A 72,089-nucleotide genomic window follows, 5' to 3' on the forward strand; every position below is an offset into this window, starting at 1 on the left:
TAAAGGGATAATCTTCTTAGGTCTTTGATTTGTGGAAAACACTTTTTTTTTTTTAAAGGACTCTTTGTTCCTTTGGAATAAAGATTAGGAAGATTTCAGTTGCAAAAGAGAAATTGGCTGAAAGATGAATCAACCGTCTCTGGCTGAAAAGTATTGGCAGTCAGTAGAAATCCTCTGTGTGTTTAGCGTTTATACAACATGTTTTCGTTTAAAAGCCCTTTATTGTCATTAGCTAATTACCTGCCAAGGGCTGCAGGGTAGTTAGAGGGAGTATTGGAACCAAGCCAGCTTTAAGAGCTGGAAGATGTACATGTGTCTGGACCAGCCCAGATTCAGGGCGAAGCTGTTACCTCATTTCCCGCACGTGGATTGATCGGTTTATGTGTAGTTATCCAATCTCTAGGGTTTTTATTTTTTTCCCTCTAGGCTCTAAATCTTCTCAAGCATTCAAGTTACTGAGACATCCTAATAGGATGTCTTATAAGTATCTTGAAAAGAGTTAAGCATTGGTAACAGTTTTAGGTTCATCATTAAATCAGAATCCCCACAGGGAGGCCTGAGTATTGGCACTTCCAGAAGGGAAGGAGGAAAGCAGGGGGCGGTGAAGATGGTAAACGGGGCCAAATTTATGGTGACAGAGGGAGACTAAACTTTGGGTGGTGAGCACACAATTCAATATACAGATGATGTCTTATGGAATTGTTTACTTGACACTTATATACTGTTACTAACCAATGTCACCCGAATAAACATAATTTAAAAAGTGCCCTAGATGATTCTAGAGTAGAGCCAGGCTTGAGAACCCCTGACTTAAGAAGCCAGTAGAGGCTCCTTCCCCTGCTCCCAACAATAACTATATCTACAAAGAGAATGAAATACAATATTTGGCTTGAGAGATCTTTTTATAAACACTGATTGTTAATAAATATTACATCTTGTTTTGTATCAAATATATATATATATTTACATTATAAAAGTACTCAAGAAATTTGGAGAATATAATAGAGGAAATATGTAGGCATGCCGATGTGTATATAAAAGGTCATCTCAAATAGATTCATTGTTTGTGTTTTGGAATTTTTCTTTCCATTTTATTTTTATGCTTTGTCCTTCTAAAAATATTTTTTTATTTTTCAATTACAGTTGACATACAATATTATATTAATTTCAGGTGTACAACATAGTGATTAGACATTTATATAACTTACAAAGTGAACACCCCAGTAAGTCTAGTACCCATCTGACACCCTACATAGTCATTACAATATTATTGACTATATTCCCTATGCTGTACTGTTTTCATTACTGGCAATTTGCACATCTTAATCTCTTCTCCTTTTTCACCCATCCCTTTAACCCCCTTCTCATCTGGCAACCATCAAAATGCTCTCTGTATCTATGAGTTTGTTTCTGTTTTGTTTATTTTGTATTTTTGTTCCACATATATATGAATTACATGGCATTTGTTTTTCTCTGTCTCACGTATTTCACTTAGCTTAATTCCCTCCAGGTCCATCCATGTTGTCACAAATGGTAAGATTTCATTATTTTTTTATACCTAAGGAATATCTTATTGTATATATGTACCACTTCTTTATCCATTCATCTATTAATAAACACTTAAATTGCTTTCATATCTTGGCTATGTAAATGACGCTGCAGTGACCATGGGGGTGTATATGTCTCTTCAATGTAGTGTTTTGGGTTTCTCAGGATAAATACCCAGAAGTGGAATTGCTGGGCCCTTCTCTGTCTATTGTTATGTAGCCTTTGTTATAAGGTCTATTTTGTCTGATGTGAGTATTGATACCCCCCCCACTTGCATGAAATATATTTTTTCATTCCTTTACTTTCAGTCTGTTTGTGTCTTTGTATTTGAAGTGGGTCTCTGGTAGAGAGCATATGTAAGGATCTTGTTTTCTTATCAATTCAGCTACCCTATGTCTTTTGATTGGAACATTTAATCCATTTATATACTTAAAGTAATTATGGATAGGCATGTAGTTATTGTCATTTTATTATTCATATTTTTAACCTTTCCCCCCCTTCTTCTTCTTAAAGATGTCCCTTTAACATTTCTTGTAATACTGTCTTGGTGGTGATGACCTCCTTTAGCATTTTCTTGTATGAGATATGCTTTGCCTTTTTAAAAAAGATTATTGACATAGCTGTTATCAGATTCCATATACAATTTTGTATCTTCCATTTCAAATTTAATAAGCATTTCCCATTGTTTTGTGCTGCAAAAATCATCTCTAAAAATGAAATCCAGTGAAATGAGGCAAACAGGAAAATTTATGCTCACAGTTGAACCAAAATAGAAATTCAGGTACCTGCAGAGCACGGGCCCACGGGAATATTCTCTACCCAGTGCCGATTTAGAACACTCAGACCAGCAGGAACTGGATAGAACACGTGCTCAATTTCTGGAGCCAAATACCGTATTGCCTATATTTGGTGTGTGGTTCCCTCTACTGGCTACACTAGGACTGTGCCTTTTTCTCTTTTTAAATAGTATTAGCGGTGGGTAAGGACTCTAAAGAAGGGGATTGATTAGACTGTATGTGTGCATGTTTGAATTTTGCATATCTGTCTATTTATTTGTGTTGCCTTAATGTAGAATTGAAGCTCTCTAAATACAGGAGATAACGCTGAGATTGTTTCCTTTTTATCCATTCAACGAACATTTTAAGGAGTCTACCATACTGTGCGTGTGTGTGGTGCTAGGGAGATAGAGACACAACAATGTGATCTCCACGGAGAGTCACAGCTAGGCGGGGTAACCTACTAAACAGGCCGTGGGTATTGCAGCAGCAGAGACAGAACCAGGAAGAAAGGGGACACCTTCCCAGCACAGCAGATCCTCCAAATCGAGTCTGTGGACTTCACAGATGTCACAGACGGCTTGCTCTCAACTTACTTAGTAAATTAAAATATATGAGAGGCTATAACACATTAATAATATAAAATGAGTGGCTATAATTCAGAGGTTTAATTGAGCCCCTTAAAGGGAGTAAATCTAATTTTCTAGAACTGTACAGTACTTTATGTAATGTGTACCCAAGGAAGGAAGGTAACTGTTACATTTTGAAAGCACTTTTGCATTGGAATTTTACCTTGCTCTTTTGGAAAGGAAATGCATATAAAACATATTGAGTTTTTCTAATTTGAGAAAGGCCCAAAGCACAGGACAAAATGGGGACTCTCTAAAGCATTCATGACCACTTCTTTTGATATACAATCTCTTTGACTACATTATGTACAATTATGTAAGATGATCTGGAGATTAGCTAAGTCATTTTTCTTCTAATCCGACACCCTGATGATAATATTGGGTTTCCAAGGTTGGTCCCATGCACCAAAAACTTAAGCATGGCTATCTAGTTTTTATTATGTATGCGGAACCAGCAATTACTGATTGTGTGGTATTGGATGAGTAACTTAACTTCCTCTTTAATTTTACTCATTTGGAAAAACATGTAACCTACCTTTTCATAAGAATTAGAAATGAATCATGTAGAGTGTCTATGAAAATTTCTGGCACACAATAGCTGCTCAGTAGAGCAGAGTAGACACGTCTGAATGATAGATATACAAGCTTGGGCTCTGGAGCCAGGCTGCCTGGGTTTGAATCTTGGGTCTACTCTTTCTTTAGCTGTGTGACCTTGGGCAAGTAACTTTACCTCTCTGATCTCAGTTTCCTAATCATTCGAATGGGGATGATAACAATACCTACATCATAGGTTTATTGGGCAGAAAAAAACATGAGTTAATATATGTAAAGAGCTTTTGAACATTTATTAATATCTAGGACTTAATGAAGATTAGTCATTATTTTAATGGCTATTCTTTTAGCTTTTAGAAACATCTGCATCTTTTTGAAGCTGTATATTAAAACCAGAGAGAGACATCTTCCCATTTGTGTAAAACATATCCATCAGCGCTGTCACACCAGCTGTTGTCAGCAGATTTTCCCTGTTGTGGTTCTGTAACCAGTGCTCACTGGACAAGTCCTCAGAGCCCTCCTTAGGAATCACTTTATGTTCACTTTGCTTCCTTTGGTATAAATTAGTAATTTTTCATTCTTGACTTCCCTCTCTAAGCATTTATGAATTCCCTAAAGAATATGGGGAGGAGGAATTATTTGGAGCAAATTGGGAAAGCATTGTGAAATTAGAACTCCTCTTTTGTAACCCCACTACCGCTCGTCTACAACGAAATCATAGGATGCTGTCTGCGGTTTTCTGCGGATGGAGCTCTGGGTACCCAACTTCAGCCTCAGTAAACTCTCTTCTTTATTGGCGATCTTTAATACTCTTCCCCCTTAACACATGGTGACAATGTGCTACATACAGGCCACATAAAGGGGTAAAAGGAAGGATCTCCACATCCAAGGAGTACAAACAAGGAGCTAGACAAAGATATAACTAACTCATGAATGATAGCAAGAATCCCACTGTGATAACCCCTATTAGGGTAACATACAGGGAAGGAGATTCTGACTGAGAGCTTAGGGAGAGGTTTAAAAAGCGGCAACAGTGGCAGTAAACCCTGAAGAACGGCAGAGGAGGAGAGGAAACAATAGAAGCAGAGCCGAGATGGGTAAAGGCACAGGAATGTGAAAACAGCTTATTCAGGGAACAGCAGGTGGTGCTGTGTAGTTGGAGCAGAAGGTAGGTGGGCTGGGGGTTAGGAGGTGAGGAACAGAGGTCTCTGCGGCCCGGGGAGTCTGCTCAGCTAGGTCTTCTCGGGTGCCGGGACCGGGGTGGTGGGCCTTCTCCCACCGCGTCCTCGGGGTCAGGTCCTGGGGTACGCCCTCATTCCCCCTCCTCTCTTCAGTCTTCTCTTGGCCTCGGCCCGCACATCCTTCTCACCTCTGCACTTTAGAAGTCTTGTTTTCCCAAAGGTCTTTGCTGCTGGTCTGGCATTTACTATCCTGTTACGTATTACAAAAGATATGGAAGGTGAAATGGCATAGGAATTTGTACAAAACATCGGCCCTCAGGGTAAAAATCGGAGCCTAACAATGTGGGAACAGGCCCGTAGCCTGGCTAGACTCTGGGGGTGGGGGTGGGGGTGGGTGGGAAAGAGATAACAATGAAGAAAACCATGTTTGGCACATAGTTGGTGCTCAATTAATATCTGTTTAGGACATGAACTAGGGGACAGCTTGATGGACTCAGGTATTGTGAGGTGTCTCTGCGGTATGGCCACCTGCCTGTGTAGAAAACCCTTCCTGTGTGGAAAACAGGAAGGAAGGCAAGAGGTGACCTGTATATTCTGGCTCTCAGGTTCTTTGTGGTAGTTTTCTCTTTCAGGGAAGAAAGGTGTGTGTGTGTGTGTGTGTGTGTGTGTGTGTGTGTGTGTGTGTGTGTGTGTGTGTGTGTGTGTGTGTGTGTGGCGCGCACAAATACAGTGACCCGATGTTTATTCCCTTCCAGCCAGGCCAATACGGAAAGATCTCAGGTTACAAATTCATTCCTTTTTGCCAGAAGGTAAGTTGGGGAGGGGGGCGGGGGAGATAACAGGAAGATAAAAGTTAAAAATGTCAGGAAAAGCTCAGTTTTACCTATGCGCTTGGCACGTGGGATAAAAGGACTTGGTTCTAATCTCAAAGAGCTTTTAGTTTGGAGGCCTGTAAAGGCAAGCGGAGTATTTAATGCAGAGGAGATGGTGTTATGACGGAGGTTAGCCCAGGGAGCTCAGAGGAGGGCTTTAAATAGAGCCCAGGGCCTTGCTACTGCAAGTGTGGTTGGATACCAGCAGCAGCATCTCCTGGAAACTTGTGAGAAATGCAGACTCTCTGGCTCCAGCCCAGGCTGACTGGATGTGAGTCTGAGCTTTAACGAGATCCCTATCTGAATCATATGCACATTAACATTTGAGAAATACTGGCCTAGGAGGCGGGGATGAGATGTGGAAATATTTCCTGGAGGAAGTCAGTCCTGAGCTGTTTTGAAGATGAGTCCGGTTAACCGGGTCTTGTTCCAAGCAGAGGGAATGACGTGAGAGCTGAGTGGCTCGAAAAAGCATAGGGGTTGGGGAACTGCAAGCGGCTTACCTGGCTGATCAAAAGGGAGCGGAAGGGAGAGGCGGGGAGGGAGAGATGTAGAAAGAGGGCAGGTGAGGCCGTGGCCAGATCCTGCTGGGTGTGCTCTAGGTTAAGGAGCGTGGCCTCCACCTAATCCCGGACGGGGACACTTGGGGACACGCACAGATTTGCATTCAGATCGCAGCAGCCCCAAGGAGCCTGAGGCCGTGGAGGTCAAAGGGCAGAGAAATGAATTAGGCAGCTACAGCAACAGTTCTGGGGAGCAAGCAGAGTCCGACTCAGGAAAGCGGCTGTGGGGACGGAGGGGAGCGAGCAGGGTGAAGAAGGTTTAGGAGGCAATCAGCAGAGGGAAGCCCTCGGGCGGCCTGGGCCTGGGAGGCTGTGGGCGGGCTGGGCCTGCCCCGGGCGCCTTGCAGGCTGCTGGCCGGGCTTAGTGGGTGGTTGCTCATGACGCCACCGGCAGATGAAAGGGTCAAGGAAGCGGGGCAGGTGAGGAGGGCAAGTTCAGCTTAGGTGACGAGAAAACAGGTATAGGAGAGAGAGAGAGAAAAAGGGAACAGGAAAAGGGGGGAGCTCAGCGAATCAATCCCGGTGCGGAAGCACAGCGAGGAAACCGTGGCCTGCCCGTTTGGGGGACAGCAGAGCTCGGGGTGCCTGCGAGCTTTCCCCGCCGGCCCTCTTTCCTGGACCTTGGTCCCAGCAACTGGTCTGACGCCCAAGCCGAGCAAATGGTTTCCCACCCTGGGATCGACTCCATGTGGACACCATTTGCTCTGTGCAAAAAATAAAAATAAAAAAATAAGAAATAACCCGAGGTCAAGCTGCTCATGGCCATGCGGTGACTCGGTTCGCCCCGCGGGTGGGGGACTCTGCCCCAGCGGCGGCCGCCCCCCGAGTCCCGCGCGGCCACGGCCACGGCCACGGCCACGCCTTCCGCCTGTGAACTTTTACACTTCCATTCTTGCGCCTTACAGTTCAGAGCTTGATCATAGCCCGTCTGGAATCATTCCCATAATTGTTTCCTATTTAGCAACCTGTTCTCCTCTGCATACACGAGTGCTCTGAAAAAATAAAAAAATATGTCTCGGACGTCTGTGTCCTCGGGGCAGAAACTCCAAGTACTTCAACATTTTCTGATCGGCCAATAAAAAGCAAAAGGTCGGCACGTGGCTTACGAGTTCGGGCAGGAGGAAGGTATTCCCACCAGCGCCTGCCGCGCCTGCCAGGATCAAACATGGCGGGCGGCAGCCGGCCCGCCCTTTAACTCCCAGTTCGCGTTTCCGCGACCCCCGGCGGGCTCGGGCGCTTCCGCTCGCTACCTACCCTCCCCCTCGCGGCTCCCAGGGGGTCAGCACCTGGGAGCTCGGCTGCGGACCTGCTTCCCGCCCCCACTCGAGGTCCCGCCCACTAGCCGGCGCCAACCAATCGTAGGCCGCACTACGGCGACTGGCAGCGCCGGCTGGCCCCACCCCCCAACCTCGCTGTGGCCTGCGGCTCCCGGGCCGGTAGCGTCGCTCTCGGTCGCGCGGACTGGTAGTGTGGAAACGCGGGTCCCCGACGCTCGTTGCCGGCCACAGCTCAGCCCAGCGCCGCCGAGGCTTTCGGCCCGGAGCCTCCGCCATGGACTTCGAGGACGGTAAGCGCCGCCCCTGGCTGGTGGCCGCGGTGGGCGGGAGGCGGGGTGGCTTGCGCTGGGGGTCTGTTTACCGTCTCAAGATGGCCGTGTGGGCTTTGTTCTGCGGGCCCCAGGCCGCTCGCCCGCCGCCGGCCGCGGGCCCTGTGCCCCGGTCGGCCCCTGTGGGACCTGCGCCCCCCTCCCCCGACGTCCCCCGCCCCCCCGGCGCCCGCTGTCCCCGGGGACCTGGGAGTTCCGTGCCGACCTGGGCGGGGAAGGACGCGCCCAGAGCGCGACGGCCTCCGGACTCCGGCGCCGGACTCGCCCCGGCCCCGGTGCGTGGAAATTGCCCCGACGCTTCCAACTTCCCGGTCTCGGGCAAAGCGGCCGGCAGGCTCCCGCTCCTCGCTTGCACTTGCCCGTAGGGCAGCGACCCATTTAGTAAATCCTCAACCCCAGGTACAATTTTCACAGGCTTGTTCACAGTGATGGTTCTGGTGTTCTTAGTTTAAGATGAGTTTAAAGGGCGTCTCCAAATGACAAGTAATAGGTAGATATCTGTACAGAATAGAAAGTAAGATATTTCTGGTTAGCAGACGGGGATATTTACTCACCACAATCACCTGGTCGTTCATCCCTAATTTGAAATAGTTCTGAACCAAAGCATTTTCCCCCAGGTTGTGCAGGGAAGGGACGAAAGTTAAAATTCCGGCACAGCATCACATGCCCTTCAAATTCAGATCTGGCGACAGCCGCCCGGGTTGGTCTTAATCGCTTAAATGACCTGTATTTTATTAATGCCTTTTAGTCGTCTCTTACACCAGTTCTTTAAACCATTTTCACACGCTCACAAAGGAAACTAATTTGGTCTTCACCTTGTCTTTGAATCTTGCCCAACTTTGGTAGGAACTGGTGTCAAGATAAAATGAGTGTGTAATGACTGCTTTAGAGGGTCGTGAAAGGGGGCTTGTGAATGATTCAACTGGATTTAATCCTGAGTAGCCAGGCATTTTTGAATAAAACCAGTTCACTAACAACTAGTTGTAAGCCTCTACCCCCTCCCCCCCCCAGTGTATCTTTAACATTGAATGTGTTTAAATCTTAGCATTTGAGTCCTAATAAATGATCTTTTGATCTTTGACTTCATGCCTCAAAGAGTTCTGCCAAATTTAAGTGGACTGGTATAACCTTTTTGTGGATACTTTTAAGTTACTTTGTAATAGAAAGGTCACCTATTAACAGTAGCACACCCTGGTGTTTAGTTTTAGTTAGACTTTGACTAATTTTGATATAGATACTTTTAAACAATGTATAAGTAGTTGAAGTGCCAGAGTTGGGAATTAAATTTTAAAATGTATTATGTTTTCATGTTGGAGTTTGATGACTACCAGCAACACCCAAGGTACAGCAAAAGCTACTAAGGTCAGGTGGGTTGGGTAACAGTGAGAGTGGTCCCACCCCTCATAAGGGAATCCATTTTCTGTAGGGAATTGAAAAACAATAATAAAACTTAGTATATTTGCTTTTTATTATTACCATGTACCTACAATTCTAAATAGTGTCGTTGATAAAATACTCCCTCTCTCATGCCCCCTCCTCACCCAATCACTATATTTGGGGCATGGTGTTTGACTAACAATATCACTGAATCTAATCCTGTGTAGTGTAGCTGGATTCTGTTGTATCCAGATGACCATTGTACTAAATCCCTTTCTTTCAGTATTTATTAGTAAAATTAACTAAAGGATTTAACAATTGCTAAATTAGTTTTGACGGGGAAATTGCCAATATGATTTGGGTTGTGTCACACCCTGGATAAAATATAGCATACACACACACATAAGCATAAACATATATGCATACACAATTTCAAATAAGATTCTGAAATCTTTAGAGAGCAAATTAAGTGATAAGGGAAATACTGAAAAAATTATACATTGCATAGAATCATTTCTCTGATGTCCTTGTATTTGCATGTTTTGATACATAATTTAATCTATCTGCCTTCCCTTTTGTTACTCTTTATAAATCAGTACTGGATCCTATCTTTTGGCTGTTTTTATATATTAGCTGCTATAGACGGATTTTTACATGACCATAATTTGGATGATAAACCTGCCATTTGGGGAGATAGTGAAGAGAAAGAGATATGTTTTCCCATATGAAATATTCATAATTATTTATACCCAAATTTTGCATATAATTGAGTTTATGACATTTAAAAAAAAATAGTGTATCTTTTAAATAGATGGGTTTATAATTTCAGATTTTTGCTAATATTGCTCTAATTCCTTTCTGTTAATGTGTCTTCATAGATTACACACACTCTGCCTGCAGGAATACTTATCAGGGTTTTAATGGTGAGTATCCTTTTTCATTTGCTCTTAAATATGTTAGGGGATACATTTCAGTTTTTCTCTTCATACACATAAAGTACTAATGTAAAAGGCTGGTTCTTCTGTGTTTCATCCAGTGTTTTTTTGTCTCTTGATGTGTCACTTAAGATTAATGTTGTCATGCTATATTTAGTATTTGAATTAGGGAGTTTGGGATCAGAAAAAGTTAGGGCTGTTCATATTAGCTTGACTCTTTGTTTTATTTGAATAATGGTTCCTTTAATTTATTTCAAAAGGCCCTGACTGCATTCTGAGAAATAAGTTACAAGAAAATGGCTGAGATATTTTTGTTGAATTAGAGGCTCTGGTATTGAGTAATGTAGATTAAGTGGATTATTGGCTTATTTCTCTATTGCTTCTGTTGTAATGTATTTTGACCTTGTTTTTATGTGTTCAAATATGTTAGTATTTAAAGAGCTGTCTAAAGGAGCACATAAAGACGCCTGATCATTTATGAACATAAGCATGATGTTAGAGTTATGACTGCAGAATTAGATAAAATCGTGAGGTATGCAGAATACAATTAGATGTCATTTTGATAATTATTAAAGTTAAGGCTCTTCCAGAGAGGATGATAACACAAAAAAAGAACAACCCAAAGATATTTTAAAAAACATTACATGAAGGACCCAAGCAAGTGTAATTAAAATTCTGATTGCCAGAGAAATGCAAAATTCAGTTGTTGTACATAATATATTCACAAAGTAAAACTGAAGCAAATGTGCTACTAAATAAAGAAGACTATACTATTTTATGGGAAAATTACAGTCCACTTAATTTCTTTTTATCATCTCTAAGAATTTAGAGAAACTTTGGGTTTGATGTGGGCTAAAATGGCACAATATATAGGAAGTGTTCAATATACAGGGTTGGCAAAAGCAGGTTTACAGTTGTGAGTACTCAAAACAGTTAATTTTTGTTTTGTTATTTATTAATTATTGTTTCAGTTGCATCCACATGTAAGTTAGATTGAAAACTGGAAAATTATCTAGAAAACCATTTCATAAATTTAGGTGTAAGGATTTTAAGACCTTGAACTTAGGAGGTGAAAAGAGTAATTTTAAAAATATTAAGACATTTCTAGAGAAAATTAGCAGAACTTACAGGCTGACTAGTAGTGAGTAGAAAATTGAGAGGGATGAATAAAAAATGAACCCAGGATTTTAAACTGGAGTGAGTAGGACTAGTGCTTTTACTGAAGAGAATGATTTGGAAGAATAGAAGGCTGTGATCTCCAGTACCATGTACTAGAGAGTTAGATTTAATGTCTAAATACAGGTCTTTGAAATACAGGGCCAGAAATTTACTTTCTTGATGTAGAGTGTTGCAAAAAGAGCTTCAGAAATTTCTTTGACTAATGTTAGTACTCATATTTTATTTTTTAAAATTTTAGCTTCAACAGTGGTTCTCATCTGAGGGTGATTTGCTAGACTTCCCTGGGCAGCTCTTTCAAAGTATATCTGTTCAGGTCATACTCTAGTCCTCTTGAATCTTAATTATGGGGCAGGTTGTCCCTGGCTGTGTATATTATGAAAAAAGTACTCTGAAATGCCCAGCCGTCATGGCTCAGCGGTTGAGCATAGACCTATGATTAGAGGAGATTGGGGTCCGATTCTGGTCAAGGCACATGCCCTAGTTGTGGGTTCAATCCCCAGTATGGGGCATGCAGGAGGCAGCCGATCAATGACTCTCATTGATGTTTCTCTTTCTCTCTCTCTCTCTCCTTCTCCCTTCCTCTCTCTGAAATCAATAAAAATATATTGAAAAGAAAAAAGTACTCTGAATGATTTTGGAATGCACCTCTGATTAAAGACCACTGCTTGACAACACTTTGAGGTCTGGGTTATCTACATTTTATAAATGAGGAACTTAATTTCAAGGATATAATTATTTCATTCAACAAATATTTTTGGAGTGACTATTGTGTGTCAGATACTGTTCTAGGAGCTGGCACTATAGCAGTGAACAAAACAGATGAATATTCCTGCCCTTGTGGAGTTTACAGTGTGGTAGGATGAAATAGGCAGTAAATATGGTAAAGAAGTAACGTATGTAAGATGGTAATTGCTAGGGAGAAAAATAATGCAGGGAAAGGGTAATGTGTGTGTGCGTGGGGGGGAGAGGGAGCCGGAATTTGAGAGTAGCTGGCGAAGGACTCACTGAGAACATGACATTTGAGCATAGATTTAAGGGAGGTGAGGATGCAAGTCATGAGGCTATCTAGAGGAAGAATGTTGTAGGCTTTAGAAAAAAAAGATACACCGTTACCAAGTGAAGCTAACAATATACTTCATTGTTAGCATTGTATTTTCCAGCGTCTGAAATGAAGTAGAAGACATTGGAAAACATGTAGAAGACATGCCAAGATACAAATTTCCTCCATACCATTTCTTGGAAGAGAGTTGTATTTCCAGTGTCTCCATGTTTCCTTTTTCTTGCTTGATAACCTCTCTTTTTATGTCAGCAGACCAAAAAAAAAAGGTGAGGGAAGGCATTCCAGATAGAGGGAAAGCAGGAACAAAGATAGGGCTGAGTGAATTGTGTTTCAGAGACGTAAGAACTGATGATTTTTGCTGAGCAGTCTTAAGAAGACAAGATTAGAGTGGTGAGGTATAGCCAGAAGGCATTGAAAATCAAAGGTAATTTGGTTGTATCTAAGAAGCAAGAGAAAGGGAAGACATGGAAAAGTTGAGGGAATGAGCAGTCCAGATACGGGGAAGTGCATTCCAGAGGGAGCAGTAGGTGTAAAAATGGGTGTATCCCTGCTGTATTCAGGATCAGCAAGGGGCCTAGTATAGCTGGAATAAGTGGAGTGAACAGGGTTGGAATAGTAGATGAAGTTACTCAGATTTTCCAAATATGTATTGACAGATTTTATTGTACAGTATTAAAAAATCATTAATACTGCTACCACTTTTATCAGAAAAACCTGTAAGTATTGAGAAGCTGTCAAGCTCAAGGTGGTAGATACAAGTTCTAGAAAATTTTAAATTTTGCTTGATTTTTATCATTGTCAACAAATATTTTCACTTATTTTCCTAGAAGTGACAGTTTGACTTTATTTTGAGAAAATGTCTGCTAAATGACCTAATCTGAAAGCCCTAGTTTTTTTTGTTTTTTATATATCTTTATTGATTTCAGAGAGAGGAAGGGAGAGGAAGAGGAAGAGATAGAAACATCAGTGATGAGAGAGTTGTCATTGACCGGCTGCCTCCTGCACAGCCCCGACTGGGGATCAAGCCGGCAACCTGGGCATGTGCCCTGACCGGGAATCGAACCGCGATCTCCTGGATCCTAGGTCGATGCTCAACCGCTGAGCCATGCCCGGCCGGGCTGAAAGCCATAGTTTTTGAATGTCAGCCTTTCTTTCTAGTAAGAATAATATTCCTTAAATAATAATACTTGTAAAAAGTGGCTAATTCAGTTCACAAAACAAACACAGAATGGCTTTTTCTGGTGAGAACTGTGGTACCCTGCTCCATAGCAAAACTGCTTTATGTGTTACATATACTTCCCATTTTACTACACAGAATATCAGAAAGTAAGTATACTCAAAGGTTATGATTTAATAAAAATCATTCTTACTGCTTCATTAGGGACATTCTTAAGTGAAGGTGGCATGTTTATTTTGTTATTTTGCTGCAAGTGTGCAGTGTTGAAGAATACAACAACTGTTAGTACAGACTGGTGCCACTGCCTTGATTTATGCTACGGCACCAGCAGTTTTACCCATCAGTGCTTTTGCATCTTCAGTGCGAATGTCAACACTGTGCAGAAGGCAAATAATGACTTAGTATTATTTATGAAAATACTTTAACCTTGTGGACCCTCTGAAAGGGTCTTGGCAACTTCCAGTGCTCAACAGACCATCCTTGACAACTGCTGGTGCTCAAGGGTATATAAAAAATTTCTAAAGATCAGACCCTGCCCAAGACTAATGTACATTTAAGATGAGGTCACAAATAGAATATAAGGTAGAGTATAATAAACACCAGATAAGAGCTACAGACTTCTGTAGATATTCAGAAGAAAGATGATAATCAGCTGAGGCAATATCAATAGGATTGGCGTTTGAAATGGACTTTAAAAGATAGGAAGATTTCAATAAACAGATCTTTGGGGTAGTAGAGAGTGTCTCTTTCATGTAGAAGCAACAGCATGAAGCTAGAGGGGTAGATACTTACGGGACTTTGGGAAAAAATCATTTCATCTCTTTGGACTTCAGTTCCCTAATCTATAAAACAAGGCGGTTGAATTTGATCATTTAGGTTACCTCCAAGTGTAAAGGTGCAAGATTGCAAGTAGTAGCTTTGTAAAGTTTTGCTGTCGGCATTGTTGTTGTTAGGAACAGAAATATTTAAACGATTGTAATTTAAATATATTTAATGTTTTAAAAAATATAAATTAAGGTATTTGCTTTATGTATACTATTGCATTTATCAGTGTATAAAATGTATAGGAAACACATTCTAAATGGTTTTTTTTTCATTTTTATAATCAGTAAATTCATTTTATTACCTCGTATTTTTTTTTTTTTTATGTCAGAGGATGAAATAGAGGTACACTTGCAGTGTAATAAAATATAGTTAGTACTCTTACTGTATTAGACTTTTTTTAGTGTGTCCATTGCTAGAATTCATAATAATTCCCTTACTCAAAGTATTTGAGGATTTAAATATTTGTTGAGTCATTATTTACAGGCACAGTACCACAGATTGGTCCCACTTCGTGATTTTTACTTTTTAAAAATAACTATTTCAATTACTATATGAAGTACTTTAAATTTGGCTAATTGAAAATATGGTTGCTTCTGGGTTTTTAGACATTTAGAGAACAGATTGATGCAGGAAAATATACTTATGACAAAAATTTCCCCTTTTGACATTATTAATTGCTGATTTTCCTTGAGAATAGTAGTTTTTTATTATTAATTATGTACTCTGTAGTATCTAATACCGGGCCTTATAGTAGTACCCTAGTCAAGTAAATATTGGTTAAATTGAAAATAATTTTAATGTAGAATTTTGTAGATGCTAATGTTTTTCTTTGAAACATTGGGTTTCTATAGCAAATCTGAATTTTCAGTAAATTATCATGTGTGGTTTTTTTCAATGTCTAGTGTGACTTTAGCTTAAATGTTACTGATGAATTATTTTCTCAGATGATTAATATGAATATCTTGTGTTTTATGCAGAGATTCTTGAGTAGAATGGTATATTTTACCAACCTTTTGTTATTGACTCTTTTAGGAATGGATCGTGATTATGGCCCTGGATCTTATGGAGGTCTGACATTCAAGGATATTTATCTAAAAATTCTTCTTTTGAGTGCCAGTAAAGGTGAGCGTCATTTAATTTTTTTCTTTTTAAACTCTTTATAGGGATGGATCGTGACTATGGCCATGGATCCTATGGGGGTCAGAGATCCATGGACTCCTACCTAAACCAGTCATATGGCATGGACAATCACAGTGGTGGTGGTGGGGGTAGCAGGTAAATTGCTTAATCACTTAGCCAAATAATTAGAAGACTATAAAATTCTGGATATTTTAATTTAAGAGTTCCTTAGGCATGTCACTATTTGGTTTTGAATAATCACCTTAAATATTTAAAGGTGTTAACTAATGGTTATAAAAATTATCTTGGAATCTTTGGCAGACATTAGTTTAGGAACCTTAGATAACTTATCTTTTCAATATAATAGCATTAAGATTTTTCTGTTTTTAGCAGTGAATATTTCTTTTACTTCTTTTACTTTTAACTCATCAATCAGAATGGTCTGAACAAATGATATAAAATCTTATTAGAAATATTATATATGAAGCTTTTTCCTAATGATTTTAAAAAAATCTTTCCTAATGTGGGGTGCTATTAAAAGCAGCAAAGCAGACTTTGACTAGAATGGGTTTAACTGAACTAGCCTAGCCACATTCAGTTTCTAAGAAACATTTAAGATAGTTATTCTTTTAATTTTAATTTTAAAGTAAGTTGTAAGAGCATATTATAATAAAGATGTTCTTTATATCATGTCTAGGTTATTTATTGGCAGGTACTACTGACACCATAACCACTTGTGCTCTAGGCTAGGAGCATTGTATTAAAGCCATGAACACTATGCCTTTTGCTTATTTTAATGCACTAGAGTTTAGAATGTATTTATATGTTGCTATTGATACTGTGGAAAGCTTAAACTTAGTTGAACTACTACAGGCTTTAGGGTTGACCATATTTCAGGCAAAGGGGGTTCACTTTGTGAGACACAAAGATTCCTACTAAATAGCAGTAAAACTAGTTAGGAAACATTTGAAACTATCGTCCTTCTTCATAAATTGAAGGATCCGGATTCCTTAAGGATGGACTGAATCATGCTTACTTTTCTTCTTTCTGCTTCAAGTGTGCCAGTATGGTTTATAGTAGAGAAAAAGCAAGAAAATGAAGTTATGACAATTTTGCTTATATGATAGATGTTTTGAAAAATGTAGTTGGAAAGAGGAATAATTTTTATATGGTTACTAGTATTCGGAAGTAAATAGTACCTTCTATTTAGTGATCTGTAAATAATTGAAGTCATGTAACATTTAAATGTTTTACTATATCAGTTATTGCCTTGTTACATTGTAAATGTAATGTGTATGAATTATGTAGATGTTATTGTTTATCTCGTGTAATTGTGGGCCTTTATAAAACTGTGTTGTAAGGTGTCAAGCATACTTTGGATTTGTGAGAAGTAAGATGATTCGTTTCTTCTGTTGACTCTTATTAAAACCTTGAGGAGACTGTGTGCTCCCTTTTTTAGAGTAGTTTTATGTGATAATTTTCTGCCAGGAATAATTCTTCAAATAATTGAAGACATTATAAAATGTATTCTTTCCCATCTGCCTTGAAAATTTATATGCAAAGGGTATATGCTGGTGGTCCTTTACTTTTATGTTCTATTTTATGTGCTTATCCTTCTAGATTTGTTAGATTTACTAGTCTGTAAGTGAAAAGTGACTGAGGATTAATTATTGACCTTAGCCAGAGTTTGGCAGATTGTCAAATTTTATAACCAGAGATATTTCTCCAAATTTGGATTACTACAAATACAATGAAGCAGTTTTGTGATACAGATTATTGAGGGTGCAAAAGGATCTCTTCTGTGTCATATTAGCCTACATCTGTGTAGTCTTCAATTTGTGTCCCTATTGAAAGCCAAAATACTGTAAAATTTTGTTTTTTCCAATATTGGGGATGGATTCAAAGAAAGTTTGAGTAGTTGTGAATTTTAGCAAATGACTTTTCCTAAGACTAGGGCTGGGCTAAGTAATTATAGACAAATCTTTTTAATAAAAATAGAAAAGCTGCTAAAGCAGATTTTTAAGCTAAGCTTTACTTAACTCAATTCATGTTTAAAAACTGACTCAGGTAGCTTTCTATCTGGTCTCATGTTGAATTGCCCAGCCCTAATCAAGTGTGAACAAAAGTAGAACTATGCAAACCAGTATGGTATAAATGAATTTTAGTTGATAAATGTCATCTGATAATTTGTCTTTTGAATTGTCTAACATTAGTAAGCTTACTTTTGTTTTTTCCCTCACTGTGCAACTTTTCCAGGTTTGGACCTTATGAGTCTTACGACTCCAGGTCTTCTCTGGGTGGGCGAGATCTGTACAGATCTGGCTATGGTTTTAATGAACCCGAACAAAGCCGCTTCGGAGGTAGTTATGGTGGTCGATTTGAGAGCTCCTACCGGAATAGCCTTGACTCTTTCGGAGGTAGAAACCAGGGCGGGGCTAGCTGGGAAGCACCTTACTCCCGTTCAAAATTGAGGCCTGGGTTTATGGAGGACAGAGGAAGAGAGAATTACTCTTCCTACAGCAGTTTTTCTTCACCCCATATGAAGCCTGCACCTGTAGGCTCTCGGGGGAGAGGAACGCCTGCTTATCCTGAAAGTACGTTTGGAAGCAGAAACTATGATGCTTTTGGAGGACCATCAACAGGCAGAGGCCGAGGCCGAGGAGTAAGTACAACAGAATCTTTTCAGATTCTTTTCACTAGTCACTCTTTTAAACCCTTTCAAGACCATGGTTTTCAACTAGAATAAACACTGTTCATCCCAGTGTATTTTGAAACCAAAGCTGAGTCATTAGCATAATTTTTAGGTTGCCTGTAACACTTTCTCCAGCACCTCAGAAAATAAGTGGCAGTGTGAGATGATTGTTTATAAAGTTTTGCCAAATCTCCCTTTATTAAAAAGGTGAGGATGTTAGGTTTGGTCTAAAAGGGGTTAAAAGGAGTTGCATTTTTCCTTGTAAACACTAGCAGTTTTGCTAGTGGGACAGTTCTTGGATTATTGTAAAAGGTAACTGAACCCTTTTGGAGTTTTTGAGTAGGTTAAAGGTGCAATGTATGATAAAATGTTTATACTTCGCTACTAAACTCTAGCATGTAGAATTTCTTCAAAGCTCCATATTTCACATTAAACACAAGAGACCAAAAGTTGGTGATAGTAGAGGGTAGCTTAGCCTTGTTTACGTGGTGAAGAAGTTGATACGTATAATAGACTGTAGAATGATTTGTGGTCAGTATAATTTTGCTAACTCTCTTACAATATGTCCTATTGCTGGGTGTAATATTTTCTCTGTGTCACTAGTTTTACTATTGAAAAATAATTTCCTACCTGTATATGTTCATGGCTCCTTCCTAGGAAGTAATATTTTGTAAATTCTTGCTTAGATGAGCAGATAACACTAGTCTTCAAGTGTTTAATTTCAGGATATATAGTGCTAAGATTATGCCTATGTTCTTAGGTAACTTGACTGACTGAAATTTTACCTAGTAAGTGTATGTAGATTATGGGGTTATTATGTAGTTTGATTATATAAAGAATACTGTATTTTCGCTATAATGTAAGAAATGTTTTTTTTTCTTTTTTGAGTCAGTTGCTCTTAATATTCTGTTTGCAGAGGGAAGTACTTCTGATAGAAAATGTAGTAGGGCACACATTTTTGACTGTTTATTAGCTTTTGGTACATCAGTGTAGTGTGTCATACTTGTTTAGAAATTTTGCATTTATAACAGTTAACTCTTATGTAAAATGCATTGCACCTTTAATGGATAATTAATGAAGATTTTTCTGATGTGACTGTATACATTACCTGGAAACACTAATTTATATCTACTAGGTTAGCTAGGTATTCTAAGCATAGTATGCAAATGTAAGTAACTGATTATGTTGCTATTCTACCATACTTTATGATTGAAGGTTAATTGAAAATAGTTGGGGTAAAATTTGAAAACACTTAATATTTTTCATGCTGTATACTACTTTATAGGCAAATGATTTTTTTCTTAATGAGACTTCAAATACCAATTTTGTTTTCATAATAGAAAAACAGGTATTCCTGTATTTTGTATTCAGCATTCTAGTCTGAATGTACTTTTCTTTCTTTCCTCCTGTTAATGAAATAGATGAGCCAATAGGATTTTCTTTTTTAATCTTCACTTGTACAATTCCCATTGGATCCTTCTCTTCAGATTACTCCTCAATCTTTATCTTCTAAAAGTAAGGTTAGCAGAACAAATTCCTATGGACATGTGGCCTCTTGGTGTAGTGGATTTTATTAATGATAAGAGAAGAGGAAGGGACACAGAGTCATTTGGTTGCCTGACTCTTCCGTCTATAAACTTTTGCTTCTCAGGCTTCTGGGTCAGTATATGTTTCTCTAGGTAAGAATGTGAATGGAACGTCAGATGCAATTCTTTATCTGAAGTGTGTCTTGGAAGTTGATGCATGGTAATGCTTTAACTCTCCTATTTCATACTAATGTTCCATCTCGCCTTCTCATTCATTCCCTTTTTCAACAGGGAGAAATCCTAAATGATTTCTGGATCTTTTTTACTTCAGACTTCAAATATGGTCTTGTTTGTGTTTCTTAGTTTTAAGCCAGGCTTTAGTAAAATAAAGATTTCTTTTAAGGTCTTTTCATGGGAAAATATCAATTAGGAACTCTGAAGAGGAGTTGTCAGAGAGTTGTACAAGTGGTAATATTTTGACAGGCACATATGTTGTTCATGATCTCAAGTAATTTTGAATTGTAAAAATAAAAAAATAGGAAATATCCATATTTGTTCTACTGGAAATAAAAATACTAATTCACTGGATTTGAGTGATGTAATAATTTACAAAGTTTTCCAATGTGTTTATTCATAGTGGACATGTAAAATTTAGTTACATTCTGGGGAATTTTCAGGTAAAAATTATTAGGTAACATGTAAGTTTTGTATGAATTCATTCTTTATCTTTGGATGTTATACTAATATTTCTTGATTTCACAAATTTGCAGCACATGAGTGATTTTGGAAGCATTCATAGACCTGGAATTGTTGTTGACTATCAAAATAAATCCGCCAGTGTGACAGTTGCTGCTACAAGAGGAATAAAGAGAAAAATGATGCAACCATTTAATAAGCCCAGTGGAACCTTTATCAAGAAACCCAAGCTAGCAAAACCTGTGGAGAAGATGAGCCTCAGCAAATCACCCAGTAAGTCAGAAAGCTTAACTGCTATGCTTCAGGGTACTTTTTACCTTTTTAAAAATTCAGTGCTTTTAGATAATTTTTTCATGTTTATATAGACAGACTGCAGCCAAAAGGTGGAAACAATGCAGTTGTTTATTAACAAATGAATGGATAAAAGAAAATGTGATGTATCCACACAATGGAATGTTATTCAGCCATTAATAAGAAAGGGGGCACACTGATATATGGTACAACATGTGAATGAACCTTGAAAACACTATGCTGAATAAAAGAAGCCAGACAAAAAAGGCTACTATATTGTATGATTCTATTTATATGAAATATCCAGGATGGAAAGCAGATTAGTAGTTACCAAAGGGTTGGGGAAAGGTTAAGTGGGGAGTGACCAGTTAATGGATGTAGGCTTTCTGTTTGGGGTGATGTAAAATTTCTGAAACTAAGTGATGATGATTGCACAACATTGCGAAGTACTTAATATCACTGAATTGTTCACTTGGAAATGGTTAAAATGGTAAATTTTACACCAGGTATTTTATTACTTTATTATATTTGCATTAAAATGTTTTTAAAAAGGATGAACCTGCTTTTATTCTAGAGTTCATACATTTTCAGAATTTTTGGAAAGCTGCTATAATATGTATTAGTTTTTGTATCCAAGGCTCCCCAGTTTTCATTTAATTTTCATTTTAATTCAGGGTCAGGTTATTTCAGTGTTTCTTAAAGCCGTGTTCAAGATGATTTGAAGTCAACAATTTTCAACCTTTTTCATCTCAGGGCACATATAAACTAATTACTAAAATTCTGCGGCACACCAAAACATGTTATAGTTTTTGCTTATCTGACCAAAAAATAGGTATAATTTAGATTCATTCACACTGGATGGCTTGTATTCAAATCAAGTTTCACATATACTGGTTAATCTTGAACTCTGAAAATTTATTTTTTTTTGGTGCGTTCAGTTTAGACTATCACCAAGTAAACCTTGTATGTCTGTACTTTATAAACTGGGACTGGAAAGGGAGAATGCAAAAATGATCTGTAGTCTTGACATTTTTGTCTGCTATCCTAGCAAAAATTGATCCAAAAAATGAAGAAGAAGAAAAGCGGCGAATTGAGGCTCGACGAGAGAAACAGAGGCGCAGAAGGGAGAAAAACAGTGAGAAATATGGAGATGGATACAGGTTTGTGCTTAGTAGTCAGAAAATTGGGCTTGTTATAAAACCATTTTCTAGAAAAGGCAATCAGTTGGAATGTGGAAAAATTCCTGAACATCAAATGAAAAGTTTTGATCAAAGATATATAGGAATGCTTTGATTTTTTATATTTATATACAGTTACCACTTAGAAAATATAAGAGAAAAGAAGTCCCATTCAATAATGATAATAAAGTCCAGAAATACAGTGGAAAACCACGAAGTCTTTGAGATTTGGCTGTATGGGACATCGTGATATGTACATTCATCCTCACCTGAGGATATGTTCACTGATTTGAGAAAGAGACAGATGCAGACATCAGTTGGCTGCCTCCCTTATGTGCCTGACCAGGAATCAACCCCGAACTCTTGGTGTACAGGACGATGCTCCAACCAACTGAGCCACCTGGCCAAGGCCATATTGATATTCTTGGATAGGAAAACTAAGTTTTACAAATACATCAGGTCTTTCCAATCCTGATTCCCAACAAAATTTTGAAAAAGAAGAGTAAATGAGTAGATACTAGCTTTTCTAGATATTGAAACATTAGGAAGCTGTCATAGTTAAAAATACGTGGTACTAGAAAAAGGTAATCAGTGTAACTGGATTATTAACCTGTAAGCAGATGTGTAAGAATGTAATGTGTAATAGAGAAGGTGCTGCAGATGAAAAGGCAGTTGCTTGAACAACTGAGCAATAACAAGGAAAAAATAGTTTAGACCCTCTTCTTGCACCAGCGAGGATGAATCCAGTTTAATTTTGAAACCTTAAAAAATTGGAAAATAACAGGAAAATAAAATGGAATATTTTAATCTTTGCAAGAAGGTTTTGTTTTCTAGGCTTAAAAGTTCTACAGTAAATTACAAAGGGAATGATGACCAAATTTGTTTAGAGAAAAATTTTAAGCTTGGAAGCAAACAGACTTGGAAAATGATATAAACATGAAAAATGACTAATGTTGAAGTTAATAAACATTACTGAACCAGAATTTTCTTTTTTAAATTTATTTTTATTGTTGAAAGTATTACAGATATCCCCTTTTTTCCCCATTGATCCCCTCCACTCCGCATCTGTCCCACCCTCAGGCCTTCCCCATGCTATTGTCTGTATCTCTGGGTTATGCATGTATGCATATAAGTTCTTTGATTGACCCCCGCCTGATCTTCCCTCTGAGATTCGTTGTCCCATGGTTCTATGTCTCTGGATCTATTCTGTTCATCAGTTTAATTTTGAACCACAATTTTTAAAAAATTCAGAAACAAGATATTTGATACATAATTTGATGAAAGAACAGCTAGATCATCATTTTAGGGTAAATAAACTGGAAATTTAAATAATAGTATAGTATTTTATTAGCAAGGACAAAAGAAATACTGATTTACTAACTGGGATACAGTCAAAAGACACTATTATTTTCTGATGACTATATAATATAGCTACTGGGAAGCAACTTACCAGTTTTAAAAAATGTCTTGAATTTTTTTATGCTTTTGATCTCTCCAAGAAAATAACCTCAAAATATAGAAGAGTTTAATCTAAAAAGATGCCCATTACAACATTATTTGTAATAGCTCCAAATACTAGTAATAGAGTGTGACCAAGCATATGTAAGCTTAGATACATCCCTTCATGGCTCTTTAGGCTATTGGTTATAAAACTTGAAACAATATGCAGAAAATGCAGGCAAAATAGAAAAATACAGGGTGGGACAAAAGTAGGTTTACAATTCCTATGGAAAATAATACCATAATTCATAAATAATAATACAAAAACAAACTATCATGTACTCATAAGATGTAAAGTTATGCATGGAAAAAAAGGGGATTACTAGGAAATTTTTTTGAAAAGATAATATTGATACTTATCTTTTTTCCTCTTAAATCTGCCCAGGTACTACTTATGCTAGGGAAATACAGAATACAAAATTTAAAAAGTAAATTCACTATTTCCTCTATTCAAAATACAGTTTTGCTCTATAAAAGTTAACTTGTGCATCATGAAGGGAATGAAATATTTCACCTAAGTGGATTTTCTAGATGTCTAAAACTTTATCTTAGTTCAGAAGATAGCATTTTAAGAGAAGAATCGGCAAACCTTTTTAAGAAGGTAATTTTTGCCCGGCCGGGCGTGGCTCAGCGGTTGAGCATCAACCTAGGATCCAGGAGATCGGTGTTTGATTCCTGGTCAGAGCACATGCCCGGGTTGCGGGCTAGGCAGCCGATCAATGACTCTCTCATCATTGATGTTTCTATCTCCCCCCCCCCCTTTCCTCTCTCTGAAGTCAATAAAGATATGAAAAAAAAAGGTATTTTCTAACTGTATGAGTTTTTTCCCACATTAAAGGGGGTACTCTCTGTTATTAATTGGTCTTAATATGTACATTGATTTTGTTCATGTAAAATGTAGTAAAATAAAATTCAGTTGCATCTGATTGCCAGATTTTAGTTGACTAGGTATTACTTGTGTAATCTTTGTGGCCAGCTTTAATCACCTTTGACTAAGTTCTTTCTGGTTTGTTACTCCTAATTTGTTGGGACCTGAGAAATAATAGGATTAAACTTACTAAGAATTAACTCATAAAAAGAAGTTTGAAGGGGCAGCCATCTTGTGGTCCTTGGGACTTACCTCCCACTCTGATATCACTTCCTCTTGACAAGGGTAATGGGCATAGTTATGTTGGGTGCAGAAATAAATTGAAATGCATGCTTTGTATCAAATGTGAGGAGTTCAAAGATGATTTTATATTATATGGTTAATTTTTCCATTTATTTACCCCATGAATACTTTATCCATTAAAAATTACAGATTTGGATATGGTATATCCATGTTAATATAATATGTATTGTGATTTGGAGAAAATAAAAGAAGTGAGCTTTCATCTAGCCGTTTATTCCATAATTCTAAATATAAACCTGATGACATAACCAAAAGAGTATCAGTTCTATTAAATTGCCATTTTAGGATAAAAATCTTTTAAAATTGTCTAAAATAATTTTAATTTATTAGAGCAGTTTTATTTTGAGTTAGGATAAAACAGTGACAGTAAATAACTATTCTTATGATATATATATATGTAGATTTGAGTGCTTTTAATATGATAAAGAGGATGGAAAGGTAGGGAACCTGGTGGGAAAGGGATGGTTTTTTGAGAGGTGTAGACAAACAGTATATGGTGAAGAGCGTCAGAAGAAAGTACAAAGTCGTTGTATAGGAGAAGACTTCTGCAGGGGGTGCAAGGAAATGGATCAGTGGGTTTGAACAGATTGAGGAATGATAGGCAATAGGAGCTGTTAGGCAGCTCAGGTAGAGGTCATGATTTGAGGTAAAACAAAGAAACAGGAATGTTTCATTTGTATTCAGGAGATGGAAAGCTATGTAGATTGAAATGACTGTAGTGGGGTGAAAGGTGTAATCGTAATCTAATTAAAACATTTAATAGAGACATACTATGTGCCAGGTACTGTTAAATGTATTAGTGGGTGAAGCCAAATAGATAGGAGAGGTTAAGAGCTTTTCTAAATACCAGTTGAAAGCATTTTAACTTTTTTTTTGAGCCTTAAGGAGCCAATGAAGCCTTTTGAGCAGTAGTGTGCTGTTGCCTCCGTTAGGAAATAATAATAATTAATTGAATAATTACTTTGTGCCAGGAACTGTTCTACGGGCTTTATATGTATTAATTTTTTTAAATCCTCATCTCATTAAGAAAACTAAGGCCCAGAGGAGGAAGTTAAGTAACTTGTGCAAGGTCACACAAGGGGGCTAGGTATAAACCCAGCACTTGGCTCCAGATCCCATACTCTTAACCAGGAATATAAATCGAATAGTAGTGTAAGGAATTGATTGGAAACTGGAGACTGGACACAGAGAAACCAGTTAGGAAACTGTTGTCATAATTCTAGGAAAAGGAAATAAGAGTATGTAAGATAGGAACAATTAAATGGGAGAAAATGAAGAAATTCATTTTGGGATATCCCGAGCTTCAAAATGCATGCATTTGTCCAGACGAGGACTGTTAGTCATCTTGAAGTGGTCTTTAGGAAGCAGGGCTCTTGGTCACCCGAGAGCTCCAAAGGAGTGAATTATGGTTGTCTGATTTCCCACCTGGCTGTGTTGATGCTACTTTAGTAGTTTGGAAACTGGAGGATGGAACAGTGTAAAACAAGTAGTGGAACTTTGGAAATTGATACTTCTCAAGGTTTGTTTTGGCTTTCTCACCCTGCTAGGCTAGAAGTGGAGAGTTTAGGATTAGATGAAGTAGATACATTGATTCCATCTTTCATAACCAGCAACTCCAGGGTGGGCCAGAAATGCAAAGTAGTATGATGGCAGTGTTGTCCAAATAGGTACTTAAGGAAATACAGTTTTTTCTGACTAAAGGTAAATTTACATCAACCATAAAATGGAAGAAAGGAAATCATGCTAGTAAAATTAGTTTCATTGTTATCGTTATATGAACTCTGTAAGTAAGGTAATATTTAAAGAAAAACTTTTTTTCCCTTATAGAATGGCATTCACATGTTCATTTTGTAAATTTCGAACGTTTGAAGAAAAAGATATTGAACTGCATCTGGAAAGTTCTTCACACCAGGAAACATTAGATCATATTCAGAAACAAACTAAATTTGATAAAGTAGTTATGGAGTTTTTGCATGTAAGTAGCTGTTTTGAAGTGAAAAGCACCTTATCTGACATTTCAATTTCTTATTTTTTTATAGTTCTCCATCTCCCATTTTATGTTTCTAAAATTTTAATTTACTCTTTACTTAGTTATTTTAAAATTAGCCCAGAATTAGATGTGAATTCCTTTTCTGTAATAGAATTTAGATTGTTAGTTGAGGGAACATTTTATGTTTCTCACAGTGATTTCTGGCAGAGGTGTCAGGAAAAGAATTCCTCTAACAACTGTGTATTGATGCAGCATCAGCTGTCACCTGTTGAGGGGTCTGTGAACAAGGTGTTGTGCTGTGTACTTTGATATTTTATTAGAGCCTCATAACAGCTCCTTTTTATCATGAAAGATACTCAGAACAGTTTAGTGACTCAGTAAGTAGTGGAGTCTGAACTCAGAGAGCCAAGTGTCTGTTTAATGTCCTTTGTATTATGAGTGTGTGGTCATCAGTTCATCAATTTTTCCTGAATATTTATGAAATGTGCTGTGCAGGCACTGAAGAAACAGCACTACTTTCAATGAACAGACAACAATTAGAAATATAACACACTCACACATACACAGATGACACAGTTAAGTGGAAGGGCCAAGAGTGATAGTATAGGCAGAAGGGTTTGGAGTAATGGGAGGATAGTTGGGGTCAGGGATGCTTAAAGAAGGTGCTAGACCTGGACTGCTAATTATGCATACAGTTAATTTGAGCAGAAGAGATGGAATTGTTAGCAAGTTAGACATATAATGACTGTTCACCACTCTATATCCATGCAGAATTGTGCCCCTTAATTAAAATTTTATGCAATTCGTTTCTAAACTAGTTCCTGTCATTTAGGACTTATGTACTTACCTGCCCAGAGAAGACCTCTTGACTAGTCCAGCTCTCTTTGATTTCTCTTACTCCATGTGCCTAAAATACATTTTGAAAAGTGAAACTTTTTGTAGTTTCCTGGTACTTTCTGATAGTCTTTTCAACTAAATTAAAGCTTCTTGAGAACAGATACTAGTTCTTATATAACACTTACTGTTAATTTTCATGGGCTGAGCATGGTGTTGAGCATATGCTAAGTGCTTACTGGTAACTTTCTGTATTCTTCCTGTTTTGTTTCCTAGGAATGTATGGTGAATAAATTCAAGAAAACATCTATTCGTAAACAACAGACAAATAATCAAACGGAAGCAGTCAAAATAATTGAAAAAGATGTTATGGAGGGTAAGTATTTAAACAAATTGTTTTAGAAATTTACATGTATATTTTACCTATAACCTATTTCAGTGTAAATAATGCCCAGTAGAGTGACACAGTACATAGTTACATGTGGTAGCCCTGGGTGGGTTATCAGAAGTGAACTTTGACTTCCTGTTCTCATGCTTACAAGTTTATCATTTCCCTTACAATGGCTTTCACTTCAGTTTTAGAGGAAACATCAACTTTATCTCTGGGTGGAAGTTCTGTCATCTGCCTTCTGTCTTTCTTATCCCTTCTCATTTCCTTATGGACTTTTCCTTGTAGTTCTCACCTCCTTAAGGACTTTTGCTCTTCTGTTTTTCAGTCTTCCCTTCATTTTTAATTCCCTCCCTGAAGCCTGTGCTCTTATCTTAAAAACAAACAAAAAACCCAAAGGAGCAAAGGAAAATAAAAACAGACATTAGTCCACCTAAAGCCCGCCTTTCCCTTTAAACAGCCGTGCTGCTTTAGCAGTCCCCGACCCACAGTAGACAGTTTTCTGCTACTGTGTATTGAAACTATTCTGACAGACCAATACCAACTTCAGTAGATTCTTTTGAATCATTACCTTATTTCTGTAACATTTTTCACTGATAACTTTATTCTCTGAATCTATTTCCTCCCTTGGTTTCTCTGGTATTTCACTGCCCTTTGTGTCTCTTTCTTTCTGTACCAGACTTTTAGAGTTTGGTATTTCCCAGTACTCTGTCATTAGTCCCATTATCATCTCTCTCTCTCTTTTTTCCTGATGAATTCATTTACTTACAGAGCTTAAATTAACACTTTTGTTAATTACTTGTGCATTTATAGCACAGATGTCTTTTGAACTCTAACCTCACATATCCAAGTGCCTGTTCACATCTCTCTCCAGCACTTCCACAGAATCGACATACCCAAAACCTTATCCTCTCTGCGCATCCTTCAGCCCATGAAGGGAACAAAACAGCCGTGGCCGCTGTGGCCCAATTGGTTGGGCGGCATCCTGTGCACCAAAAGGTTGCTGGGTTCGATTCCCAGTCAGGGCACATGCCTGGGCTGTGGCTCCATCCCTGGTAGGGGGCCTGCAGGAGGCAGCACGTTGATGTTTTGCTTTCACATCCACGTTTCTCTCTTCCTCTCAAAAAAAATCAATTAAAAAAAATCTTAAAAAAGAAAAACAAAAACTCTACAAATACCTCCTTCATTTATGTTGGAAAGTGGCCTCACTATTAAAGTCAGAATTATGAAGTTAATCCTAAGTACTTACTTTTACTTGACTATATTTGTAGCATTGTGTCCTTTAGGTTCCATCTTTTAAATATCTAACAAGTCTGTTTATCTGGTCTTTAAATAATGCATTTGTTCAAATCTTTATATGTTCTTTTGACAATTACAGTATTTCACTAACTAGTTTTCTTCTAGTCTTTCTAACCTCTAATTCTACTGTATTACATCATTACTTTAAGAATTTTCAGTGGCTCCCCCATTCTCTAAAGATACAATTCAGATTCCTAGGCATGGCACAAAGTGCTCTCTATGGTCTAGGCATTTTTCTTTTTCTCTGTCTCTCATCTTTTGTCATTTCTTTATACTTTGTGCCCCAGCCACACAGAATTACTTGCAATTCCGAGAAAGAGCCATTTTCTCTTACACCTATCCTTTGTATATATTTATACTTTTACTTGTAATAAACCTCTGTTACCATTTTCAAGATCCAACATATGTTGTTCCTTATGAATCTAATTTTGACATCTTTTCCCCTATTCCTACCCACCCACATTAATAATCACAGAAATTCTTATTTTACTACAAAAGTCACATTTTTTTCTTTTTCCTTTTCGGGATGACTTGTAGGCATCAGACCATGATTATATAACATGATTAGGAAATATAATGTAGTTATACTTTATAATTTTAATCTTTTATACATATATTCTTAATCTATATGTGCATATTTATGAGACACAGTAGAAAAACTCAACATAAACCTACATACTCCAATCCTATTTTGGGAAGAAGGAGTATAAATAATTATGGAAACAAAATAGTAAGCTTGATTTGTTTGAAATAAAAATATATGAATCATTTCTTATTATTTGGATTTCCTTTGTAGGTGTCACTGCAGATGACCACATGATGAAAGTAGAGACTGTTCACTGCAGTGCTTGTAGTGTATATATCCCTGCTTTGCATAGCTCAGTTCAACAACACTTAAAGTCTCCTGATCACATCAAAGGGAGGCAGGTAAGTTTGCATCTATCCTGATGAAATCCTTAGATTATTCATCAGTCCCTTATTATCTTTACAGGCCATTGTTTCTTATCTGCCTACTGGTGCACAGTCCTATTCATTTCACCTGTGAATACCTGTAAAGGTAGCTAGAGAGGCAAGTGCACAGTGGTTAAGATTGTGGGCACTGGAGCAAGACTTTTCTGGGTTTGAATTGTGGCTCAGTACATAACCTGTAAATTAACTTTAAGTTTCCTTATTTGTAAAATGGGGATGGATAATCATTGTACTTTTATGGGACTATTTAAAGATGAGGTTAATTAAAATATAAAAGGCACTTAAAATAGTGCCTTGCACATAGTAAGCATTTAGGAAATCATAGCTGTTGTTGAACTGTTCTTTCTATTATTTTTTTAAGTTGGAACAAAATTGTGTGTGTGTGTGTGTGTGTTAGGACAAAAAAAAAAAGGAAAGATTTGATTATAACATTTTTCTGTGGTTGGGAAAAGTAAATTTAAAAAGTAGGGTTATAAGTTTCTACCTCTTATATTTTTAAAGTAGAATTTACTAAAAATTTCTGGAAGTATTCACTATTTTAGCATATTTCTGTTTATATTGGTTGCTTTTATTTAGTCAAATTTATTTCAAATAAAGATTTTTATATTGTGCAAAATTTGTTTGAAAAGCAAGTTAAAAAATTTAAATATTAAAGACAGGTGTTTTTTTAAAAAATTGATTTTAGAGAGAGGAAGGGAGAAAGAGAGGCAGAGAGATACATCGATTTGCTGTTCCACTTATTTATATATTCATTGGTTGATTCTTATATGCTCCCTGACTGGAGATCAAACCCACAACCTTGGCGTATTGGAATGATGCTCTAACCAACTGAGCTACCGGCCAGGGCTACAGACAGGTTTTAAATAGAACATACTTGGATCTTAACTTCATATTTTGTATTAAAGTAAACCTCATTTAACTCAGATTTCTAAAGACTTTTTTAGCTATTTTGAGCACATATAATATTTTTAAAATCCTTGTCTTTCTAGTTTGAAATTCCTTTGATACTTGTTTGGAAACTAGACATTGCATATTATCACAGTACCTTTCCTTCCTCGTATAAAACAGTTTTGTGATAGTTACAGCTCAGAGGTAGACTAATTACGCTAGCTGTATGAAAAACTATTTTTTTCCTTTTTGGTAGCATGAAAATAATAGTTGGAGTAGATGGTGCTGAGTTAGGTGGAGGTAGAATAGAAAGGAGAGAAAGCAACTGTCTAGAAGACCTAGACTTAAGGTACCTGGTGACTGGATGTGCGTTTTTGAAGTTGATCTGCTCATTGAATCTTCATTGTTTTAATCCATAGAAGATTTACATGGTGGTCACAGTAGCTATTGTTGCTTTATGGCTTAATTTGCCAGAAAGTAAATCCTTTAAATCTAAGGATTTGAACATACAATGTTATTTTAATTATGGAAATATTTTTTAAGACATGGTTTTCAAATACTTCAGTGTGTTCTATTTTATTTATAGGCTTTTAAGGAACAAATAAAAAGAGAGAGTGTCTTGACTGCTACAAGCATTTTAAATAATCCGATAGTGAAGGCGCGATATGAACGTTTTGTTAAGGTAAGATGTTAGGGTATCAACTCTTTATGTTATATTTACTGTAGTATTGTAATAATTAAATGTGACATAGTAACTCTTTGTGATGTTTAAATATAGTACCACAATAGGAAGAATTTTTCTTAACATCTTGTATATAAGTAAAACATCTGTTTTTCGTAATTGCTGGGATTTGTGTGGGTGAGAGTAATAAGCCGTTTCTCCCTCAACCACTTTCTAGCTCTGGGTCATGTGAGAGATGCTGAGGAGTCTGATAGAAGATCAGAATGTCAGTTTTATTCTCGATTTTTAGAAAAAGGTTAACTTGAAGGATATGTTTTGGATGTGTAGTTCTAATATTTACTCCTAAATTAGATAGGCTTCTGTTCCCCAACCTCTGTTGCTGGTTCAGGTGGATAGCAACAGCTTTCCCCTAGTTTACCACATGACATAAAACAGACTAGAATGTATCCTTCTATTGCTAGGAGGATCCTAAAGAAGGGACCCAGAAGGGATTGAGTTGTACATGTCCAGTTTCTTCTTGCAAGTATATTGATTGGATAAGTCATTCTTTTTCTTTGAATGAAGTTGGAGGGGAAGTAGGAGATCAACTATGTTGCTTCAGAAAAAGCTGCCTTATGGAATCAGGAGGCCAGGAGGGAAGTTTGCCCCTAATGTTAGGAAACTCAAATGTGAACAGTTAGGTAAACCTGGCCCACTGCTTCTCACAGTTTTTGCCCTATAGTACTGAGGAAGCTTTTCTTCACATAAAATCCTTCTTTACATGTTATGGACATCTAGAGTACAAAAAGTAATAGAAATATGAGATTTTAGTTTTTTATAAAATAATGCCTTATTTAAAAACTATCCTACTCTGAAGAGTTATGTTGAAGATTTGCAGAAGTCTCTTATTTATATTAGTAACTATTTTATAAATTAGAGAAGTTTTATTTATTTTGGCTGTTAACGGGTGATGAACCACGTCCTCTTTGAAGAAGCCTGATATGGAATGTCAACTGATGGTAGTGGTGCCAATTCAGTGCCAATGGGAATCTCCAATTTGGTGTGTGTGGTGAACAAGGAAACTTTATTCAGGGCAAAACAGCTTAATTGTGATACAGCATGGCTGTGAGGCAGCCCTGGGGCAAGTCCCTCTCCACCTAGACAGCTCTGCTCCACACCTGTTTGTGCTTCACAGTCTGCTCTGTTCTATGCCAGTGTGCTCTGGCCTGCACTGATCTGCTGTGCTCTGCTCCAGTGAGACATCTTCGGTGTTTCAGCTCAGACAGGGGGATGCAGTATTCAGTCTTTGATGGAAAGGGAAAGTGCGCTGTCAGAGCCAGAGGGGAGCTGTCTTACATGGACAGAACTTCCTGTCTCTGGTCCTGATTTGTCTGTCCTCATGAAAGTGAGGACTCCAAATCCTCACAGTTTGGTTGGTCCAAAAGGCACTGTCCTGATTGGTCAGAATAGAGCTGTACAGCTTCCTTTGGATAGGGGAAGCCTCAGCCCTATTGGTTGAAATAAGATTCCAGGAACTCATCTTCATAAGGGCTGGTGCAGACGGCAGGAAGGCAGTTCAGGGCAGAGGAAGGGAGTTCAGGGCAGGCTTCTCTCCAAAGTGCAGTTTGTGTGGGATGCCCCTGTGTAGAAATGGCTGCTAGGCTCTGTTCTTTTTTTTAAAAAATTTGAACCTACTTAACCACTAGGAACCTTCTTGGTAGTTGTCTTCTCAGGGTTTACAATACTTAATAACCATTAAATTATCCTTCAACCAAGTGCCTTCCAAGTTGAATAAATCTCAGTTTTTTGTGTTCCTTAAGGGCTTATTTTCTGATTTGTTAACCATATTTGCCATTGTTTACTACATTCTTGATACCATTTTTAAAAAGCGAATGCAGCACTAATTGAAATCCAATTTTGGGGACATAAGGCATCAAAAAGATAGGAACTAAGTTAGGAAACATTGTATTTTTTGCCTTCTGTATCACAAGCTTCTGAGAAGTTAATGCTTTCTATTGACATATGAAAATAATTTTTAAAGATAGAATAATACAAATTAGAATTTCCACACAGGGTTTTCAGGCTACACTTTAGAATCACTTTATGGAAAAAGAGAGATCACTGGTAGGAGTGTCTTGCTTATGGACCTATTTTGGAGAAAGTGCCCGAACTGTGGAGAATTCCTCAAGAACCTGGTTACTCTGAATGTGATCCAGGGATTGGCATTACCTGGGGGCTCATTAGAAATGTAGTTTCATTTTTAGTTCATGTCCAGGGCTATTGAATAAGAATCTTCATTTTAACCAGATGCCAGTTGATTCATTTGCATTAAAATTCAAGAAGCACTGATGTCACATTGCTCAATGATTTCCCTTTGCTCAGCATTTCTGTCTCCTCTGTACCCTGCTGTCTTTTTTTTTTTCTTTTTCTTAACATATCTTTATTGACTTCAGAGAGAGGAAGAGAGAGGGAGATAGAGAGATAGAAACATCAATGATGAGAGAGTCGTCATTGATTGGCTGCCTCCTGCAGGCCCCCGACTGGGGATCAAGCCCACAACCTCGGCACGTGCCCTGACCAGGAACTGAACCGTGATCTCCTGGATCCTAGGTCAATGCTCAACCGCTGAGCCACGCCCGGACGGGCCAACTGTGTCATCTTGTCCTTCACTCCTTGGCCTGGACACTCATTGTCAGCCCTTACAACAAGGCGGGGCTGTCATTCTAAAAGTCCTTACTGCTCTGTTCTGCCCCTTGCCACCTATGGTTAGCTTTATTAAATGTCTGTCTTGCTAAAAATACCATGGGATTGTGTCAGTACTATATTTGCCACATTTTTCACTGCAGTTCACAACAATTTTACTTACTACCTATCGATGTAATAGGTTTCCCTCGGTGAATGTTTTCAACTTTTTCCACTCTCCACATACCCACATTTCCTCCTGACTCCCTTCACTTCCTGTATTCTTATTTCCTTCTCTTAGGGAGATTGTGAACTCTATAGTTCTTTCCTTTCTGCGTAAGATTAGATTTATGTATCTTTCTCTCACCTTTATTGTTATCTGTGAGGGAAAATACCCTTTTTTGCCCTTCATTTGTGTTCTTGGTTCATCAGTTTTCTCTTATTTGCATCTGACTTTTTCCCTCTTTCTTTTACTGTCTTCCCCAAACAGACATGCTTATGAGTTCCCTAAACTAAAAATGACCTAACTTTTCCTAGTCTCTGGTCATACTCAAAAAGGTAGTTTACCCTGTGTTGTGCTCTTTACTTCCCCTGTATTATTCACTCTGTAACCTTGTAGTTCTCAATTGGAGATATGTAATTAGAGTCTCCTGTTAGGCCAAACTAAAAAATCTGCCTAGGCCCTTTTTAAGACCTTCAAAATTAAGGTTTTCTAAACATCTCTGATAAATTATCTCTGAAATGCTTCTTAAATATGCAGGTTACCATACTTCTTCCCTGGAAATTTTGATTCAGGAGCTCTGAAATTGAATTGGGAACTTGTGTTTTTAGCAAGAGCTGTACTACTTGACTAAATTAAAATCTCAGAGTGGGGCCTGGGCTTTGTCTTTGAGAACTTCACAGGAAACTCTGACAGTTACCTCTTGGGCAATTCTTGCTGTTTAACATTCACGTCTGTCATCCTTTTGAAACTGCTCTAAGATTACCAGTGACCTAATTTTCAAATAAAACATTTTAATGTTTTATTCTTTATTATTTTAAACTTATGACATAAAGGGGATAGTACAATAAATCCCTCAAGTACCCTCACACAGCTTTAATAGTTATTAACTCTGCTGACCTTTTTCCATTCTGTTCTTCTGTTACTTGTTTGCATGACTTGACACTCTTGATCTATTACTTATTCTTGAAACTTTGTTTTGACAAATAATATTTTCTATGCTGGGTTTCCTCCTACATTGAGTGTGCCTTTTCTAACGTCCGCTCCCACGTATAGGCATTTTCATAGGGTTTTATTCTTGGAGCTTTTCTTCTATTTTCTTCCCCAGCCCCACCCCTGCATTGTCCCATTTAAGACCTTGGCTTCCCCACTCACTGTGTGAGCAGTTCACAAATCTAAATGTCTTACTTTGAGCTCTAGTCTGAGTTGCAAATTTATAGCTGCCTGTTAGTCATTTAGACACTTGAAATTCTAATTATATATAGCATATACCTGTTTCTCCCACTTTGCCCATCCTACTTTACCTATTCTGTTAATGGCGTCACCACATCTTTTACACTTTCCTGTCCTGGGCTATTAGAGTAGCCTCCTCACTAGTATTTCTTCTCTTGCTGCTCTGCCTTACCCTGCACATTCCTACCTGGTTTATCTTGAAGTATATCACCAATCTTACACTTTCCTGCTTAATAACTTTTATTGCCTCTTCATTCCCTACTATATTAATACAGCCTTCTGATATGGTTGAATTTTTGAGACTTAATTCAAGTATTTAAATAAAAATATTAAAATAATATTATTTCTGAATGTTTAGTGAATTAAAGGTTTGTCTACTTTTTATTATTATTATTATTTTAAGGTTTGTCTACTTTTTTAAAGAAAAAGGTACATAATTTTCATTTGAGTTTTTAAAGATGTTCTGCATTGACTAGTATAATTAAATAGAACATAAATCTTTTGCTTCATCTACTTAGTTTATATGAAAACCTATGTATTTGCCTTTCATCATACACACACACATACACTTTTAGAAATTTAGTTTAAAAAGTAGGGCCTTTCAGCCTTCCAGTTTATGGAGTATAAAGGAATGACTTCAGTGATGTATAAACTCACATTGCTATGAATAGGTGCTCAACAGACATTTAGTGGATTTGTCATATGTTAAAACAAAAAGCTTTAAAAATATTTTGATGATATAGCATATAAAAATTTCACTGATACAAAAATGAATGTGCTGATTTTAAAAGCTCTTTCTCATGTTTTTAGGGTGAGAATCCTTTTGAAATTCAAGATCATTCTCAAGATCAGCAGCTAGAAGGGGATGAAGAGGAGGAAGAGAAGATGGACGAACCTATTGAGGAGGAGGAGGAGGAGGAGGAGGAGGAGGTGGGGGAGGAGGTGGGGGAAGCGGAGGAAGCAGAGGGAGTGGAGGAAGCAGAGGAAGCAGAGGAAGCGGAGGAGAGAGGAGAAGGCGAAGGAATAGAGGGGGTGGGGGACGCAGAGGGGGTGGGGGACGTAGAGGGGGTGGGGGCAGGCGAAGAGCATGGGAGCTTCCCTGTTGAACAACCTGAAGAAAATTAAATACAAGGTATTAGATTTAAAAGAAGCTTTAAATTTCTGTCCTAATGTGGAAAAGGGTAAGAATTTTAATAGTTTAAAATATGAGAGTTAACACCCACGTTGCATGCATTCCACACATTAAAATTTTGTTTTATATAATTTCTAAATGTTTGGCATTTGTTTAAATAAAATGAAGGTATTAGTTTAGTTTTTATAGCTATCAAACTTAGAGTCGATAAATTGTTTGTATAATTTGTAAGCTTAATTTTTATTACTTTATTGGTGTTAGGATAACAGATATGTATTGTTAGTATATCTCTTCTAATCATTTGAACTTAAATGCTGCTCTTGGGAGTATATATTCAAATGTGCATTAATGTTTTGAATACTTACCCTGGAAGAGATAAATTGGGCAAGTATTTTGTGCTCTGTGTATTTTTTTACTGCATTGGGCATTGAATAGTAATTTGCGTTAAGATACGCTTCAAGGCTTTTTGTGACCATGTTTCCCTTTGTAGCAATAAAATGTTTTTTACAAAATCTACCTGGATTAGCAATTCTACATGAAACAGTTGAGCACCTAGATGAAAAAATCAGGATTTGCCTTAATGCATGAGTTCAGCTTACAAGTATTTTAAGATGATTGAGAAGACTTGAATTATAGAAAAAATTTACCTCAATCATATTTTAAGATGTATTAAATATTTTTTAACCTGTTTCAAATACAGGTCAACCTATTACTGACCTGCTTATACTTGTTTTAATTCATTTTATTTCTTGGTGCCTGTGTCAAATCTTGAAATCTTTTTGAAAATACATTTGAATACAAATCATTTTAATAGTTGTGTTAGTTATTTTATTATGTCAGTTTTTGGCTGAAGAAGAAAACTCACTTAAAAAAAAATTATTTCTATCTTGAATATTTCTTTTCTCCTTTTACACTTTATAAGCCTTATATTCTTACATACCCTAAAAGAAAAAGTGATGTTGGTAGATCTGTTTTCAAATGACCAATTTATGTCACTGAAAAGCAGTGCTGTCTCTTTGAATCTTTACTCTGCCTCTTCATAGTGGCTCTCTTTCAGTGAAATTAGCTTCTCAAAAATTTGAGGCACCAAATGGATCAATATATAGGTATATTAAGTAATTTTTAAGGCATTAAATGGATGATTGTATGGGCATTTGTAGAATTTCACAAATAATTTTTCATACAGTAAAGCTTTTAAAGAGATTAAAAAAAAAATTCAGGACAGTATTGGGTTTGTTGTGGGTTAGGGTTAGAGTTAGGTTTGCTTATCTTGCAGCTGGGAAAATACAATGGGCATTTGTATTCATTATAGGGATTTGGAGCCAAATTAGGTTAGTGAAGACTGGAAGAATTTGGAGCCTATGTAGGAGTCTATATTTACTTTAAAAGACTTTAGAAAGAAAACCTTTTTGCTCAGTAGTTCATATTTCAAGGCTGTTAGGACTTGATCAACCCTCTTGTTTCTCGTTTAAAAGAAAAATTTGTGGAAGGGCTAAGGTAAAAGAATAGATCTCTTTGGATTAGAATTAGTGGGTTCTATTGTGACTAAGTTGGATGTTTTTAAAGAAACTTTTGGAAAGAATCCTGCAGAACAACTTCTAAGTAAATATTTCAGAAGGAGAGAGAGGAAAGAACATCTAAGTAGTAATTTTTGTGGTAAACATGCAAAATCCTTTATTCAGACCAGCTTATTTACATAGTATTAAAGTGCATTTTATTGTGCTTAATGCAGAAATTATCCTATTGGATAATTTGTAGATAGGCAGTTTAGTTTGCAGGCAGATTAATTTTTGTGATCCTTCATGTTTATATTTTCAATACTTTTGTGATAGGGATTTATATAATATCTTTAATATATATATATTTTTCAGAGAGAAAGGGAGAAAGGGATATATAGAGAGAAACATCAATGATGAGAGAGAGTCATTGATCGGCTGCCTCCTGCATGTCCCCCACTGGGGATTGAGCCTGCAACCCGGGCATGTGCCCTGACCGGGAATCAAACCATGATCTCCTGGATCCTAGGTTGATGCTCAACCGCTGAGCCACACTGCCCGGGCCCCCAGGTAGTTCTGATGCTTGTGGTCATTGATTGGAGAACATTTGTAGGGCTCTAAAACAAATTTCTAGTGCCTACAACTCTCCCATATCAAAGCCAATACATTCAGAATTTTATTACTGTACCTTTTTAAATGAGAAAAAAACCCACATGTAATAATCTTGACAGATGCTGGAAAAACACTTTCTAAAATTTAACACATTCCAGATTTAAATTTTGTCAGTCTAGGAATAGAAACCTTGCTTAGCTAAGGATGTCTACCCAAAACCTTCAGCAAGTGTCCACATTCAAATAGGAAGCAAGCCTGTTAGCTATACAATAGTCATGTACCAAAAGAAATAGAAATACTAGGGAGAGACAATACAGTCATTTCAGGCAGTGTGATTGTGGAGGCAGTACATCCCAGAGAATCAATCGAAAACCTAGCAATAAACAATTCAACACATACAAGTCTGTAGCTTTCTGTAGACTATTATCAGCTGATTGGAAATGTGATTTAAAAATTCCCATTTGTAATAAAAATCTGAACTGTATACTACCTGGGAATGAATGGGGAAAGCACAGATCCCTATGAGAGAAAACATTTTTATGAAGGGTATAAAACATCTGAATGAATAGATGGAATATTCTGTGTTCCTGTTTGTGAAAACGCAGTTTGTCCAGACATCAGTTACTTTCAAATTAATTTATAAATTAATGACAATTCCAGTGGGATTTTGTTAGAATAAGTGTTGGCTGGTGAGAACAAGTTAAAAATAACAGTGACTCACACAAGATTGAAGTGTCTTTCATATAAAAATTCAGGTGGATGATGTAGGGCTGGTGGTGCCCTTCAGGTATCAACAACTGATGCTCCCATCTTCAAAACCTGATCTCCAGGGGTCCTGTCCCCGTCAGTAGACAGGAAGAGGGTAACAAAGTCACTCCACTTGAAATACAGGTCCCCGAAATTGCACCTATGTTTGTATGTTAATCCCTTGCTTAAATTAAAACAGCCCCACGAACACGCCTGCCAAGACGGCTGGGAACTGTATTTATTCTATATGTCTGTGTTTCTAGCTAAAAAGCAGGGGTTCTATTAAAGGAAGGGAAAGGGACGGTAGGGTACTATTAACAGTACATGGCATTCAAGCTGCTTCATAAATTCATATGCAAAGTAACCAAGAAAAACTAAAAAGAGCAATGAGGGAAATTTGTGTTTCTTACTAGAAACAAAACTACAATAATGTATCAAAGAAACATAGATCAATGAACCAGATTAAAGAAACAGACTCAGAATATGTAGATATATGGTATATGATAAAGATACAGTTTTGGGTAAAAGAAAGTAAAAAAGAAGGATCTTTTATCCTTTGGCACAGCATGGAGGGAACTAGAAAGCATTATGCTAAGTGAAATAAGCCGGCCAGAGACAGACAAATACCACATGATCTCACATGTGGAATATAATAAAATAAACTGATGGACAAAATGGATCCAGAAACATGGAAGCATGGAACAGACTGAGGGATCTCAGAGGGAAGGTGGGGAGTGGGGAGAGATTAATCAAAGAACTTACATGTTTATAAGCATAACCCATGAAAACAGACATTGGTGTGGGGAAGGCCTGGGGTGGGATGGGTGCGGGGTGGAGGGGATCAATGGGGGTAAAAAGGGGACATCTGTAATATTTTCAACAATAAACTTAAAAAAGCCTGTGAATGATTTGGAGACAGTAGGATAGCCACACTGGGGGTACATGCCTATGTCACATCATACACAAAAATAAATTTCAAGTGGATGAAAGAACACTTAAAAATCAAACTACGTAAGTGCTAATATATGTAGGACAATCTTAATTTTAGGGTGCTGGTTTTTCTAAGCAAGATAAAAATCCCATAAGTCAGACATACAGAAAAATAACAAGTTTGGAACATGAAGCCACTGCAGGGTGAAAGACCCTGAACAAAGCTGAGAGCAGAGTAACAGGAGGATTTGCCGTATATAGATAGGAGAAGTCAATAGCTTTAGCATATCAATTATTACATTGATAAATATTCAAAGATTTATAATAACCACTTTTGGTTAGAGAAACAGATTCCACCAGATGGTGAATGGCTGAATAAATTGTTTCATCTGATTTGGAGAGCAATTTGGAAGTAACTAGCAAAATTTAAAATGCACATACAATTGATCCCAACTATAAACAGCTATTCATTTGCCTGAAATCACAAATCCCTGAAATACACATCAATACAAAGATACCTTCTTTCATCTAATCTAAAATGTATTGAGGCTAATGCTTTCTTACTATTACCAGAAAGCGTCAAAAAAGACTTTTACACAATCAATACCACCTGGCCAACAGCAATGGTAAGATGCCATCAACTGTAAGATGCACTCCAGCCCAGAGACGATAAAATGTGGGGGTGAGGGTCTAAGAATTGCTGAAACAGGGTGTATCTATAAGGATGGTTTTCACAGCATTATTTGTAATAATGAGAAATTGGAAACAGCCTAAATATTCAGCCATAAGGGGAATGATTAAATTATGTAGTCATAACAATGGAATATGCCAGCCATTAGGTAGAATGAGAGGGATCTGTATGCTTTGACATGGAAATATCTCCAAGATATATTGTGAAGAGGAACACAACAGTATAAAGCACATACTAAAGTTTTACTTAGGAACATTATATATGTATATATGTAAATACATAAATTCCAAACTATTTTATAGAACTGCCTAAAATAAAATACAGGGGTGGGCACACTGTAAACCTACTTTTGCCCACCCCATGTATTTATACAATAAAAAGTCTGAAAGGAATAGTGTGTACATGGGAGGAGGGAAGTCACATTGGGAAAGTGGTGATTTTTAAAGAAATATGTTTTTAATAATTTCTTTTGAGAGGAAGGAAGGGGGGGAGAGAAACATTGATGAGAAACATCAATCAGCTGCCTCCTGTGCGCCCCCTATTGGGGATCGAGCCCACAACCCAGGCATGTGCCCTGAGTGTGAATCGAACCGGGATCTCCTGGTGCCTGGGATGAAGCTCAACCAAATGAGCCGCACCGGCCAGGCGAAAGTGGTGACTTTTTAAACTTTGATTTTTGTTTTTTAAACAATAAGAATATGATCATGTGTCATATTTATAATGTAAATATTTAAAAAGCAGCTGGAAAATATAAAGAATGAAATAAAAACACCTAGAATCCAACCACCCAGATAATAGCACTACTGACAGTTTTTGTGTATTTCCTGTTAGTCCATATTTCTTTGCAACGAGGTAGATGTTGATGCTGTTCCTTGAGGTAGGAGAGGCCTCAGAGGAGCCAGTTTTGGTGAAGATGGTAAATCAGTCTGGGGGCATGTGAAGTTGGTATCTCCTGTGGTGATTGCAAGTGAGCAATGGGACATGTGGGCATGGAGCTTAGGGGAGCTCAGGATCAACTTACTGTATTAATGCTTTCTCTTTCAAGTGGTGAATTTGAATATTCATGTGTCTGTCACAAATAGAAATGTAATTGCTTCTGGCAGCATAGTGTAACACAGCTTTTTAGCTTTGGAATTCGACACATCTTGCTTCCCTGCTGTTCCTGACCCCTGTCCCAGCTGTAGCATTTTCTAGTTTTGTCCATCTTGGGAAAAACATTTATTTAAGAAAAGCCTGTTTTCTCATCTATAAAATGAAGATCATGTTACCTTCCTTGCATGTTGTTACAAAAAATTAAATGAGTGTAAGTAAACACCTTGCACTGTCTGGAGTGCCTAGTTGGCTCTCAGAATGTGTTTTAGTTTTCCTACTGTTACCTAAACATCAGAGCTAATTTATTTGTTTTTTAAATAGCAATAAAAGAAAAAGTATTGGCTTGGTAAATCCTTATGTAAAGTTAGTACAGAAATTTAGAGTTTTTTACCCCCCAATTCATTTTAACCTATTTTTTAAAAAAATATATCTTTATTGATTTCAGAGAGAGGAAAGGAGAGGGAGAGAGAGGGATAGAAACATCAATGATGAGAGAGTCATTGATCGACTGCCTCCTGCACCCCCCCCCCCCGACTGGGGATCGAGCCCGCAACCCGGGCATGTGCCCTGACCGGGAATCGAACCCCAATCGTCTGGATCCTAGGTCGACGCTCAACTGCTGAGCCACGCCCAGCCAGGCTAACCTAATTTTGATCTTTCATAACTTGTTTTGTAGGTTATGTTACAGCTACTCAGTTCTCTACAAGGTTTGCACAGGACTTTGGCCAAAATGAACAAAATCACAACCTGATAATTGAAAGGAAATAATTGACAGATGTCTCACCTACCAGAAGCAATTATAGTTATTTCCAGTAACTTTCTCCTTCGGCATTGGAGGCCCTCAGCTGACAAAGATATTAATAATCTGCTCATGTTAGAGCTCCAAACTCATCTGCAAAGAGTTAAAGAACGCTCCTCAGCTGGGATTTGAATTGCTAGTCAGCACTGAGGTCACTGTCACTGTTAAATGACAGATGTTTTCCTGAAAATCCCCTGTATCTCTTCCTGTGATAGAAAGTTCAATGCTGGCAGCAACAGGGTGGTGTTCTTTAATAACTGTTAAATTTATCCTTTAGAGAGTTTGCAAAGATGTCCTATTGTTCCTGGAGGACTCCCTCGACACCCACGCCTACATTCTCTTTTTGCATAATGCCTACAATTTAGAGCCACCAGGCTCCCCGTTGTATAGCTTCTGTAGTCTTGGTTCAGTATCACCAAAATACTCATAAATCTCCTTTTCTTCCAGTAGCTTTCTGCAGCAGCTGGGGTACGACAGCCATGTCCCTGATCTCTAATTCCAGATAACTCTGGGGTGAACAGACAGACCAATCCAAAGCTGCTACGTCAGATAGAGCGATGATGTTTGCACAACTCAGTGTCCTCAAGAGAGATGCATGTAATACCCCCAATTTGTATTCTGCATAAAACTCCTTTTTACAAGTTATAAACTTCCTATAGGGAGCAAATGTAGCCAGCTAGAAGATGCTGAACATATGACTGTGTAATGTGATTTTAAACTCAGAAGGAATTGGCTAACCCTTCTCCATCCTAGAAGCCGAAAGCTATAAAAGAACTCATGATTTCTTTTTTAAGTATAACCTTCAATTTGGAATTCTAATCAAGCCATGTTCTAATTCTAATCAAGCAATGCTAGTGATATGGCTGATTAATATAAATATTTGAATTGCATATATCATGAGATTTAAGTACTCTATTCATATTTATCACAAAAATTTAATTGATTTATTATTTGTACTTTACTGGCTTACAGTTGAGGCAGCTAATTAAATGATTTTTTTTTTTTTTTTTAATTGATTTCATAGAGGAGGGGAGAGGGAGAGAAACATCAATGATGAGAGAGAATCATTGATTGGCTGCCTCCTGCACGCCCCCTACTGGGGATCGAACCCGTAATCCTGGCAAGTGCCCTGACAGGAATCGAACCATGACCTCCTGGTTCATAGGTCAATGCTCAAGCACTGAGCCACCCTGGCCGGGCTTAAATGATTTTTATTATCACACTAATTGCATCAGAGAAACTTTGACTGAAGGATGGATTTGTGTGTTGACTTGCATGGTACTTCATAATTCTCTCACTCTGGATCAGGGATTGTCAGTCTTGGCACTTAATATTTTGGACTGGGTAACTGGTTGTGGGAGCCTGTCCTGTGCATGATAGGATGTTTGGCAACATCCCTGTTCTCTACTTAATAGATTCCAGTGGCACGCCCCAGTCATGACTGTCATTGACGGATGTCCCCTGGGAGGCAGAACTCTGCCCCAGCTGAGAATCACCCATCTAGATAAGAGTGGTTGGGTGTGGAACTCGGACCCTAAATGTTCTGCTTGAAGATACTAGGATTTAAAAATAAAGCCACCTTAGATTCAGCTCTTCTAGGAAGCATTTCTGGGTGACCTTGACCCTTTCTTCCTCTACACATGAATAAACCATGCTGTAGATGTTTCTTTCTTCATTTTGGGCTCTGGGCCTCTGCTTTCCAGAGAGGATATCCCCCCCCTTTTTTCCTGTCTCCAGCTAGCACAGTGCATGACACCTGGAAGATCAAAAACTGAACTGGTTGAAGAGTGAATGTTACCAGTTATTTTTCACATGGAAGTATATGTCTATAAATACACAGACCTTTAATACAAAGGGATGTGTCCAGCTATTTTATTTTATTTTATTTTTTAAATTTTATTTTATATTGTCTTTAATTTTTATAAGCCTGTGAGACTTTATTTCCATGATGCATTATTTATTCACTTAGTAGGTACTGAGTATTTACCACGTGCCAGATGCTCATGCTAGGAGAGGAAGGTGCAGTTCTGAACAATATGGACATAATCGTCCCCAGGAGTCTTACAGAGGATTAAGAAGCAATTACTATTCAGGGATGCCCTAATGACTTCAGTCTGTCTGACAACACTGGTTTCCGAACAAACAATCCTGCGGGGCCAAGAGGCCAGCTCTAGAGAAACAGCATATAACAGCCACGCCCTTTAGACTGCAGGGAACCCTTCCACTTCAGAGATCCTGGAGGATCCCTCCTAGCTTTCCCCGCACTCCAGACGGGCGGAGAGATCCTGGAGGATTCCTCCTGGCTGTCCCCGCACTCCAGACGGGCGGAGAGATCCTGGAGGATTCCTCCTGGCTGTCCCCGCACTCCAGAGGGGCAGAGAGATCCTGGAGGATTCCTCCTGGCTTTCCCCGCACTCCAGACGGGCGGAGAGATCCTGGAGGATTCCTCCTGGCTGTCCCCGCACTCCAGACGGGCGGAGAGATCCTGGAGGATTCCTCCTGGCTGTCCCCGCACTCCAGACGGGCGGAGAGATCCTGGAGGATTCCTCCTGGCTTTCCCCACACTCCAGAGGGGCGGAGAGATCCTGGAGGATTCCTCCTGGCTGTCCCCGCACTCCAGACGGACGGAGAGATCCTAGAGGATTCCTCCTGGCTGTCCCCACACTCCAGACGGGCGGAGAGATCCTGGAGGATTCCTCCTGGCTGTCCCCGCACTCCAGACGGGCGGAGAGATCCTGGAGGATTCCTCCTGGCTTTCCCCACACTCCAGAGTGGGTGGAGGAAATGTGAACGGTGGTGGGAGTCTCTTCCCAAAAAAGTGCCTGCCAGGAGCCTCGAGAGGCAGCAGCCAAGAAAGCACAGGGCTTTGAGTGAGAAAGAGTGCTGAACAGCTTGCTTTCTCTAGTTACAAATGTATCCCAAAGTTTCATGAGGATTAATCACTGTTTGTGGCTACTGACCGGATATGGTAACAAAGATAATTCCAGTTCTCCTGCTCTCACCTGGCCCTGCTCACTAATTACTCTCTGTACCCCTCTCCCCCCCGAAAGTCCCCATCCCCGCCCCACGCCAACTTTCCGCACACACGAGGGAGTGTCCACATGCGTGCACGAGCGTTTGCTCACACTGCACGCGGTCACTGCCGGGTACTGCGGTCCCTCTACGTGGCCCCTCAAACTTCACTTGAGTCCACCTTTGCTCCCAGCAATACCATATGCGATCCTGCAGATGTTCTGATCTCACCTCCTACCTGACTCACGCGTTATGTCACAGGTCCCTGGCCGCCTCTCAGCTGCTCTGACACATCACACTTGTTTCCGCGTCACAGTCGCTGTCTTCATTGTTTTCTCGGCCCAGAGTGCTCCTTTCCCGAACCCTGGCCTGACTGGTTCTCTCTCATCGATCAGCGAGGCTGAACCTCACCCTCCTCGAGAGGGCATCCCACAGCCACTCTCCATCCCCTACCCTCCCACCTCTCACTATGTCACAGCTCCTTTATTTCCTTATCACCTGTCTCCTTCACTAGAATGTAAGCCCTCTGAGAGCAGGAGGTGGTTCTTTTATTTTTTATTTTATTTATTTATTTTAAGTATATCTTTATTGATTTCAGAGAGAGGAAAGGAGAGGGAGAGAGAGAGACAGAAACATCAATGATGACAGAGTCACTGATCGGCTGCCTCCTGCACGCCTCCGACTGGGGATCGAGCCCGCAACCCGGGCATGTGCCCTGACCAGGAATCGAACCCTGATCGCCTGGCTCCCAGGTCGACACTTAACTGCTGAGCCACGCCCGGCCGGGCGAGGTGGTTCTTTTAATTCAGCACTGGATCCTTGGCACTTAACATGGTGGCAGGCACTCAACAGATACATGTTGACGTAAGTAATTGGTCAATCGATGCTGCCACAAATGCACAGGTGTCTTCATGGGTGAGCACAGGTGCCTGGCAAAATGGGAAAGAATGATCTCACCCTTATTTATATCGTAGTATATTAGGATATGTTTTCGCAACTTCAGCCCCATTGACATTTTGGACCCGATAAACTCTCCGTTGTGGGGCGCCCTGTGCATTGGAGGATGTTTAGCAGCGTCCCTGGCCTCTGCCCACCAGATGCCAGTAACATGCCTCCCCAATTTAAGACAACCCAAAGTGTGCCCAGACGTCGCCAAATGTTCGCGTGGGAGCAAAATCTCCCCTGGTTGATAACCACTTTATTAGAAAGAACCAAACGCAGGGAGACTTGTGCACGTATGACTTACAGAGTTTTTAAAGATATAGTTTGTTTTGGTTGCTTTTATAATTACGCTGCATAATATGCCCCAAACTCAGTGGCACACAACTAGGTACATACTTTTTGTTGGTTTTTATTGTCATTCATGTGCCTGCAGTTTGGCTGGGCTTGGGTTGATCTTGGTGGGCTCAGCTAGGTCTGGCTTCAGGCTGCAGATTTAATCCAGGTCTGTTCCAAATATCTTGCGTTCTCCTTGGACCAGTGGCTACCTGAATCATGTTCACGGTGGGAAAAAAAGATATGCAAAAAGGCCAGCGCAACCCGGCTGATGTATTTCAAGCTTCTGCTTTTGTTACGCTCCCAAATGTATCCCTGGCTAGAGCAAGACACGTGGCCGAGACGAAAGTCAAAGGGCAGCGGGAGGTGGAGGGCACTGCATATTTATTTGCTGAATAGTAATCCAGACTATTCCACAGGTCTTTCAGTTTTAACACACAGTTCTCTATTTAGACATGAAACCAAAAGAGAATAGAGCAGGAGACATCTGAGTGATAATCACTCCGAAATCCTCCTTGACAAGAAGGTTTTCTGAGTGGGTCCCTCTAGCCTCCCCCCAGCCCCTCCCCCCGGCTCACGCAGCTGGTAAACAGAGCTGGACGTCGCGCCTCGTTCTATCTGATTCCAAAGCTTGTGATCTTAACTCTGTTAGGAGTAGAGTTTAAGTGACGAAGACTGTTTAAAATCACGGAATCCACAGAACTTCTTAGACTCTCGAACTTAATCAGTTACTCAAGCTTGGGAAGTAATGACCCTGAAATTCAGCCATACCACAACATTTTATTCTTTTGTTAATTTATTCCCGTGCTTATTGAATAACATATACAGTGCAGTCTGCTAGGCAGTGTGTGTGAGAGGCATAAAGAGTGAGCGAAACATTGAAACACTGATACTGCACTTACGAAATTTTCAGTCTAGAAGGGAAAGTAGGCGTAGAAAGAGAATACAAGTTAGAAAGTCATACACAAAAGACTGTAAGATACTCAAGGATAGAGGCCATGCCTGTTTTTGTTTGCCCCAACGTGCCCAGACCTACAATATTCCTGTACACAGTAGCAACTCCGAAAAAGAAAGATCTGTTCCAGCTTTGTGGGAGAAGTGGTATTTGACCCAGAACTTGAAAGGTGCAAATGACTTGGACATGAACTGGGGACAGCGAAGGTGGTGGAGGAAAAGCTTTCAAGGAAGAAGCAGCAGGAGCAAGGCACAGAGGAAAAGCAGGGGCTGTCAGGAACAGCACGTGCTTCCAGGTGTCTGCTGTGGAGGGCACTGGAATACGGTTGTGGAATCGGGTGGTGGCCGATCAAGGAGGGCCTTGAATGCCAGAGCAAAGGGTTTGGATTTTATTCCGAGGCAAGAAGGAGGCGGTGGGGTGACATGAGCAGAGCTGTCCTTCAGGAAGATAAATCTGTCAGCAGTTTTGAGATGTGATGGAGTAAAGAAAGGCTGGTAGGAGGTGGAGACTGCAGTTAGAAGGTCAGTGTAACACTGCAGATTGAAATAGCAAGGGCCCAATGAAGGCCTGACCCAGGGTGACAATGGAAAGGAGGCCACAAATCTGAAAAATGTTAATAGGAGAAGGCAGTAATTGCAGTTCATCTGATGCAGGGAACCAGTGAGAGGAAAAAAAAAATTCAAAGGTGGTATAAAATTTTGTTAACTTGAGTCACTAGAGGACAGTAGTGCCATTAAAAGAAATCAAGCTCACTGAAGGAAAATTAACTGGTTTGTGAGGAAAATGCTGCTTGGCTTTGGTTGTTCAGAGTTGGAAGGCATTGCTGGATATCCAGGGATGAGCAGAGCATGGGTGGCGAGGGCTGGGGATTCTCCATCAGCGCCAAAGTGATGGCTGAAGTCAGAGGGTCATCCCAGGAAGAGCACAGATGGCCAGGTCCACGGTGCCCTTAAGTGTGCTGCCCCGTGCGGGGCCTGCGGTGCTTATCACAGCGTCTCTGTAACCAGGGTTCAGTGTTTACATAACATTGGGGTTGATATGATAGAGGGTGTTTTTGGAACCCCTAAGTTTTGGGGGTGTGTGTGTGGGTGAAAGATCCTGTCCTTCAATGATTTTGTGATTTCCAAGCCTCTCTTGAGTAGTTCTTATAGTGGACAGTAGAGGGCAGCAGAGCCCCACATTTCACAGGAGATTCAGGTCATCACTTCAGAAGAAAGGTGTTTTTTCCCTCCCTCCTGCATCTTTTTTGTTAAAAGGGGGACCCATATCCCCCTTTTAAGTTGGAGAACATAATTTGTTGCCTAAGTTGCTATCTCGGGGTACAGCATGAGGATCTGAAGCTTTGCTTTGGGGGAACGCGCGTTTATCTGCCCTCTGTGTTACTATCGTGCTTTGTTTATATTTGTAATATAGCACATGCCCCACTGTGTGACAGTTGCTTTATATTTCAATAAAATGATAATGAAAATAATGTAACAGAAGATTAAATTGGAAGTTTTGATTGAGGCACCAAGATGCAGTAAGTATGACATTTCAAAGTCAGGTACCTTCCAAAGAGAGAAATTTCCATGAGTTTCTTGATTCTTAGAAAAAAACCCACCACATCGTGGATACCGAAGGATCAATAAAGTGGAGGTGGGAGGTTTGATAGGATTTCTTTTGAAAGAGCAGTGCAGTGAGTTCTCCACCCCCACCAGGAGGAGCTGGGAGGGTGCTCTACCTTCAGCTGAGTCAGGAGAGGGGCCTCAAAGGCACTATGTGGAGATAGATGTCTCTGGCAGTTTGGGGGAGACAGGACTGCTTTTGGAGTCTTGCCTAGAAATTATAAAACGCAAAGACTGGCTGGCCAGCAGCTCCTGGAGTTTGTTGGGGAGAAGTTGAGAGTTTCTCTTAGAGCAAATGTGAGCCATCTGTGAGCCAGTCTGAAGTTATTTTAAATCTTTCCCAAGATTGCTGCCTGGGGGCTCCCCTCTAGGAGAGCCAGAGAGAAAAGAGGTGGCCAGCCAGAGGGAAAAAATAGCATTATCTTTGTAAGAGGAAGAGTAGTCAAATATTCCTAAAAATGTTTTTGGTGGGGAGAAGGCTTTGAAGAAATTATTAGACAAAAAGGGTCATATTCAAACACCCAAAGCAAAGAAGGCCCCAAATGCAAGGAACTGACTCCAAAGAGAATTAGTCAAAATCAGAGCGACTTTCTGCCCCTCTGCTTCTTTTCCATCCCACTTTCTTTGCCTCTGGCAGGTGAGAAGCCTGGTGCCAGGCTGGGGCCAGGAGAAATGCTGAGGGCTGGGAGGCACTGTGAGGAAGAGGAAGAGAAGGGCGAGGCTCGTCTTTCTCATTAAACACCGTCAGCCTCAGCAAACACTCCCCAGGAACGATGTAACATTGAACTAGGCCAGAAGCCATACTTCTTACATGGGGCTGGACCTTCCTGTTTCTGAATTAAGACCCTTTCCCTGACTTAAAGTGACTTGAAGACTCTCTTCGTTGCTTTGGAATCTTCAGAAATGTGATGCTGCCCGAGATTTTGTCCGGGGCCAGGGAAGTCCTCCCCCCGGGGGGCTTACAGTAAAGGAGCAGCGGACCCCTGCAGTCGCCTCCGGTGAGTCCTGCTTGCTCAGGGCATCAGGGACAGTGATCCTATCGCTCACGTTTAGTGCGCACTCGCTGTTTCCCAGGTGCCACGCTAACTATTAATACATTTAACTCATGATTCTGCCCTAGAACCCTGTGCGGTAGGAACTCTGATCCTATTTCACATGCAGGAAAACTGAAACGGCAAGACACGAGCTAACTTCCCGGAGGTTCACACACACCAGTTGGACGCAGAGCTGGCATCTGAGGCCAGGTGCTCTGACTACGCTTTATTCTTTACCGGCTTCTGATTTCCCCCGCAGCAGGCCTGCGTTCCCGCTCACGCTCCTCACGCACACGCGGGGCCTGACACTTGTTGCTCCACGAAAGTTTTCACTAGTGAGTGGCACATAGATGTTGGTAATATTCCATAGTAACACATAAAGTAGTCAACAAAGCAGCAAGAAGGAGCTCGAACATTGTATCTACATGCTCACTCATGCCTCGGGCCAGGGTGAATGCAGGCTAACTGTCTCATTGACATTTGCCTAATTCCACGGAGAGTGCGTCAGTGTACATTATAAATAAACTGGAAGCAGAACTTATGGTATAGCATCTCCACCCACAGAACATGCTCCCAATGTTTATTCTTTTGTGGCAAACCCCAGGCCCAGAGCTACCGCATCTGCGTACTGCTTGTGAATCCCCCTAGGGTGAAATGTGTCTTTCATTTGTCTTTGCACACGGCCTTGGTAAATGCTTATAGAACAAAAGACTGGCTTCCAACTTAATGGATGATCCTTTTAACTTCCCTTCAATGCAGAATTAAGAATGAGATACAACTGAAATCATACAATTAGAAAGGCCTTAGGGAAATCGTGGTCCAGCCATCTCACTTTATACAAGAGGAAATTAAGCGAAGGGGAGGTGCAGTGACTTGCTAAAGGTCATCCAGTGAGTTCATTCCAGGCCCGGATTTATACCCAGGTCTTCTGACTCCTAACCTGGGCTCTTTTTATTATATTTGAAAGGTATTGCTAATATCCAACATTTATTTAGTGATTACTATAGTCCAGATGTGGTTAATAATAACTCTTTACATTTATTAACTCATTTCATTCTCACAACCACCTTATGAAATGGGCTCGATTACTAGGCCATTTTACAAATAAAGAAACTAAGGCATAGAGGATAAGTAACTTGTCTAAGTCAACTGGTAGCATCAAATCTTGAAACTAGGCATTTTGGCAGAAGATGCAATGACTAGATGAATGTTTCTTTGATTCTCCTTTTTTAAAAAAACCTGAGAGATGATTGATATATAACATAGTAGCTTCAGGCATATAACATAATAATATATATCAATATTGAAATGTCTAGTTAACACTGATCACCACACAGTTACAAATTTTTTTCTTGTGATGAGAACTTTTAAGATTTACTCTCTTAGCAGCATTTTATTTTGAGAACGGTATTTTATTTAGCCATTTGATTTCCAACCGAAACTCAGAATTCAAAATTAACATCCTTGCCCGTGAGCTTCTTATAGTCACCAGTACAGTCTCAACCTTTGCTCCATGTTATTCGGCTCGGCTCGGCTTCGTCCGACTGGACCTTCAGGAGCCGGCGCGTCAGAGTCGGGGTCCTGGGACGCTTTTGCTTATTTTTTACGTGGCTTTTCTGAGTTGGCTTAGGCGGAATTCTCCTTGAGCGATCAAAACAACGTGCTTCCCACTGAACTTTTTCTCCAGCTCACGTACCAGCCACATTTGGATTTTCTGGAAGGATTTCAGTTGAGGAGCGAGGGTGAAGATTATAACAACTTTCCGACCGCCCCCAACTCCAGTCTCCTCAGCCGCTGTGATGTTCAGTCCCCCAACCCGGACCTTGAGGCCTGCGCCCCCCTCCAGCTCAGGGAGAGCCTGAGAGGTGCTGCGCCCGACCTGCTCTGGCTTCTCCCCATTGGGCTTCACGATCTTCCTGCTCTAACCGAACGTGGTCTTCTCCTTGGTGAGCGCCAGCCTGGGGAGTGGCCCAGGTCTCGCAGGAGCTCATCACACCTCTCTTAGCAGCTTTTAAATACACAGCCCGGCATTGTTGATTATAGCCTCATGCTCCCTGTACTAGCCCCAGGACTTATTTATTTTGGAACTGGAACTTTATACCTTTCGACCCTTTCATCCATGTTGCCCCCGCCCCTCTCCCCAGCTCTGGCAACCACCAGTCTGTTCCCTGTGTCTCTGAGCTTGGATTTCCCCCCACATCTAAGTGGGACCACATGGCATTTGTCTTTCTCTGTCTGATTGATTTCACTTAGGATAATGCCAGGTTGTTGCAAATGGCAGGGTTTTCTTCTTTTTATGACTGAATACTGTTCCATTGCGTATATATTTCACATTTATTTCTCCACTCATCCATTACAGTCAGTGGACACTCAGGCTATTTTCAATATTTTGGCTATTGTGAATAATGCTGCAATGAAAATGGGGGTGCAGGTATTTTTTCAAGTTAGTGTTTTCATTTCCTTTGAGTAAATATCCACACGTAGAATCGCTGGGTGAACTGGCAGCTCTATTTTTAATTTTTTGAGGAACCTCCATACTGTTCCCATAGTGGCTGCACCAATTCACATCCCCACCGACAGTGCACAAGGGTTCCCTTTTCTCCACAGCCTCCCCAACACTCGTTACGTCCTTTTGATAACAGCCATTCTGACGAGTGTGAGGCGATGTCTCACTGCGGTTTTCATTTGCATCTCCCTGATGATTAGTGGTGCTGAGCACTGTTTCGTGTGTCTGCGACTGTCCTGTGCCTTCTTTGGAGCAATGCCTATTCAGGTCCTCTGACCACTTTAAAAAATTGGATATGCATATGTTTCTGTTGAGTTGTATGAGTTCTTTATGTATTTTGGATGTTAACGCCTTATCAAATATATGATTTGCAAATATCTTCTATTCAGTAGGTTGCCTTTTCATTTTGTTGGTTCCCGTTGCTGTGCAGACGCTTTTGAGTTTGATACAGTCCTACTTGCTTATTTTTGCTTTTGTTGCTTTTGGTGTCAAATCCAAAAAATCACCACCAATAGTGATGTTAAGGAGCTTGCTGCCTATATTTTCTTCTAGGAGTTTTATGATTTCAGGTCTTATGTTCAAGTCTTTAATCCACTTTGAGTTAATTTTTGTGTACAGTGTAAGATAGTTGTTTCCTTCCTTCCTTCCTTCCTTCCTTCCTTCCTTCCTTCCTTCCTTCCTTCCTTCCTTCCTTCCTTCCTTCCTTCCTTCCTTCCTTCCTTCCTTCCTTCCTTCCTCCCTCCCTCCCTCCCTCCCTCCCTCCCTCCCTCCCTCCCTCCCTTTCTTCCTTCTTTTTGCTGCCAAAACCTTTATTGTTTCCATTGGGCCCATGGTTTGAGACAAGGCTCCAGGGTTAAAAAGCTGCCTAGTGGCTGCAGGGAGAGACTAAGGTGGAAGCCCTGACACCAGGGGCTGCGGGGGACCTTCACCTCATTGGGACAATTCTGTCGAATCTGGGAGGTTATGGTTGGTTCGCAAAAAGGAGGTAAACACAGGGAAAAAAACCAGTGTTGGCGGGTCCTGGAGGTAGGGAATGGCTGAGAAGGAGGCCTTGGAGGGGGTGGGGATCTAGTGGTCAGAAACCACTCAGTCGTAATAAAGCCAACACACCCAGAGTGAGGAGAGAGACACACAGCTCAAAGCAACTGAGTGGGACTCAGGAGGACACATGAAAAGACGCTGACCTGGAACTTTTTTTTTTTTTAAACTATGGACTTTATTTCCTGTGAAAATGAAAATAATTTGCTTTAATCAATGATAACATTCTTTTTTCTACATCATGTTTAAAATCTTTTATTTTTAAAAACTTTCAGGATTTTATGTTTTTTGTTTTCCTTATTTCAGTTCTGTATTTGCTGTTTTTACTCTGTTATGAGGAATGTTCAAGCGAGCTTAGGAAATGCGACTAAAGCCTGACACGTTATTTTTCTCAAGGGAATGACACCAGGAACATAACAGCAAAATCTCCTCTATTTTATTTCATTTTGCAGTTAAAATACTTTTTATTGGAAATGCTCTTGTTTTTGGACTAAAATTAATAAAACAAAACATAATAATTAGTAATAATTATTTTAGATTTTTGATTTAGGAAAATAAATTTAGCAATGACATCAGAATTACAACCAATTTATTTGTTAATACCCCAATGAAAATAATTCTGTAAGAATCATAATAAAATTTTTGCTGCTATTCTAATTTATTTGCTTATAGAGAAGATGGAACACATTAAAATCTTTTGCTTCATATATTGTTTTTTAATTTGTGGTTTATTTTAAAAGCACTTCAAATAATGTAAAAATTAATGAAAATGGGGAAAAAAGAGAGTGCATCAAACTGGAGCCAAATATCTATATTTAATAAAAGCGTTTGTATAAAAGAAAATGGATTTATATTTTGGAGGAAGATGGGTATAAACCTATATATGATTATGAATTATAATCAGTGCTGTGAAGAAAAAGAATAGCAGTATGTGAATGACACTGTAGTCAAATCAGGGTTTCTAAATATCAAATATGACCATGTCTAAATCTTACGTTTACTCCAGTTGCCTGGAGGATCACGTCTAGGCTCCTTAAAGTGGCTCACAAGGAACCACAGATTGTACCCTAGTGTCTACCATGATGCCAAACTCAGAGAGGCTCAGTTAGTGAAATGAATGAATAATAAAACTTAAAAAAAATGATTTTAAGACAACCCTGCATTTACTTGTATTAATAAAGTTTGTTAGTTTTGAAACAGATCGCCAAATATTTTATTAAAAGGAAAAATATGCTTTCATCAATTTTTGAGCTCAGAATGTATTTAGAACTTTTTTGTGTGTCCTTGAAACACTGCCAGAATTTTAACTGAAATATCAGAAATGTGCTATTACTATAATGTGAAAAACACTGCTTTTTTTGTGGCAGGAGAAGCCTGTAGTAAGGGTAGTGAAAAACAGATTGACATTTGGTCATTATTTCTTATCAAGGGTGTTTTACTTGTAATGCTGTTTGACAGCTATATTCTGGGTCTGACAGCATTGAACCAGCATAATTCCCACTGAACTGCTCTAAATAGGCAGTGTTGCAATCAGTTTAACAACCCCTGGAGGCAATAAAATCTCTCCTTTGAACGAATACTCAAGGGGAAGAAATCTAAGATTTATAAAGGGCAGCAAGTATTCAAGAAAGGGGCAAAGTGTATGTGTGAGCCTGTAATTGATGTTTCCTTTGTTGCCAAAGAAAGCTGGAGGATGCTTTAAGAATTAATCTTTAACAAGTTCTAATCTGCACTAACAAGTGTGTTCAGATGAGTGAAGGAGATATGTGGTTCTGAGAGTTAAGTTGCTTCTAGCCAACTGAAAAAATTTGGAGGGGTCATAAAAGTATGAGAAGGGTGCTTTAAAACGAAACCAGAGGTCTTTAGCCATGTCCTTCTGATGTCTGTGCCAGAGGGTCACCATCAGGATAGACAGTGTGGACGAAGCTTTATGATTGGCTCTTGGTTCGAACTTCCTTAATATGTATGTACCTGTAGGAAGAAAATTTCAGTCAAATATGGTATGAACTTGGCAGTTCTACTTTGACTGGTAGTAATTTAAACACACATTTAAGCAGGGTTTAGATCAAGACAGTTCTAGCTTTAATTCTCTGCTTCTATCACTATTAGCTGTGTGTCCCTGGAGATTTTATATCCTTGTTCACAGTTTTCTCATCTGCAAAACGGGCCTGCTAGTCCTTATTAACCGGGGAGGTTTGAAAGCACGTAGCTTAAGAAGAGTGACAAATTTAATGTGGGCCACAGAGTAAGAGCTGACTTATGTTCTAAGCAATTGTGAGCTTCAAGCTGCTTGATTCTCTTAGAAATCATATGAGGTAGGTATAATAGTTTCATAGAGAGGATGCTCTGAGGGTGTGGGGTATTAGGAGAAATAGTTTGGGGTACATCATCAATTTGTTACATCTCTATCTTGGACCCAGTTGCTCGGGAAGCAGCTCTGTCCCTGTCAGTGGACTCCAAGGAGCTTGGGTGTTCTTGTCCCTAGAGGGTAGGGAGGGCACTGCCATCAAAACGCCAGTGACCCCCATCTCCACCTCTCCGTTTTTTATATATGATTGTGTATAAGTGTGCCGAGGCTTATACTACTGATTCTTCCAGCCCGGATTCTTGTCATCGCACCATTTACATCTCTGTCGTTGGCTGCGACTTCTGCAGCACCGGCAAGACTAGGCGAGCCAACTTCCCATGCTTTCTCTACATAAACTGTTTCTTCTGCCCAGGGCTCTCACCCTTCACCATCCATTTAACTGATTAAATTCCCTTCATCTTTTGGGTCTCAGCTTAAATATTATGTCTCCAGCAAGCCCGATTCCTCACCAGTTGAGAGGCCTCCTCCTATGTGCTCTAGTAACACCCTAAGGCTCTTCTGTAGCCTCTGTTCTGTGTTGTCATCATGGCAGGCATTTCCACCGCTCAATATCTGTTTCTTCACTCCCGAGCCCAGGAGAGGATGGCACCTTCTCACTTCCTGACGTGGGTGTGGCCGTGGGTGAGCAGATGGACACAGGTTGCCCTGGGCTCCAGCGCCCCTTCCCCTGCCACGGCAATTCTGAAAGCACGCGTTGACAATGGAGGTGCAACGGTGAATCATCGTATGCAAGCGGGTGGTCGTTTTGGGAAGTTGCCAAGACACACCATAGCCATTGCAGCGAGAGATACATACATTCGTTGCCTTTCGCCACTGAGGTTTTTAGGGTTGCTGGTTACTGCAAGGCACGTGGGCCGATACAGTCATCGCTGGGCCATCACTCTGCTTCCTCACCTGTCTGTAGGTCTCACTGCAGGAAGTAACCGTCTCGTTCACCATTCTATCCCCAGAGCCTTGTTACAGGACTGCCTGACATATGGTAGGCACCTAATAAATCATTCATGGAATGAAAGAATGGTCCTATATTAAGGAAGGGTCTATCTGAAGATTTAATTTCCACAGTAGCCAAACGTTTGGCCTGGTTCTGATGTGAGGAAAAGTGACAAAAACATATTATTGGTGGTGGGGGGGATGATGCTCATGATTCCATATCTTAAGCATTAGAAAATATTTTCTTTAGGGGAAAAAAGATAATATTTTATCATTGTAGAGAGCTAGGTATAGAAAAGAAATAAAAGGCATATTTCTCTTTTAATATTTTTGGAGATTAATCCCTTTTCAGAAATATCACTTGCAAATATCTTCTCCCATTTGGTTGCTGTATACTTCTCTTTATTTGTGGATAAGTAACAACAGTGAAATATGTCAGGAATTAGAGAGGAAGAGGCCTATAACATGAGGTGACATTGAAACAATTTTTACCAGGCATTCATTCATTCATTCATTCATTCATTCATTCATTCACTCATTCAACATTGTATTCTAGCCCTGGTCTGTGTGGCTCAATGGTTAGAGTGGTGGCCTGCCCACTAAAGGGTCCCGGGTTTGATTCCCTGTCAAGGGCACGTACCTGGGTTGCAGGATCAATCCCGGCCACAGTCAGGGTGCATGCGGGAGGCAACCAATCGATGCATCTCTCTCACATCGTCGTTTCTCTCTCTCTCTCTCTCTCTCTCTTTCTCTCTTCCCCTCTTTCCTTCCCTCCCACTTTCTTTAAAAATCAATGAAAAAAACAATCTGGTGAGGATGAATAACACTGTACCCTGACTGGCCTTGTGTGGACCATGGTGGGTGGAAGAATAGGAGCTGACACCTGTCCTCGAAGAGCTCACAGCCCACAGAGGCCAAACAGAGGCCAAGCGCAGTACGACACGGTGGGGCAAGCGCAGCAGCAGAAGCGCCTGCAGGAAAGAGCAGAGAGGAGGCCCAGGCTACTTCTGAGTTTGGAGATGCGGAATTTACAGAAGTGACATTTTAATGGGGCCTCTCCACTGCTTTGAATCCGCCTTTCGTCTCCAGTGACCCTTCTCTGTGTTCGTCTTCAGCCACGGCCGTGGCCATATTCTGGGCTTTGGCAGCATCCAGAGCTGCACGAACCCTGACCCGGCGAAACCCGCCGGCCCGCGTGAGCAGGCCCCCAGGCTCGCCAGCTTGCTTGTTCAGTTATGATCAGGTACAGCTGTGCCTTCAAGCTTACCCGAACTTTCACGCTCAGGTCCCTCTTTTTTTTGAACTTCTCTTTCCCTGCGTAGACCTCCACGGACCAGCACGTTGGCCACGCGCTGGCTGCTACCCTTTACCCCTTTATTCTGGTGTTCTCCTTTCTTGGGTTCTGTAGGGCCCACCTGGAAAATTCCACCTCAGATCAAGCCACGTGTGCCTTCTCCATGCTTCTATTTAGCCTGCTAGAGAAAATCATAAGCAGATTGGGGACATTTAAAAAGCATCATTTCCAACTTTAACTAGGACCTCAGCATTTCTCAGGTATCCATTTACGTTTCCCGATTGAATCGCCCCAATCCTCCCAAATGGCTCTTTCAAACCTTCTGTTTCCTAATATTCTCAGACCTACCACCTTCTACCACATGTTCAGCAGATGACCTTGCCTATTGCTTTTCAGAGAAAATATAAACCATCACGTAGGTACTTCTTTAACTCCCTGCGAGCAAACATAAATAATTGCTGATGGCTTCAGCCTTCCGTTCTTCCTTCTAGTCTCTTAAAATAAAACTCGGGCTTCTGCCTGTCCCAGGCTAATAAGTTGGGCATGGATTTAAATAGCAGGTTGTGGGAAGGAGAGGGAATATGTTTGTACTATAAGGAAAGGGCGTGGGAAAGAGTCCTGAGGAACAGTACTGTTTAAGAGAGGCAGAGCCCTCCAGAGGGACTTCGAAGGAGCAGTCAGGGAGGAAACAGGAGAAACAATTAAGTGTGAGGTTAAGGGAGCCGAGGGAAAAGTGCATTCCAAACAAGGGAGAATCACATCCAATCTCTAAAACCTTGAAGTCAGGTAACAGAACAACAGAGATGCACCTTTTGAACTTAGCAATGAATAGGCTCTAAGAACCTTGAGAAGGGAGCTTCAGTGGAGAGACAGGGCAGTGGCCAGCCTGGAGTGGCAAGTGAGCAACTGGAGATTCTGACGACAGGTTTCTATCGAAAGAAGTTCAGCTCTGCAGGAGGGTGGTAAACAGGATGGAAACGGGACAGAATTATGGGGTAGAAGAAAGCTATTTGTCTTTTTGATAACAGAGACTTAGTATATTTAAATATCCATGGAAAAAAATAAGTAGAAGAACAGAGGTTAAAAAACTAAGAGGTCCTGGCCAGGTGGCTCAGTTGGTTGGAGCATTGTCCCATACACCAAAAAGGTTGCGGGTTCGATTCCCGGTCAGGGCACACCGAGGAAAGCATAAAATCCATAGCCTTTTGTAGGCTCCTCTTCTCTTCCTATACTAGGACCACCCCGTTTCTTCTTACTCTCCGAAACTCTTTAATGCTTTCAGGCCTTATCTACACGATCGTGGCTGCTTCCAAATCTAGAGCTTCATGTAAAACCAACCTCCTGAACTCCAGGCCCCTTTAGCCAGCTGCCTAGTGGAAGCTCTCCCAGCCACCTACATGCAGCTACCTTCAGCCCATCCCACCTAAAACAGAATTTATTTTCATTTCTTCCAAACATGTGTTCTTTTCAATGTTTCTTATACCAAACGAAGGTACCATCATCCAACCCAGACCCTAGTAGCCGCCTGACTCTCCTTCACCGGCTGCCGTCCCTCCTACTCTCCGTGTCTGGCGCATTCCAGGGGTCGGCTTAGGTTCCCCTTCTCCGTGGGTGTGGGGCTCTCCCTGTGTGCCCTCACTGTGTCAGGCACGCCCTCTGTTTTAGCACTTATTACTTTATTTGTCACTGCTTTTTTACTAGACTCTAAAGTCTGTGTCAGTGATTTTCAACCTTTTTCATCTCACGGCACACGTAAACTAATTAGTAAAATTCTGAGGCACACCAAAAAGTACAACTTCTGCTGATTTGACAAGAAACAGGTATAATTTTGATTCACTCACACTGGAGGGCTATTGTCATTTCTGTTTGTTTGTTTCCTAAACCTTACCTGAGGATATTTTTTCCATTGATTTTTAGAGAGAGTGGAAAGGAAGGAGGGAGGGGGAGAGAGGGAGAGAGAGACAAAGAGAGATAGAGAGAGAGAAAAACTGATGTGAGAGACACACATTGATCGGTTGTCTCCACAAGTGCCCCAACCAGGGCTGGGGAATCGAACCTGCAATCTAGGTATGTGCCCTTGACCAGGAATTGAACCCAAGACCCTTTGATATGGGGGCTGATGCTCTAACCACTGCGCCACACCAGACAGACAACTGTTGCCATTTTTTTATTTGACAATCTAAGGGAAAAATGCCCCTGACTACTGGTCATGTATTGCATGTTTTAAAAATTCTTGTAGCACACCAGTGTGCCACGGCACACCAGTTGAAAATTGCATCTATGTTGATAGTCAGGGACTGTGTCTACTTCACAGTTACATCTCTAGAGCTTAGAACACAGTGAGTGTTGAATAAATATTAGTAGAATGAATGAAGAGTTATAACTGTTAATATTGGTATACTGCTTTAAGGCATTTTTATATTTACTATCTACTTTAATTTTTATATACAGCCATGAGAGGTAGGTTATTATTGTCTTTATTTTACTGATTAAAAAAAAAAGAAGGGACTCAGAGAGTTTAAATGCCTTCACCCAAGATCATCTACCTATAAGTGGCGGAATAAGACTCTGGCTTTTTTGGTCTGTATCCTGAAGGCAATGGCAAGGGTTTGAAAGGTTTTAGCAGGAGAGTAACAGTTATTCATTCATTTAACAAGTAATTACTGGGCATCTACTCTGTGCCCCAAAACTGGGGAAACAGCAGTGTGACATGATCAGATTTATGTGTAGAGCAATGAGGCTGACTACTGAATGGAAAACTGTGTATAGAAGGGAAAGAAGAGAAGGAGGCCAGTTAGGAGTATATTGCTGTTTATTACACAAGGACTAATATTTGCTTGCACCAGGGTGGTGGCAAATTAGGTGCAGAAAACAGAAACTGCAAGAGGCATTGTCCTCCCTCGCCAGGAGTTTTACTGCTGTGCCTAGTTGGGTGATGAACAGCATTTAGCATGCTACACACTTCATCTTTGAGGACAGCTGGCTCTCCCAGCCTCCTAGTGAAGCATTAAATTATTGCTTTGACATTGAGCATTTCATCAAATACTTGACTAGATTTGTCCATACTTACCCAGACAAACCATTATTAAAAGTACATGAAAGCAAAAAGAAAATGAGTCCCCCAGCACCCCCGGCCTCCTTCCACGTACAAAAGTAAATACAACTCGGAAAATGTCTGCCAAACAGAACCTTTCTCTAAGTCACCAGAAATATTGTTGGCAGCTGCTGGTGACAACTTATTTCATTACATTCTAATGATGTGAATGGCTCCCTCAGGATAATTTAGCTGCTGCAGACAAAATGCTTATTGCTTCTTTACTCACGTAGAACACAAATGATGGCCGAGAAACTCAAACCCAATATTCAGGATTTTAAGCTAACATAACAGACCAGCAGCTTTCTACGGAGCATAAAGACAGCTTAGCAGGAATACCTTTCATAGCCCAAATTACTGCCACGATGCATTCCGCATGTGCGGGCTATTAATCCAGGCTTCCTTGGGAAGCTTGGGATTTGGGAAGGTGAGGGAATTTCTTGGCATGGCTCCAACCCTTCCCCACCCATAACTGGGATATCCATAGATTCTTTAGCTGGGATGGCCATGGGTGACTTGTGGAGTAATTCCTGCATAAAACCCACATACTGCCCCCTGCTGATGGTGGCTTCAAGGTGGTGGCTTCTAAATATCTGACAGCGGACCATGTGCTTCAGAATTTTCTGAGGTGATTGTTAGAAACATAGATTTGTTGGACCTACCTGAGGCCTCCTGAGCCAGAACCTCTGGGAGTGTAACCGGGAATCTGTACCTTTAACAATCTCCCAGGGGAATGCGATGTGCAGCCAGGGCTGTTGGCTCCTTTAAGGGACCACCTGAGTGGGACCATGTCCATGCAGCCAGTCAGTATAACCCACAGAAACAAAAGCATCCTGCTCAGCGCTGATCAGCAGAACACCATGTTAGATCACCCTTTATTGCTCTGTTCCAACTCTGGCCTGTACTCCACATGTGCTCTCCTGTTGGTTTCATCTCTGGGACTCTGGGCAAGATGCTTAGCCCTTCTGAGCCTCAGTTTCTTCAACTATAAAACGGGGATAAAAATCACAATCCACAGTTATAATAATTAAATAAGTTAACACACATAAGTACCTGACGCACACTAAACAACCAATAAGTATTAGCTATTCCTTTAAATTTATCTTCACTGTTGAAAGTATTACAGATATTCCCCTTTTTCCCCATTGACCCCCTCCACTTGCTCTGCCCCCCAGACCTTCACTGCACGATTGTCTATGTCCATGGGTTATGCATATAAGTTCTTTGGTTAATCCCTTGTTCTGGCTTTACTTAGGTCTCACTTGCCCTTTCTTACTGGACAACCCTATCTTTGGTTTCTCCTCTGGGCCCAACCATCTTCCCCTTTCTCTACCCCAGCCGTGCACATGTCCAGATTCTGAACTGGAACTTGCCCGCAGGCTCCTGTACCCTGGTGCCTGGAAATAGGATTTCCTTCTCTGCCGAGGGATTCTGCCTCTGAGTGTCATCATGCATGCGGGAGACCGAGTGGTCTGGAACTCAAGACCAGTCTGCACAAGGAAACTGACAATAGAAGCTGCCGAGGTGACGTTCTCTACTTGCCCGAGCAAACAGGAACCTCTGAGTCTCCACGCCGCCTGCACAGTGCCCACTGACCGTTAACACGAGGGCGATGGTCCTGATAATAATAATAACTCCCCCGATGAATCACCAATCTGGGCCAGGCTCGATGTTAAGGGCATCATCTGACGGCACCTGTGAGGTAGGTACACCATGTCCTTGAACAGCATTGTTATCTTCAAAGTCATTTTGTTATAACATTGATGGAAATGTGGCAGGAACTTTAATCTTGTTTATATCAATTAGCCTGCTGTTAAGTAGGTTTTGTAAATATTGTTTTGCTTAAGTCGAGGAACCTATTGATGACGTTAAGTGAGGACTTAGGGTACAACTGTTCCCGTTCTGCCTTTGAGTAAAAGGAGGTTTGGAGAGGTTCTAAAACTTGCCCAAGCTCACAAGAGGTAGCTGCCAGGGTTGTAATACAGGTAGCCTGGTTCCAACAGTCCTTTTCCCCCCTACACCACTACACTAGGAATCCCCCGGAGAGCCTGGAGTACTACAGAGCCAACATGATTAAAATCAGAAAGTGTCTCGCGTTCTACATGGGGACCTTGCTGTCTCAAGCCAGTATTAGTCCAAGCCGAATGGCCTTCCCTGTGCGATAAAGGCCCCAAGGCGCCTGCACACGCCTCCCGAACACACTCTGCTGTGAGCAGATCTCCTGGGCCTCGGCTCCTCCAGCCTGCCACCTCCCTCGGCTCTGAGCCTTCACGCCTGCTCTCCTGCCTGCCCCTGTGTCCTCCCTTCGCCCACCCTACCCACTTTGCTTTAATGGGGTAATTCATTTTCATTCTTTTGGTCTCAGCCTAGATGTAACCTTTTCTAGAAAGTCTTCTCTGACTCTCCCAAACCTGAGTTGCTCGGACCTTGCTTGTGATCCTTTAGCTCCTGACACAGCCAACACAATAATAGCCGTCTGGTGTGAATGAATCAATATTATACATATTTTTTTGTCAGATGGGCAAAAAATAATATATTTTTTGGTGGGTCGCAGAATTTTAGTAATTAGCTTATGTGTATCATGTGATGAAAAAGGGAGAAAATCGCTGATGTAGACATGTGATCAGCATTGCTCTGGGAAAAACAAGCGCAGATATTCTATTTAGGTACATATTATTACACTACTGTGGTCTGAAAATGTTGGCTAATGTTAATTGGTATTTAATAAAAAATATTTTGTGGTAAAATATGTAGAGCATTTAGTATGTGACTTTTCAAGAGAAGGCTATAGTGTAAGATTCCCCAAACTTGCTTGTCTATGGAATCCATTCTCATGATGCATCTAGATGAATTTGTGTTCCATGAAATCCACTTTGGGAATTGCTGTTTTTTTATTTTATTGTATTATTTTATTTTTAAAATTTTATTTTTAATTACAGTTTACATTCAATATTATTTTATATTAGCTGCAGATGTACAGCATAGTGGCTGGACAATCATATATTTTATAAAGTGTTCCCCCTGATATTTCCAGTACCCACCTGGCACCAGTATAATTATTACAATATTATTGACTCTATTTCCTATGCTGTACTTTACATCCCGATGACTGTTTTATAACTACCAGTTTGTACTTCTCAATTCCTTCACCTTTTCACCCAGTCCCCTGCCCCCTCTCCCCTGGAATTGCTGTTAAACACACACTCACTACCCAGTAAGTAACTAAGTCATAATATTATAAAAACTACAGAAAACATGATTTACTCTGAGTCCCTGGGCTCTGCTGAATGAAATCCTGATGAAGTGGTTTGTATTTTCTGCAGAGAAAAGAAGCCAAAAACATATGAGTTCCATTTTCTCTCTGCCCAGGTTTTTAGGCGTCCCTGATCAATGGTAGGCTTTAAGTTTTTGTGTTCCTGTATCAGTGAGGAACTGGAGGCATTTAAAACTTAGCAAGGGTGCTAATCAGCCTGACTATTTCTGGTAGACACATTTCTAATATCTCCCGATTCCCTAATGGTTCTTGCCCCAACCCCAACCAAAGCCTGTTGTGATCCCAACTCCTGAAATGAGTTTAGAACACTTTGAAGAATACATGTGTAGGATAAAGGGGTGACACTCATAAAAGTATTAGTGGCACACATCAACTATGTGACTGAATATTACATTTATATTTCTATTCTTTTATGAAGAACTTTTTTTTATCAGAGAAATTGACGTGATTACCTAAAGAGTCCATACTTTTTATATTGATTTCATTTTTCCTGAGAGGCATAGCAAATGTAAGTTAAACTAGAATTTTTTTGTAAGTAGGTTGTATTTTACAAATATTTTAGTATCTTATGAGTCTAAAATAATATTGACTATCAAATCTTTTTATATGGTGTCTCTCATTGTCTGATACATGTTTACTAATGTTACTAAATACACTCCTCCACCATTTTTAAGAATCATGAACAAAACATTTTGGGTCCCTGGATGGGCTTTAGATCTGTAAATCAATCCCATGGATCATTTTAAATTACTAATCATAAGCAAATAGATAAGCAAGAATGACTATAAATTGGGTTAATTACTGTAGCTCAAGTTTTAGCTCATAATTTTGACTTTCAAAGGCTACACAAACCAATTTTGTACTCTTAGATTATAATGAGCAGTCTTTATTCTTTAATCAGTTTGCCCCGTGTCTAGCTGTCTAATGTAACATTCCTTTGAAGTCTAGAAAGATCTAACATAATTGAAGAAATGTCGAACTACTTGACTCTTTTTTTTAATATAAAGGAATTAAACATTAATCAGGCTTGTGCATCTCAATTAAGCCAATTAAAATTATCACAGAATGCAGTGCATACTGCAATAGGTAGCTTTAATGCTTGAATACATTATCAATTTTTACCTAACACTCCCATCTCCATTATGTTTGTTCCTCAAAAAGTAAATACAGAACTGACGTCCGTATTAGAAAGTCACCAGTTAACGCTATCTGGCAAAGCCCTGGTGAAAGAAACACTTACAATGGTGTTTATTTAACTACTACTGATAGTGCGGGGACTCACCTTCAACCTTTCTGCCAAGGAAGGGGTTCTGTGATTATGGGGATGACCGGTGCCTTCATCCAAATAGCCCATTAACAAGGCAATTTGCTTCCCTAACAACTGGGAACCAGTTTTGGTCTTGCAGGCTATGGTATATGCACAAAGTCCATATAATTACTAATAATTTGTAACAAGTGTTAATTGATAAACAGCTCCCTCTGGTAGCTTAATTAAAGCTGTAGGATAGCTAGGCGATTTACAACTGGGATTGATCTCAATTAGTCAACAAAATCTGTGTAGTCTGTTCAAAGGAGAGTAAGGAAATTTAGTCTAGTGAGGCTTTGGGGATTTTTTGTCTTGTCTTCTCTATTTCTTTTTTCTTCAAGAAGAGAAATACAATCAGAAGAGCAGCGCTGCTTTGTGGGGAGCGATCTACAGAGCTCACGCGGCGTGTTACTCGTAGGCTCTTCAGCATTTGTTCTTCCATTTGTGCATGTATTCTCTGTCAGGTTCCCGAAAAATATTCAAGCATTTGCTTTTACTGCACCCAGTGGTATACATTGCTGAATACCAGCCCTGAGGGACCTCAAAGTAGAAGGAAAACCCAATTTTTTAAAATGTCAGGGTTTGATCTTGCAGATCTGTTTGCAAACTGGCATTTTGGGGCCATAATTAGAAGGAAGCCCAGGAAAGGTGGCACGGGGGATTCACCAGAGACTCGGCGGCCTGGGGATCTTGTAAAGCCAGCTTGGCTGCTTGAGGACGCAACTTATTTTATTATGTGGGCTGATACAGTAAAAACCCCATCTAAGCGATGCTGAAATTGCCCCTGTGGAATAGAAGAGGAAAAATGTGTCATCTGTGCTCAGTGAGATCACAGGCTGGTTGCAAACAGCTGCTGAAACATTAATTAATCTGTTTGCAAATAAATTGTGGATCTGTACGAGCTGAAATTGCTGTTATAAACAAGCTGGGATGCTGTGCTTTCCAGATTTGCCTGTATTTTAAGGTTGTTTTCTTCCTACGCTGTAAAATCACCAGGGCCCAGAGACTGTGTGTTTACTTCTGGAGGCTCTGAGCAAGTGCACAGACATCATCTCGTAGATGCTCAGCTTGGAGGCAATTCATGTCAGTTGTGGTACTTTTGAAGGCTGTACAATATTGTGTGAAAAGGTCTGCACCTCACTTAAGTCAGATTTGTTAATCAAAGAGAATGAAATATTCTGCAGAGCAAATGGATGTGGGTTTAGTAATTTTGTAATTTTAAAGCATTTCGTGTCATAGTTGCTTAATTTGTTCTAACGAGGCTGTGGCAAATTCTAGTTGCTTTGACACTTAGAAGATTAAGGTTGGTTCCCAATGTTTACTCATCTTTAACAAAGTGATAGAATATCCCTGGAACAGAGAATCTGTGTTTGTTTTGCCCCAAATTTGAAGTTCTGATACTTGTTCCCTGTCCCTCCCCCCTTTGTTCTTTTTTTTTTTTTTTTTTTTTTTAAATATATCTTTATTGATTTCAGAGAGAGGAAAGGAGAGGGGGAGAGAGAGATAGAAACATCAATGATGAGAGAGTCATTGATTGAGTCCACAACCCAGGCATGTGCCCTGACAGGAAATTGAACCCCGATCGCCTGGATCCTAGGTCGATGCTCAACCGCTGAGCCACGCCCGGCCGGGCCCCCCCTTTGTTCTTAAAGATGATTTAAATCCAGTGAATACTCATGTATCTACTCTTTGTTTATTCAACCAGTATGAGCCAATTACTTTGTTAGGTGCTGATGCAGAAGGTGCTAAGAATTTAACTCTCGCTCTCAGGGGGTTTATGGTCCATGCAGGGACTGACAAACTTTTTGTTAAAGGGCTAGACAGTAAATAGTGTAGCTTTTGGAGGCTGATGGTCTCTGTTACAGTGCCAGACTCTGCTGTGAGGTAGAAGCAGTCGTAGCCAATATGTAGATGAATGGGCATGATGATGTTCCAACAAAATTTTATTTACAAAAAAATGGTGATAGGCTGGATTTACTCGTGGGCTGCAGTTTGCCAATCCCTGGTCTACTGGAAAAGAGTCAAGTAAAAAGCCAAACTACACTACAATCTGACCACGATCCCCTAAAATTACAGGGCGCTCTCGGGGCGCATTGGGAGGACACACTATCCACGTTCGGTGCTGCTGGTGGCTGTAAGCGAGGGTTAGGGTAACAAGGTCTTTAGAGGAACCCTAAGTAAAAACATCTGGACGAGAAGAAGCTAGTTAGATGAAGGGACAGACAAGGTGGGCAGAGTGTCCCAGGCACAGGAGACAAGATGGGTCAATGTCAAGGTTACGATACAGCGTGGTGTGTGTGGTGGGGTCAGTACGATTGTTTTCCCATATTCTGATTTTCCTCTTTCTTCCAGACACACTGAGGAGCCACACTTCTCCATCATGACCCACAGTCAAGTGACTTGGTTCGGCCAATGAAATGTGAGAAGAAACGGCATGGGTTACCTCTGGGTGAAAGATTTAAGAGCCAGTGCTCAACTGACTCCCCGTGTTCATGTCCTTTGCTGCAGGGATTATAACATAGACAGACCTCCATCTGCCTTGGTTCCTGGGAGATGATGACGACAGAGCGCCCCTTTTTAACTTGCAATGAACATTTAACAGGAGATTCTAATAAACCTGGGTTGAGTAAAACCACTGAAATACTGAAGTTTGTTTTTTATTCTGGCATGGCCTACTCTCTTCTGACCGATGCAGTGTGTCCCTGACCTGAGACTAAAAGTCTTTGAGGAAGGCTATTTTTGTCCTGCGTACTGAGGTGGATCCAAGGACTTAAAGGAGTTTACAGTCTACTAGCTCTCAATTATGACACAAAGTAAGATGTGGTAAGTGCTTTGAGAGAAGTGAGATGTGCTAGGGGGCCACAGAAGGGAAAGGGTGCGCCTTTGGGACTATTGGGAAAGGTTTCATTGAACAGCTGTCGTTTGAGTTGAGGTATAAAGAACAATTAGAGTTTCATAGGCAACCATATGCAATGAAGTAGAAAAGGCATATGACTGGTAAATAGAGAATGAGACAAGGTATGGAGGCTATACAGTGTAACCTAAAATTATGCAGATTGGCAGCCAGGCAAGAAAATCAAGGTCAATCAATTGGGTACCTTGCTACGGGATTTGAACTTTGAGGCATAGTGAGCAGAACAATTGGTGTAGGGGCAGGAGCTTTGGTTTCTTTTGCTCTTTCTACAGATTACAAGCCCAAGAGGAAAAGGATGTCTCTCCACCGAACTACTGACTGGGCCTGTATTGAAACGTTGCCCTCAGGCTGGCACAGCCCTGGTCAGATTCCTGATTCTCCCCCTAAGGACAGCAGGGAAAGACCCTGAAGATGTCAGTGGGACAAGGCAGTGGCTGGATTTCAACAAGCCTTATGATAAAGCTTAGTCTGGGCTTATTAACTCAGTTTTAAAGATGGTGAAACTGAGGCCCAGAGAAGTTATACGAATAACTTGGCTAGTTCAAGGCTGAGCCTGCACTGGGATCAGAGTTTCCTGACTTCCCCGTGAGAACCCTATCACACCATACTACCTCTGGAACCACAGATTCCTCACCCAGGATTATACTCTTCAATTGTTCCCTACGGGATACAGGAAGTCGGAGGGCAGAAGTGGGATCTGGGGTGGTTGGAGGAAACTCTCCAAGAGAGCAAAAGAATTGCCATAGTGCACCTGAACTTGGTTCATGAAGCTGGGAATAAGGCTATAAATAAAGACCTGAGGTGATTCCCACGGACTGAGGGACAGGGAAGCAGGTGGGTGGGGGCAATAGGAAGAGGTTGGTAAAAGGGTTCAAACTTTCAGCCATTAGATGAGTAAGACCCCCTGAGGAGCTAATGCACATGGTGACTATAGTTGATAGCACTGTATTGTGTAACAAAACCCCAAAAAGAGAAATATGTGAGGTGATGGATGTGTTAATTAAGTAGATGAAAGGAATCCTTTCACAATGTCAAGTCATCATGATGTATACTTTAAGGATCTTATAACATTTGTCAATTATGCTTCAATAAAGCTGGAAAAAATGCTAAAATTCCCATAGATACAGATGTGTTTGACTTCTAGCATTCAGAAGTATGCTTCTATTAATATCCATTTATGGGCTTCCAGTCCCTGAATTTTTGCAAATTCCTTTAAAAAACCATTGATAGTTATGTCACTACCTGATTATAGTTGCTGTCAATACAATATTATTTCAGGAGCAATAGTTTAAAAAATTGTATTAACAGCTGCTTCAGAGACAGTGAGGTGTAGAGCGTGGAACCAGGAGTCAGCCCCGGGTCTAGTCTGGATTCCCACACCTGCCAACTTTAATACTTTGGTGCAAGGCTCACCTCTTTTGGAATTTTCTCTTCCAACCCCTTGAAGGGGCTGGAGAAACTACTGTCAAATCTTTGTAAATAAAAGAGATGAGTTTTGTTGCTATCAATTTTAAGAAGTTGTTTTCCAAATTCAACTAAGTAGGAAGAAACTGCTGCTCTGGGACTTGGGAACTGCCTGGTCAGGATGGTGGGGCTGGGCTAGGCCACCTGACTTTTCATTCGAAAAGGTGAAGACCAGGATGCATCTTAAGTTTACTTTTTTGAAAATATGTTTTTATTGATTTTAAGAGAGAGGAAGGGAGAGGGAGAGATAGAAACATCTATGAGAGAGAAACATCAGTCATCTGCCTCCTGTGCGCCCGCTCCTGGGGATCAAACCCACAACTCGGGCAATGTGCCCTGATTGGGAATCGAACTGGCAACCTCTTGGTGCATGGCCTGACACTCAAGCAACTGAGCCACACTGGTCAGGCTTAAGTTTCCTTTTAATAGAGAACCTTTTACACATTTATTTCCATAATGTGCTCTCCCACTTATCTTGGAACTCTTTGAGAAATAAGTCTTAATAATGTTTGGGTCTTAACAGAGTGAGGTAAAGTGGAGTTGCATCAAATGTGAGTCAGACCTATCCAGGTGCATCTAACTCTACATATTTGGGCAGGGCCAGGGGTGGGGGTGGGGGTGGGCAGGGAGAGAAAGGAGAAGAGAGACCGGAGGGAGGGAGGAACATTTAATTCAGGCAACTAAGTGATGTCACTCCTCATTGCATTTCTTTAGTCTGTGGTCCTGAATAAGCAGTGAGACCATCATCGTCTGTCTTTCATTCTCTCACACAGACAGATCCAGTGTCCCTGTGCCTCTTGTAGTGTGAGCATATTGCTGTGCTGGGTGTGATTGTCATGTTTAAAGGTACATATTTTCCCCTACAACATGGTTGCTGAACTAAGCCAACTACTTCATCTGTGCTC

The 72,089-nt window shown here is 40.2% G+C and overlaps 1 protein-coding gene across 1 annotated transcript; it reads left to right on the forward strand.

The window, feature by feature from the left end:
• The first annotated feature begins 7,426 nt into the window (after window positions 1–7,426).
• ZNF326 (zinc finger protein 326) lies at window positions 7,427–37,554 on the forward strand. Its single transcript, XM_087820578.1, has 12 exons — window positions 7,427–7,688; window positions 9,983–10,027; window positions 15,313–15,348; window positions 15,444–15,555; window positions 17,656–18,061; window positions 20,388–20,586; window positions 21,653–21,764; window positions 26,281–26,428; window positions 27,554–27,653; window positions 29,761–29,891; window positions 31,408–31,503; window positions 36,428–37,554. The coding sequence occupies exons 1-12, from the start codon at window positions 7,673–7,675 to the stop codon at window positions 36,740–36,742; spliced, it is 1,716 nt and encodes a 571-aa protein (XP_087676704.1). The 5' UTR covers window positions 7,427–7,672; the 3' UTR covers window positions 36,743–37,554.
• Window positions 37,555–72,089: the final 34,535 nt, after the last annotated feature.

This window comes from Miniopterus natalensis, chromosome 9, assembly GCF_054644295.1.
Source record: "Miniopterus natalensis isolate mMinNat1 chromosome 9, mMinNat1.hap1, whole genome shotgun sequence".
In the NCBI taxonomy this organism is placed as follows: domain Eukaryota; kingdom Metazoa; phylum Chordata; class Mammalia; order Chiroptera; family Miniopteridae; genus Miniopterus; species Miniopterus natalensis.

Bases quoted from the DNA above. Each gene is read 5' to 3' on its own strand.
- ZNF326 (XM_087820578.1), top strand. The intron at 27,654-29,760 runs GTAAGTATTTAA...TTTCCTTTGTAG, and splicing joins TGAAAAAGATGTTATGGAGG to GTGTCACTGCAGATGACCAC. The intron at 29,892-31,407 runs GTAAGTTTGCAT...TTTTATTTATAG, and splicing joins ATCACATCAAAGGGAGGCAG to GCTTTTAAGGAACAAATAAA.